Consider the following 72,089-nt stretch of genomic DNA (forward strand, 5'->3'; position numbering starts at 1 on the left):
TCCTCCCATAGTTGTTGGAGGAAAAGTTTTCCCTTTACAAATAATGGGCTGATCAAACCTATTGGAATGTAAATCGAGACCAACAGGGAAAGTACCCTACGATTCGTAGGCACCCATCCCTCCCCCAATTCACTGATCCTCTTACTTGCCTTCACACACAATCTGTCTACGTCCCGGGCCCATCGCAGCCCGAACACGTTCACACTCTTAGGCTCACTCCACTGTCTCTCGCTATCGAAGGCAAAGTGATTGGTTGCCCACCCTTCCAAAGGCATACCCGCCCCCTTTAAGATGTTATTAACAGACTCATGCTCTTGCCTCATGTGTTCTAAATCCTCAAATGTGGCCAGATAGTTATCGACATAAAAGGATTTTACTAAATCTGTCTGGCCTTCCTATTTAAAATGACAATTTAATATCTGTTGTAGCAAAAATGGACTTGCGGTGATGCCGAACACCACAACTCTAAAGGCGAAGGTAAGCGCTCGACCAGCTGCCTCGCGCCACAGAAATCGTGTGTATTTGGCATCACGAGGATCCAACAAAGCACGATGGAATGCTTTACTTATGTCGGCTAACATGGCATATCGGTTCAACCTAAACCTTATGATTGAATTGTATGCTAACTCTACCAAATTGGGCCCAGGTAAGAGACATTCATTCAATGACTTACAACCCTTTGACTTTGCTGAGGCATTGAACACAATTCTAAGGGGGGTGGTACGGCTGTCTTTACTGACTCCAAAGTGTGGCATGCAATAACCTTCCACTATGGGATCTTTCACCTCAGATATAAAACCTGCTTCGATATATTTGTCTATCACTCCCTGATATTGTTCAAAATTTTTCCAATCCTTTTTTAATTTGGTCTGCAACAACTCTAACTGCGCCACAGCGTTACGATAATTTGTTTCTGGCCTAGCATCTGACCCGAATGGTAGGCTAACCTGATATCCCTCAGGTTTTTTCACAACGCTTTGCGATACCTTTCGCATGGCCTCGGCCTCGCAAACATTGTATTGCTCAGATGGGGCGATGCCAACACGGTCCAAACGCCACCACACGTCTACATCACACAGATATGGCCCGTTCGTGATTCTGCACACTCTCAACGTTCTCACCTGCTCAATCCTCTCCCCTTGCAGTAGCCACTGTGGCACCTTACCATATGGCGACATGCCATCATGCGTCAGGAAAAGATTGATCCCATCCACTCTCTCCACGCCTATTACAAAATAACTAAAGTAGTCAGCCCCTACTAATACGTGGACATTTTTCAACACATCCGACTTGTTAGCTGGATCGGCTAACGTGACTCCCTTGGTCAACAGATGCTGTCTGACTTTACCATAACCAGCGTTATGTATCGGGACGTCTACGCTCTCATGTGCTACTAGTTTCATACGCACGATTCTTTTGCCCATTTCAACCCTGCAACTTACTACATCGTATTGTCCGCTTATTTCCTCAGAACCAAACGGAGCTTATTTAAGGATACTCGTCCTACCACCGGTAGGCCTAATTGACGGGCAATTTTTGCTGAGATGAAGCTCCTCTGGCTTCCTGAGTCGAGGAATAGGCGGACTCGCTTACTACCTTGCTTTTGTTGGATACCTGCTATGGCTGTTGGCAAGATAGTGCATGAGAGGTCCACATCAGACCTCTGCGCGATCTTTGCGCTTGTGCATGGTTTAGCCTCTATTTTAGTCTTGGGTGGTCGGGGGGAAGTTTCGGGCTGCTGAGGCGTCGCATTCACTACGGGGCGGGACGTCGTTGTTTGTCTACTACTATGACTAGGGATCGATTGCGGTAGTCTACCCGCATCGCAAATTGCAGTGTGGTGCTTAGCATTACAGTTTCTACAAGAATTTGAGACGGGACATTTATCGCTACGATGACCTGATTTCGTACAATTAAAACAAAGACCCCTTTTTCAGAAAAAAATGCGACGTCTGGCAGCTACGTCAGTCACTTGGCGACATCCGTGAGGCGGGTGCCGTTCGCTACAAAATGGGCAGGAATTATTGTGGATGGGATGGGTTTTCAGTCTTACACTACTGTCTGGTCTTTTGTCACTCTCAAGACTGTCACCTCTCTGCAACGCATCGTCTTCTAGCATTCTCACAATAAAGTCTATTGCCTCAAAAAACTCGTCCAACGTATAGTCACATTTTCTCAAATGCTCGACCACTTTGCGGTAGAGCTTTCCCTCAGATAATTTTTTATTTATGAGGCTCATGACCATGCCCTGGCCTATGTCATTGGTACTCAGTCTTTTGATTTGTTCGATTATGATGGTCAATTAAAACGGAACCTTTTGAGTTCTACTGGGTTTAGTGACGGCACAAAGATGTTGGCTAATTTATGGTGCAGAATCACGAGTATCTGGTGCACGTTGCCATATTGCTTATCTAAAAGGTCTAATGCTACACTATAGTTCGCGGTGGTTACACTTAGAAATTTTATGATTCTAAGTGGCTCTTTGCCTAACGTCCCAATAAATACGTAAATTTAGACACTTCGTTTAAATCCGCTCTTCGATCCACATGGATTGTGAAGAGCTCACGGTACGATGTGTACTCTTGCACTTCCCCTTCAAACGTGGGGAGAGGCAGCGGCTTCAACCTGGGGAGGGCAACATTCCCCGTTGAAGTGCTTTTCACTTTGTCTATCCTATTATACAGTTGGGTAGAAGCGTGTGTAGCTTCACCTAACGTGTGCCTGATTCGGGCTTCAATACTAGATTCTAGTTTCACACGCTGGCTTTTATATAGCTCTCTTAGCTGTCGGACCTCTACCTGCAACTCCGTTACCAAATTCTGGTAAACGGACTCAGAATAGGTCTCTAATAGCGCTCTTTGCGTTTCACTAAGTAAGTCGTTTATTAGGCCCATCGACGCCTCGATGTGCACGATCGTGGCCACTGCCATCTTAATTAACTTTACTTTACGTTGCGGGGGTTGGGGGGGGGGGTTGGCAAAGCAAGGAAAGAGAAGTAATTTTACGTTAGGAAGAAGGGACTCAAACAACTGACCCACGTGGTCGATCGCACATCAGGACCTTGAGGACCTCAATTGTCCGTCTCTCTCTCTCTCTCTCTCTCTCTCTCTCTCTCTCTCTCTCAAAAGCTCATATTTTAAATTAGTCCTGTCCGGCTCTGGGAAGCGCTTGCGATCCGGTTCGAAGGACCAAATGTTGTGATTTTCACCAGTTTATTAAATCTGCCCGATGTTCTGGGCGGATCGCAAGGCCTTGAAGAGGCGAGATTCCCAAAACCTTCCAGGAGTTAACTAAAATATGGCGATAAAATTTACAATTTTATTATAAAAATAAACTCTGATACAAGACAAACAACATCCTTAAGCATTCACAAGACTTAATGAAAAACAAGGCTGACTCTTGGTAATGTAACACGTGCTTTTCAAGCACAAAGTCCACACCGGACTCATTAAAAAAACTGAAAATAGTGACAATTCGAATTCAATGCACAACGAATCACACACCAAATATCCCTATTCTAATTTAACTCAGGATTCACATCCCCAATCACAAGGATCTCTACATTAAACTGCAATATAAAAACTACATGTCTTTCACACAAATTTACACTACAACCAACCTGGTACACGAGGTAGAGAGAGGAGAACAGCTTAATAAACAACTTATCTTTAGGGGGGACGATGAAGCAAAGAGGCCGAATGAGGGTCGTCAGCTTCGAAGAAAACTTCGTTTTCCCGCGTTAACTAAAGTTTCCTTAGCAAAGTGGAGGGAATTCTTAGTTTATTTATTTGCAAGGGGTTTGACAATGCCTTTTCATTTACTACAGGATCGTAAAACAGTTAAGGCTTTTCTTTAAATACAAGGGAAGGCTTAAGGCTTCGACTGAGGGCCAGAATTTGCCCATATTCAATGACTCTGAGAGTCATTGACACTAAACACATACATAAGACATTTTTGTCATGTTGCCTCAATTTTACGTTAGATTCATATTGATATATTATAAACACTCAATTTCCATAACACTCGCACCTTCCCCACCAGGTGGTTAAGATTTAGGTCCCAATACAGTCGTGTATCAAACCTCAGTCTCTCGCCCGCGAGATCCCCCAGCCTTTACCTTATTTGACGTGACGTTCGTGAAGTCAAATGGCGGGACTTTTGAATGTCCAGTTCGAAAATTCCCGACAATATGGCTTGTAAACCTTATCAATATGTTTGGAATTAACAGGCTTCCTGTGAAAAATGTGGTAATTTCTAGTGTTAACCTCTACTAGTAGTACACCATAACGAGACTTTGGTAGAATTACAAGAGCCATACTTTTCTCTTCTTTCCTTCTCAACCGAAAACCTTCAGACACTGTGTGACCTGGTTTCTTAAAATATTTACAGACTACATAACTGCTAGCAATAGAATTAGTATTAATTAAAACTACTGCTTTGAGACTTGACATGTGAATCGGAATTAGACATTTGATCTACATCATCAGTAAATGCATGTTTATCTGTATCCCTATAGTCTTTTGATCTATTAAACCTTTTATCATCATACCTAGACTCTTTGTGGGCCGGTGTAATTGTCTGTTTTCCCCCCATTATCAAAAATTCCCCCCAGGGGAAATATGTCCCAACAACAACAACAACAACAACAACAACAACAATAATAATAATAATAATAATAATAATAATTATAATAACTTTCATAAGCCTATTATGTAATATTAACTTGATGAAAAAATTTAAAGGATGAATGATATATATATATATATATATATATATATATATATATATATATATATATATATATATATATATATATATATATATATACAGGACTTAAGAAAGCAACCTTTGGATGCACGATGTTCGATAATTAAGAAGATAACAAACTTTCCAAAGAGGTGCCAAGTATCTTGATATTCCTTCATTTATAAACATCAAAATACATATCTATTTTCTAACCGAAGTGACAATTACTGTTTACAAAAGCTTATTTAAATAAAAGAAACAATAGAAGGTTTGAAAAGGAGATATTTCTTAGATATTAAATAAAGTAGATAATATGGCATCGTATATTCGTATGCTTCAAGGCCAACCGCCAGATACTGTCTTCCCCACAGTCAGTCAGCTGATGAAACTGTGGCCGTTGACAACGTATATTTTGCTAACAATAACACCAAAAAAAAAAAAAAAAACTTGTATTGTACGCCTTTATTTTTTTCATAACTCACTTTTACTTACGTATTTGCTTTCCCGTACTTTGCTCTTTACCATATGATTCTTAACCTTAATAATAATAATAATAATGATAATAATAATAATGATGATGATGATGATATCGGATACTCTTCGCCTCTTGATCAGAGACCCAAAAGAAGATCTATTTTATGATAATAGCTTCTAGTCTATCTATCTATCTATCTATATATGTATATATATATATATATATATATATATATATATATATATATATATATATATATGTGTATATATATGTACACATGTATGTATATGTATGTATATATATATATATATATATATATATATATATGTATATATATATATGTACATATGTATGTATATGTATGTATATATATAATATATATATATATATATATATATATATATCAATATATAAATCAAATATATATAAATATATATTTATATATACAGTATATATATAAATATATATTTATATATACAGTATATCCCCCGGGGAACTTTGTCCCAGGATGATATTCCCCCCTCTGGGCCAAGATTCCCCCTTTGCTTGGTGGAGGTAACCATTATTTCGGACGGGGGGAAAAACAGACTATTACACAGGGTTATAAAAGTAAGTCATTAATTTCTTTACTTTTAATGTCTTTGGAGTGCGCAGTTCAACACTACCCCTTACTAGTACAAGTTTCTGACATGGGAAGGGGGTCCTGGGTCTTACCCCCGTCTAGAGGTTGTGACATGGGAAGGGGGTCCGGGGGCTTGCCCCCGGTTAGGGGTTGTAACCTGGGAAGGGGGTCCGGGGGCTTGCCCCGGCAAGGGGTTGTGACCTGCGAAGGTGGTCCGGGGGCTTGCCCCAGGCTAGGGGTTGTGACCTGGGAAGGGGGTCCGGGGGCCTGCCTCGACTAGGGGATGTGACATTGGAACTTCTCGGGTAGGTTAGGTGAGTTTGTAAGGTTCTCTACCCTTTTTTACCTTTTTATATTTTGTGTAAAGGGTATACGGAAAATGCTTTAAAATACACGTTAATATTATCGTAGCATTGCTAACGTTACCAATGGCATCGTAACGTTGGTAACGTTGCGTAACACTGTATGTATATATATATATATATATATATATATATATATATATATATATATATATATATATATATATATATATATATATTCCTAATATTTTGTCAAACTTACTGTTGATTATTTAATCCATCAAAATAGTTTCTCTGTAAGGGAGGGTGGGGGAGAAATGGCATAGGGTGGGAAAAAAATCTTAGGGCTGAAATTCCCCCTGGGGGAATAATAGCCCGGCTGCTTTTCCTGGAGGGAAATCGATTCACATTAAAGCTTTTAATAAAACACATCCTCTAATTCAGAAGTGATTCATTTTGCAATAACGTTAGTCAAAACAAGAGGCATTAATTTTCCCTTGGAGTTAACTTGAAGGCTTCCAGAGACTGAGAGGAAAGAAAAGAGTTATAGTTTATTACCAATTGTTAACAAGAACGAAACAGAATGAATATTCATCTATTACTAATAGTGAAGTCGTTTTGTAGTAACTGACTACATCGATGTAGGGGAGAGGTTTCATTCAAAAGTTATCTTAACAATGTTTCTAGTGTGGGATGTTCTTTATTATACTTCAAAGTAGATATCATTCCTTGCAACGAAAAATTCGATTCGAGACGTATCTTACACTGATGCCAGAGTGAAGAACCCAATTAAGGTTTAAAGGCCGCTCATAAGTGGCAGAGGCAAGTGAATTGACGTTGCCCTAGAGACTGACCATATACACATATGATCAGCGTCCAAAGAAGGTGAGGTTGCAGACACTAAAGAAAGTATTACGTTTCAGTGGGATTCGAGCCCCAGTCCAGCGAGAGCCAGGCAGGGACGCTTCCAATAGGCCACTGATACTTTTAATTAATGGGATTTAATTCCAGGCAAATGAAATCCCAGTTAAATCCGGTTCTCTGTGAGAGATGCAATAAAGAACAAATGATTGCGCAATTCACAAAAAGGGTAATTATCTGAATTCAACATTGTTTTCAGGATATCCATCAACCCTTCTGTTACAGAAGCAAGCATTGTTCAATGTCTTTTATGAAATACTGTTATTAAATGTTATATATATATATATATATATATATATATATATATATATATATATATATATATATATATATATATATATATATATATATATATATATATGTTGGTCTTTTCTCTAATGCTGGAGAACAATATCCAGTTGTTAAAAATAAGATAAGAAATGTAACATTACTTATCAGTAACTTGTTTTCTCACAGTCAATTAAGTTGATTTACAGTAGGTGATGAATGGAATAATTATATTAATTTATACAATATTTATCACTTCTTCAATCGTAAGATCAGTGTCAGTCTAATTTCAGAGATAAAGTAAGGCAGTGAGCAGTGTAGCTACAATGGTAACAGCATTAACACCTACGTTATATAATTTCAATGTGATTTAAAAGAAAGGAGGAACAATGGTTAGGAATAATGAATAATGTAAACCCCTCAGTCATGAGGGCATTAAATTAATATCTTGATTTTTTACTGATTCTGTAAACGAAAGGTGAAGCATTTTCCTTTTAATGAACTTGATCATGATCCTTTTAAAACTCTGATTTCATTTTCTTTTGCTATTCTATGGAACATTCCATATGATGGTACATTACGTAACATGAAAAATAAGCCATTTTCAAGAGTTTTGTAATACAGTGTACATATATTTATCATAACATATAACTCTTAAGAGTATAAATTAATTACAAAATAATAAAGAGCCTTGGCTTACTTTCTGGATCTATTATTAGTCCTAAAAAGGAAGTTGAGAGGAGGCCTCGAATTTTTTTTTTTTTTTTTTTTAACTTTGTTTTAGTTGTTGTTTTGGGTAGACGGACGGAGTCTGTCTCGACACAATTGCAGTTCTTGATAGATTGTTTTCCAGATCATTTTTTTAAGGTTTTACAAGAAAACGTCATTTGAAGGGATATTTATAATCTTCCAGAATCTTCCAGTATTCCAGGCAAAAAAGAAGGCTCTGACGCGAGGTGAATTGTGATGAAAAAGATTCGTCCTGTGGAAAGTCAATTAGGAGGAAAACGTGGATTTTCTTCAAAAGTGTCTCAGACAATAAAGTTGTTGAAGGATCCTTATTATGGGTTCGATTATGATGTGGTTATTAATTAGGTTCTGCAGGGGAATCTAGAAGAGGAAGGGATGAGCCTTTAGGGAAACAGACGTTGATCACTAAACTATGCTTCTTCAGATTATTTGATAGGAGAGAGAGAGAGAGAGAGAGAGAGAGAGAGAGAGAGAGAGAGAGAGAGAGAGAGAGAGAGAGATTCTTCTGCCAAAGGACATTGCAACTTTGTAACTAAAAAGCATTACTACTTTCATAACACCTAAATACTTGTTGTCATTAATGTGAATTACTCTGAGCCTTTTTATTATGAAAAAGCTTAATTCATGAGACTCAATTTAATTTCCTTTTTGGTGGACGTTTTGATGGTTTAGGAAACCCTTTGGATGGAAGAATGCAAGTTGCACTGATCAGACTGGGGCCTTCGAAAGTCTTCGTTTTTTACTCTTGTTGACTTATTGTGGTTTGATGATCGAGAGGAGGGGAAAAATGAAGCAAGCAAGCAAGCAAGCAAGGGAGGAAGTAAGGAAGGAAGGAAGGAAGTAATGAAGGAAGGAAGGAAGGAAGGAAGGAAGGAAGGGGAGAACATTCAGAGACATAATCAGCTGTTTTATGATTGACACTCAGAGTATTAAATAGAATTAATGAAAATTTGACATTTAGGTAGATTCACATTTTCCCCTCCAAGTTAAGATAACAGAGACAAAGTTTTTTTCTTAGGAGTTTTTTTTTATACTTATGCCACATCTCATCAAACTTTCCTTTTCTATCTTCCTTATTCTAAGGTTTGTTTGGTCCTTGTCTCTTTGCAATCTGGAATAAAAATAAAAAAGAACAATTGATTTATCTGTTTGTAAACATATATTCAACCAAACTTAATCATAAGGAGATTTTTCCTTTGCAATTGTAGTGTTTTATTAGGAGTGGTACTAAATTCGCTGATATTTAAAACCAAACTCAGGATCCATCATTGTAAATTTCCTTCTTACAGTTTTCCGAAGGTTATTCCTGTTGGAGTAGACCCATCTGCTTCCTCTAGGACATATCCAGTAATATTCTGTGTTTGTTAGTGTTTGTTATTTTTAGTATGTGATAAGATGATATAAGCTCTTCTGAGAGTTCATGTTATAATAGGGGAAATGTTGGAGCTCTGTTCCTAAGCAGTTTGTATGGCTCGAGAGTTAAATGATTTTTCAAAAACCTTTACCGTGAATCTGTTATGTCTTCACGATTTACCAATGTACCTTTCAATATAGAAGACCATTATATTTGGATAATTTAGTTTTGGTGTTTGTGTTTACCGAAGTGAATATATTTTAATGTGAGGAATACAATTATCATCTCATCTTTTATTCGTCAATATTTCTGAAGGAAGAGACAAGGGAGTTTGTGTTATGGATGTTACTCAACGTTCAACTCCTTAATGAATGTATGAAAATTAGATTTATGGATAAACTCCATACAGGATTTCTAAAGCAAAAGAGTAAAAGTTAAATCAAACAACCTTTTATTTTAGGGATGATATTATATGTTCGGTTTTAAGAAAACAACTTTTTGACCAATGAAATGCAAAACAAGGCAGCGAGGAAAAATAGGAGTCTCACATTTAAGGAATGACCTAAAGGAAAATATCTAAATGAACGGAAGAATAGAATAGAGTTTGTAGCATAACAGCATTGGTGTTGCTGCCGGAGAAGAAACGACTACTACTAACTCACGAGAAGTTGGAAGGATAGAAATGGAAGGATAGAAACAGTTGAGGAATATAAATACTTAGGAGAATGGCTCTACTCAGAAAAGGGAAACTATAGTCGTAGCAAAAGTAAAAGAGAAATAAAAATCGAATACATGATGCAAGAAGTTAGGAAGTAATAGAGTAGGAGATTTAATGACATTGCTAGTGAGAATAAAGATCCACGAGACAGTAATAGTACCTACAATGTTTGCAGATATTAAGACATGGGGTGTAATGAAAGAAAAAGAAATAAAAGAACTAGAGGGTGTACAGTACAAAATTATGAAATAAATGTTTTGACAGGCTAGCTACCACAACCTATTGGGGGCTAATAGCAGCAACACGAATATGGCCAGTTGAAAAATAAGAAAGAGTATAAAAAAGGTGATGCTTTTTCATAACATCGGGTGATAAATGGATAGTAAAGGAGATAGTGGAAAACAAAATAAGAGAACCATATGGAGAATGTTGGGGAAAAAGATCATAGAAATATGCCAAAAATATGATATTGAAATTGAAGAAGTAAGAAAGTATAGAACTCAAGAAATAATAAAAAAAATGGAAATAGCAAACAAAATGGAAAATAAAGGTAAAAGAAAAATATAAGAAAATGAAGCAGAAATGACCAAAATGAGGTTTCTGAATAGTAATGGCAGAAGAAATTACATAAAAGAACTTACCACTAAGGAAGCAGGAATAGATATGAAAACAAGGTTAAATATGCTAGAATTAATTTATAGAAACAGGAATGATCAGGATAGACTTTGTGTGTTGTGTAGGGAGGCAGAGGATACTACTGAAAATATTTCTAACTGTAATGAATTAAGAAAATTTAGAAATAATAACATAGAAATCGGGAATTTAGTAACCTCAACTAAAGAGGTCGCTCGGTGTAATGGAAAGGTCCTGGAAGTTCGAAGTAAAAAAATGCAAGCTCTGCTGTCTGTGTAAGAGGTGATTAATGTTGATGAAATTTCAGCAGATTGCAGCATTTTGCACCTACTACCCTTAATCCAGTTTTGTGCCCAAAATCACAGTGTGATGGAGATAGCAATGTGGAACCTGGAATCAGACACGTTTCCAAAGATAATCAAGATTTGCGATTTTCTTTACCAAAAAAAAAATGAAATATTTCAATTATTTTTGTACTCTGGCTTAAATACATTTCATATGTTGAAATTTAAAATCTAAATGATAGTTATATATTAGACAAGCATGCTAGCATGAGTTTTTAACTACTCTATTGAAATAAATTTATTTTTTATATAATTCTCATAGTAGCCTATATGGATATATTACGACTTGAAGCTGATTAAGATAATATACTTATTATTTTAAAATGTGTATTTTTGACCAAAAATGTACAAATATTTGCAATACATCAAAGGCATTATCTCCATTCTTTACAGAAGTTGACAAATACTCTTTATTTCATTGTTATTATTTATAGTTATTTTAAATCTCCATAGCTTTCTCAAAGTCGTTATTTTCACTTGAGAATTTGGCGCTAAATTCAAACTCTAACAAAAGATCTTAACTATTCCAAATTATGAAAAAAATATCTAGGTTTATTATCCACTTTTCTTTATCAAACTTAAACATTGATAAAATCTAAAGCAATTTTATTGAAAATTTAACTATTTTTTATCCAAATATTTCTTTTATTTTTTTTACCATGTGTTCTTGCTAAATAGTCAGCTGGTTTTGATTTTACAAACTGACATTTACAATGCACCTTTAAATTATCGTGTTTTAAAAGTAAAGGGAGAATTATTGGCTTAGAATATATAATAGTACGAAATTTCAAGATACATTTACGACATATCCTCTAAGATAAACATTTATTAGGGATAATTCTAAAGCCTATACAATAGGTATATTATAAGTAATGTAACGTTGGCAATTTTAGTTGTGTTAACTGTCAATAAGTGTCCATAGCATCACCGTTTCCATGGATATTTTTCATGTTCCCAGCGTAAAGAATATATATAAAAATATAGCTTATTAATTTAAATATATCAGAGATACGTTAAAATTTAATATTAATAGTATCTAAGAGTTGCATTCAATATTTACAGTATATGTGGTTTTGATTGTATTTTGTCTTTAGGCTTGTTGACAGCTTGTATAGGTCTCTTTGTCATGACGTCTGCTTCTAGGGAATTCTCCCCAAATTCGGAAAATCTGGTATATTCAGGGACGAGTGTTGTTTAAAAATTATGCTGCATTAACCGAAATCTTAGTGTTTATTGTTACAAAAAAATCTATGAAATCAATTAAATTGTATATTGTAACTATAGGATACAATAGCATAAATGAAACGTATTTTACATTGCGCTGAAGACTGTTAGGGGGAAATTTGCTTCTTATTTTGGGAAAAATTTGACGGTTCTTTCACAAATTGTCAGTTTGTTTAGGGAGTCTTCTAGAGATTAATTCCGACTTCATTCTTCTCTGCATAACCATAACAATATGACAGGTTATGACGTCTTTCTCAAATTACCTGCCAGTTAATTTCGTTGATTCTTCGTTACTTCGTCCTTTATTGTGCACAAAAGTAAGTTTATATTGCCAATGAATCTCTTTAGTGTTGATAATAGTTGCGTAATTACGTTTTCAAAGGTACAAGTTCATTTTATGACAGGATCGACTGAAGCCCTTATGATAACCCTAAGCAACATTGGATTGATGGCGTCCATTGGTCCACAACAGCATCTGTGCTTAGTAATTATTTTGCTTGATCATTTCATGCAATGTAAAGGCATAAGTAACAGATTGGTGGTTGCAAATTCACGAAATGGTCCAAATTCAATTTTCAATTATTAAATTTCAATTGTATTTTTGTGCCGTTTTGGTTTAATTGTAGCTTAGTACAATATTAATTATGACATTAGAAATTGCAAAATCTTATGTCCTCTCTAAATACAGTATTTTCAACCCCATGACCTACTGTGGGCAGCCACTGTAATGTGGATACAGACTTTAATAATGAAAACACACACACACACACACACACACACACACACACATATATATATATATATATATATATATATATATATATATATATATATATATATATATATATATATATATATATATATATATATATATATATATATATATATATAAATATACATATTGTTATTTAAGATTTTGGATTTTATCATAATAACGGACAGAGAGAGCTTTTTTACTGAAGTGTTTCCAATAGATATAGCCCATTATCATTGAAAATGCCCCTTATTTTCACTGCAAGTATAAACTCGATTACTTAAGAAACAATAAACAATGGGTTAGCATGCGCAGCTCAGCATGTACTGCTTCAGTATGTGGGAACTTGGTGTTTTTCTTCTTCAGCGAGCGCAAGGCGAAGCAAAAAACATGAGACTTCTAAAAAAAAAAAATATTCCTGTTCTTAGACGGTCCGTGTTTCAGGGTATATTTGCTGTTGAAATAAAGTTCAGTGAAAACTCATTATTTACTCCAGACAAAACTTTTCTGTTCAAAATTTTGTTCTGTGTGTAACTATAATTTTACAAAATTCTGTAAATTGTACAATATTTTTCAATATAGAACTTTATATGGGGTGTGTGTTTGATAGGGGCCACCTGTATGTATGATGATGGCTAAGAATACGACAGTGTAACGGGGTGTCACAGGCGCCGTTAGCCCTCCCCCCCATTAGGTAAGTAGGTAAGGAGACAGCTTGTATGTTAGGTTTGGGGGGGCGGAATTTAGGCTTGTTGGTGTCCTTATTTAATGCTCGTGGAGGAACTGGCGCTGATATACAAAGGTTCCACTATATGTTATTTTAGTTGCTTCTGCTTTAATAACTAAAATCGAGCAAGACTAGAATTTGAGACTTACTATTCAAACAATACACGACCCTAATGTTTTATTATTAGTTTCCACGCCAGTTTTGAGTTGGACGCGGATAGCTGCTATTCTGTTCGGTTGACCATACAGCTATTTTGAAATGGCCAAATCTCTTGCATTTAAAACGCCTCGGTCAATCCCCCAAACCTTGAAATTTCCAAAACAGAAAAAAAAAAAAATCCAATCAAAATCAGCAGATTAGATTCCTCCCTCCATTCTCGCTCTCCTCTTCACTTTAGGGACTTCCTGAAATTTACTGGTTGATTTCAACATGTTTAATGGCTAACATTTCTATTACTTATTTTGATTGTAACATAACTGCAAGATACTCAGGCGTCCATCATGTCAAATTGCAAGGGAAACTATGGCAGATCAGTTACCAATTTTAAAAGTGTTTTGAATGTTTTTGATGGTGACAACTAGATGAAACCGATAGTCTTTAGTTATGGTAGTTGATCCTCCACAACTCAAAAACTATGAATATCCACCAGTTATCAATGTTAAATATTCATAAGGCAGTAAAATACACACACTAATATTTTAAACATAACGATTATTGTACTATTCTATAATTTTAAATATTAAACTTAAGCCGGTGAATATATAAATAGCTGACGTCTCCGACGGCCCGACAGATTCCAAAAAACTCGCGAGCGATCGCCATGAAGGTTGCGGGTGTGCCCACCAGCGCCGACTATCGGCCAGATACCGCATATACTTCTCAACCCAACCAGTTCTTCTCTGTCGGTGTCACCAACAACATTGGTTCCGCTCACTCTAGACCTTGAGTTTTCTACCGAATTGGTGAAGTACTTTGTTTTGGTTTTATTGGCTTTCGCTGTGTTGGTTTGTTCCTTCAATAAAACTCTTGAAACCCATTTTTGTTTTTTGTTGATGAACTTGGCTTTCCTTTGGATTTTCTCTGGATTTTCATAATGGCTGACCCTTCTCCTGTATATCGCAAATGTGCGAAAGATTGTAACAAACGTCTCCCGAAAGCTTCTATCGACCCTCATACTGTTTGTGCTAATTGCCGGGGTAAATCCTACCAATTAGGAGATCAGTGTGAGGAGTGTGTGGTTTTATCGGAATTCGAGTGGTTGGAGTATGAAAAATATACTCGGAAACTCGAAAGAGATAGGGTGAGGAGAAGCTCGTCTAGATCTTTAGAATTTTCCTCTTCCCATGCCCCTGGACCTAATCCTTCCCCTGTAGTGGTAGTTTCTGAACCCCCTATTGGCACTCATGAACCTTCAATGCGTGATATGTTTTTAGCAATTCAAGCGTTCGGTGAGAAGGTCGAAACCTTAGCATCGGACAGGAACCAGCTTATGTCCGATGTTAAGCTGTTAAAGAGTCAAAGTGGTAAAGTGGAAAGTCAAAGTGGTAAAGTGGAAAGTGCACATAATGTGTTTAGTGTTGCGACCGAGGGTTCGTCTGTTCGTGCTTGTCGCTCCCCTAGTCTGAGACCTCTTTCAGGCTCCCCTGCACCAGGGAGAAGGAATGTCGTAGGACTTAAGGGAGCGAGAGGTGTAAACCGACGTACAGACGTTCCCTCTAAGGTATCAGACGTTTCTCATCAAGAACGTCCTTACCATAAGACGGGGGAGACTAAGTTCTCCTCGTCTTCCGACGATTTGCCGCATAAGAAACCTTGGCGTAAGGTTTCTAGGCCCTTAAAGCGCAAGTCAGTCCCTTCAGGAGAGGTCCAGCGTCCTGGCTGTAGCCATTGGGGCAGCTCTGACCGTTTTCAGTCATCGGATGGCAGTTTGCCTGTTAAGCGTAAGTGTGACACGGAGTCCGAGGGTCCCGTTCGGTGCGATGATTTGCATGCACAAACGTTGCCGACGTCACGGCCCGTTCCGACTCCCGTTGACCCGAAGTGGAGTGTCCTGCAGGACATGCAGTTGAAACTTTCATCTTTAGTGGAGGTTTATGAGCATGAACAGGTTTGTAAAGATCATTTGCTTACGGTTCGCCAGTCCGACAAGCGTGACTCTGGTCTTCAACCGCCTAAGCAAGTTTTGTCTCGTCATTATGATGTTAGCGCTAATGTTATCGGTGCTGTTAAACGCGACTCTGATCGTGTTCCTCGTCATTCACGTCAGTTACGTGACGTGGAACCTCTTTTGCCGCAGACTCAAGGTGACGTTCAGCAACTGTCGCTGCAGTCTCGAAGTGACGTTCGTCGGCCGACTCCGTTGCCCCGACGTGACGTTGAACGTCAGTCACCGTGGTCAAATGTTGTTTTTCAAACTCAAACCCTGCATTCAGTGCAGTCCCGACGTGATGTCGAACGTCAGTCGACACAGTCTGTTGTTGTTTGTCAGCCTCAAGACTTTCAGTCTTTGCAGCCTCGGCGTGACGTCGTTACCTCAGCTGTTGCTGCGGCTCCGTCGCATGTTGATATAGCCTGTCAAGCGTTGCCTCCTCGGCATGTCTCTCCGTATCGCGAGACTTTGCCGTTGTCGGATGAAGTTCCTTCGGATGAGGAAGTCGTTGATCCCCTTCCTGCTGATGTTCCTTTGGGGACTCTTTCGGATGGAGAGGAGCCTAGGGTTGTTCGCCCTCCCTTGATTTTAAGAAGATCATGCTTATCTTTAAGGACCTGTTTCCTGATCATTTTGTTTCTGCTGCTCCTCGTTCGCCTCCATCTGTTCACGCTGGGCCTAGCTTCTTCGACTCCGTCGTTCACAAAGTTAGTGCTCTCTCGCTCTTCTAAGAGATCTTTGAGTTTGTTGGCCGACTGGTTAGTGTCCAGGAAGAATTTGGGGAAGTCCACTTTTGCTTTTCCCCTTTAAAATTGGCTTCTCGTGCGAGCGTCTGGTATGACACGGGAGAAGTTCTCGGCTTGGGGGTGATTGCCTCTGCCCAGGGAGACTTCTCAAGCCTCGTAGACTCTCCTTGTCGTCTGGCCATGAGACGCTCGAAAGTTTGCTGGTCCTCTTCAGATCTATATCATCTCCTCAAAGGAATGTATCGTGCCTTTGAGGTTTTCAATTTTTTGGATTGGTCTCTGGGAGCCTTGAGTAGGAAGGTCTCGTCAGCAGACCGTGATGTCTCTGTTCAGATTATGTCATGCATGGACAAGGCAATTAGAGATGGCTCTAATGAACTTGCTACTACTTTCACGGCAGGGGTTCTTAAGAAGAGAGAGAGACTTTGTTCTTTTCTGTCCGCAGGTGTCACTCCTTGTCAAAGGTCAGAACTTCTCTTTGCGCCATTGTCTTCTGCCTTGTTCCCGCAACTGCTTATTAGAGATATTGCAGTGTCTCTTGTACAGAAGGACACTCATGATTTGATGGCCACGTCTGCTCGTAAGGCTGTACCTTAATCTTCTTATGTCAACAGACCTAAATTTGAAACTCCAGCTACAAGGTTTATCCAGCCTTTTCGTGGCAGAGCTTCCAGTAAGGGAGGCTCTCGGGCCGATAGTAAGCGGGGCAAGAAGAGAGGATCTACATCCTCCCGTGGCAGAGTCTGACTGCCCACGTCCTCAGACTGCAGTAGGTGCCAGATTGACCAACTTCTGGCAGGCCTGGGAGAAGAGGGGTGCAGACTGGGAGCCTGTTTTGTTGCTGAAGGAGGGTTACAAAATTCCTTTTGTACGGAGACCTCCTCTAGTAAAAGATCCGATAGACCTCTTTCCCAGGTATCGAGAGGAGACAAAGAGACAGGCGTTACATCTTCAGGTGTCTCTGTTGTTAGAGAAGGGGGCGGTGGTGAAAGTCTCGGACCTTCAATCCCCAGGTTTTTACAACCGTCTCTTCCTGGTTCCGAAGAACACAGGAGGTTGGAGGCCAGTGCTGGATGTCAGTGCTCTCAACGTATTTGTTGTAAAAACAAAGTTTACGATGGAGACCACCAAATCCGTTTTGGCAGCAGTCAGAGAGGGTGACTGGATGGTCTCTCTCGACTTGCAGGATGCGTACTTCCACATTCCGATACATCCAGACTCTCAACCTTATCTGGGGTTTGTGTACAGGAATGTGGTGTATCGATTCCGAGCACTGTGCTTCGGCCTCAGCCCTGCTCCTCTTGTTTTTATGAGGCTCATGAGAAATGTAGCAAAGTTCCTACATTTGTCGGGGATCAGAGCCTCCCTATACTTGGACGACTGGTTACTCAGAGTGTCGTCCCGTCATCGCTGTCTGCAGGACCTACAGTGGACTTTGGATCTTGCGAAGGAGTTGGGCCTCTTGGTGAACATGGAGAAGTCACAGCTGACTCCCTCCCAAACGATTCTCTATTTGGGGATGGAGATACAGTGTCTAGCTTTTCGGGCTTTTCCGTCTGCCAACAGGATCGAGCAGGCTTTGCTCAAAGTCCGTCTCGTGCTAGAGAAAAACCGTTGCTCTGTGAGAAGCTGGATGAGCCTCCTAGGGACGCTTTCATCTTTGGAACGGTTTATCTCTCTAGGGAAACTTCACCTACGCCCTCTCCAGTTCCACCTAGACTTCCATTGGAATAAGGAGAAAACTTTGGAGGCGGTCTCGATTCCGATCTCCGATCCAGTCAAGACTTGCCGGGCTTGGTGGGACAGCAATATAAGACTTCGGGAAGGTCTGTCTCTTGCAGTCAAGAACCCAAACCATGTGTTATTTTCAGACGCATCGGATTTGGGTTGGGGGGCGACTCTGGACAGTCTGGAAAGCTCAGGTCTTTGGGCCGCAGACCAGAGGAGCCTTCACATCAACTGCAAGGAGCTGTTAGCAGTCCATTTAGCACTGAGGAGTTTCGAGAGTGTACTTCGAAACAAGGTGGTTGAAGTGAATGCAGACAATACCACGGCCTTGGCTTACATCTCGAAGCAAGGAGGCACTCACTCCCACGCTCTTTTCGTCATCGCAAGGGACCTCCTCATTTGGTCAAAAGATCGAAACATCTCGCTTTTGACGAGGTTCGTCCAAGGGAAGTTGAATATCATGGCGGACTGTCTCAGTCGAAGAGGTCAGGTGATTCCTACGGAGTGGACGCTCCACAAGGATGTGTGCAAGAGTCTTTGGATGACTTGGGGTCAACCCACCATCGATATCTTTGCGACCTCGCTGACAAAAAGGCTCCCGACTTATTGCTCTCCAGTCCCAGATCCAGAGGCGGCCCACATAGATGCCTTTCTGTTGGACTGGTCTCACCTGGACGTTTATGCCTTTCCACCTTTCAAGATCCTCAACAAGGTGTTGCAGAAGTTCGCCTCTCACGAAGGGACCAGGTTGACGTTGGTTGTTCCCCTCTGGCCCGCGAGAGAGTGGTTCACAGAGGTAGTCTATGGCTGGTAGACGTTCCAAGGAGTCTGCCTTTGCGGATGGATCTCTTACGACAGCCTCACGTAAAGAGACTTCATCAAAGCTTCCCCGCGCTTCGTCTGACTGCCTTCAGACTATCGAAAGACTCTCAAGAGCTCGAGGATTTTCGAAGGAGGCAGCTAGAGCGATCGCGAGGGCTAGAAGATCCTCTACCATCAAGATCTACCAGTCGAAGTGGGAAGTATTTAGAGATTGGTGCAAGTCCTCCTCTATTTCCTCCTTCAGTACCTCGGTAGCGCAGATTGCGGATTTTCTGCTATATCTGAGAAATGGTCGCTCCCTCTCTACATCCACCATTAAAGGCTACAGAAGCATGTTAGCTTCTGTTTTCAGGCATAGAGGTTTGGATCTTTCGAATAACAAAGATCTCCAAGACCTCCTTAAGTCTTTCGAGACCTCTAAGGAGCGTCGTATTTCAACTCCTGCTTGGAACTTGGACGTGGTCCTGCAGTTCCTAATGTCAGACAGGTTTGAGGCTTCAAATTCAGCCTCCCTTAAGGATCTTACCCTCAAGACACTTTTTTTGGTGAGCTTGGCTTCGGCTAAAAGGGTCAGTGAGATCCATGCTTTTAGTAAGAACATCGGCTTCTCAACAAATAAAGCAATATGTTCTCTTCAACTTGGTTTTTTGGCCAAGAATGAACTTCCGTCTCGTCCTTGGCCTAAATCTTTTGAAATACCTAGTCTTTCTGAGATCGTAGGTAATGAAGTTGAAAGAGTGCTGTGCCCCGTTAGAGCTCTTAAGTTTTACTTATCTAGAATTAACCGATACGAGGTTGTTCAGAGGCTTTATGGTGCTCCGTTAAAAAGCCCTCCTGGCCCATGTCTAAAAATGCGTTATCTTACTTTATTAGACCTTTAATTCGGGAGGCACATTCTCATTTAAGTGAGAAGGATCGTAGTTTGTTTAAGGTCAAGGCTCACGAAGTTAGAGCGATAGCGACTTCGGTGGCATTTAAGCAAAATAGATCCCTTCAAAGTATTATGGACGCGACCTTTTGGAGGAGCAAGTCGGTGTTCGCTTCATTTTACTTGAAAGACGTCCAGACTCTTTATGAGGACTGCTACACACTGGGTCCATTCGTAGCAGCGAGTGCAGTAGTGGGTGAGGGTTTTACCACTACATTCCCTTAATCCCAATATCCTTTTAATCTACTCTTGAAATTTTTAATCTTGTTTTGGGTTGTACGGAGGACTAAGAAGTCTTTCGCAATCTTTTTGATTTGGCGGGTGGTCAAAATGTTGTTTCTTGAGAGCGCCCAGATTAAGGGTATTGATGAGGTCCTGTTATAGGGGTGTTCGCCCTGGATATAGCAGCTCCTGGGAGTCTTTCAGCATCCTGAGAGGTTGGCTGGGCTTCGTGAGGATAGTGGACTAATGAGGCAGAGTAATCATCAGAGTCAGCTTCCTTACCAGGTACCTATACTTAAGTTTGTTTTTTTGAAATATTTGTCAAAAACTCTTGAGCATATACGCCTTTATTGTTTTAATACTGGTCTCTACCCACCACCATGGGTGTGAATCAGCTATTTATATATTCACCGGCTAAGTTTGATATTTAAAAATGATATTTTCATTATAAAATAGATTTTTTAATATACTTACCCGGTGAATATATAATATTAAAGGCCCTCCCTTCCTCCCCGATAGAGACCCTACAGACTGAGAAGAACTGGTTTGGTTGAGAAGTATATGCGGTATCTGGCCGATAGTCGGCGCTGGTGGGCAGACCCGCAACCTTCATGGCGATCGCTCGCGAGTTTTTTGGAATCTGTTGGGCCGTCGGAGACGTCAGCTATTTATATATTCACCGGGTAAGTATATTCAAAAATTTATTTTATAATGAAAATATCATTTTTACTGCATATTGAACTAATGTTGGTAATTACTGTAACAACAAATCAGACTACATATAAAATCAAACAAGTTAACTAGTTTTATTGCTTATTGTTTTTAAGCAAGAAAAACTATACTTTTAAAATTAAAAGCAGATAATATACCTGTATCATCTTACATGAAAAGTAGCAGTATAGTTGTTTTGGGGTTTAAAATACGTTTAGTGCTACGGAAAAATATTATTTAAAAGTAGGCTATATAAGCTATTTGACTTTGCTCAGTGTGTTTAATATACCATTATCAAACTCGAGAGAAAACGGTTGTCCAAAAGAGACTTTTTAAAAGTGCAGCCAAATTTTAGTTGTTCCGTAACCAAAATACAAACCTCGCTATTTACATTGGGTATTACTTTCGGCGTAGCTGAAATGATGAGCCATTAGATTTTAACGAGGGTTTCCTACCCCGCGCTAGTTAGCAGGGGTAGGGGACCCCTCCCTCCCCCACACACTGATAAAATGTCTCACTTCACTTTTGGCTCGGACAATGGACAGACGTGCCTGTCTTCGTCCTCGCTTGGCAGCCATTATTTGTTTTGTCTTTACTTAATCACTTACTTTTCTTTTACTCAATATATATGTAAAAAAATTTTGTGTTTATGTATATATTTGAGTACAGAAATCAGTAAGTTTCCTTTTCAGAGTTCGTGCTTGTGTGTGTAGTGTACGATATCGCTGTGTAGCCCTCGGTAGTTGGGCCACCACAGTGTAATTTCATGGGTCGCGATGGAGTTTGACTACGGTCTTTCTCTCTCTCTCTCTTGAGGTCGTTCACCCTTTACTACGTTACCTTTACTACGTCTGAGTAGCTTCCTTCCCGTGAGGGTGGGGTTGCTACTCCGTACGTTTTGTCTCAATTAGTTTATGAATATAATTGTATTTGTTGATTTTTCAGCTTTTGTAGAACGATTCTTTTCGGGGTTTTCGTTCTTTATTTAGTGTTCATTCATTTTTAAATTACTTAATTACATAGTTACATGATTATAATTTTTATAATTCTGTTTTGGTTACAGCTCTCCTTCCGTGAGTGTAAGTGGTTGTAAGGGCACATGCCTTTTGTGTAATTCTTGTGTTCTTTTCCCTCGGGATTCCTCTTCGGAGCCTTCCCGGGGGAATGAATGTTAACTAATGATTTTTGTTTTTATTTTCCACAGTTACCGATCTAGTTCGTTTCTGTAATGTGACAACGGAGTGAGCTGTCTTGTTGAGGCCTGGGGATTCAGCTGTTGCTGCCTCCCCTATAGACCTTCGTCAGGGGCGTGTCTCCTTCTCCTGGAAGTACTCCCGTGATGATTGACAGCTCTCCAGTTCATTTTAGAACACACAGGAGGCTCGCCTCCTTGGGTGGAGAACTTTCCTTTCGAGGGAAGTTTTCCTGTCCAGGCTTGAGTTTTTCCCCTTTGGGAGGTTCTTCTCTTGCCTGTTTTTCGTGTGACTATGCTCTTGGTGCTGAGCGGTTGCACCTGCAGTAACGCTCAAGGGGCTGGGCAACTTCAGGAGCCGCTCTTCGGAGGATTGCTCTTTTTAGGTCACGGGATGACCCGTCTCTTCTACGAAGTGTTTCTCTTTCGTTCGCGAGAGAGTACACTCATAGAGACTCCTCTTCGGAGGACTTTTCTGCTGTTGTTGCTGTTGGCCGCCTTTTCCGTAAGGTTCACCGTCCGCAACGTCGTAAGGGCCTCCCATCTCCCTGTAAGGGTGCTAGAGGCGCCTTTTTGAATCTCCGTATGGAGCCTACAACTCCTTCTTTTTGACCTTCCGCCCCTGGTGCAGATGGACAGCAGTCTGACCTCGTCTTCCAACGAGCAACGGTCTTCCGACGGACAACGATCTTCCAACGGACATCGGTCTCCCGACGGACAACGATCTCTTCGGGGCGAAGGGTTGGCTCCCACGGGGTGCTTCCCTTGCGTGTCAGGGTTCCCCTGCGCGCCCTTCTGCAGGGTTCTCTCCTGCTCAGTGTTGGCGCACAGGCGCTCTCCTGCTCAGTGTTAGCGCACAGGCGCTCTGCTGCTCTGTGTTAGCGCACAGGCGCTCTCCTGCTCAGTGTTAGCGCACAGGCGCTCTGCTGCTCAGTGTTAGCGCATAGGCGCTCTCCTGCTCATCAGCGTTTTCCTGATCGCTAGCGCTCTCCTGTTCGCCAGTGCTCTCCTGTTCGTCAGCGCTCTCCTGATGATTGTATCTGCTGTTCCCGTTGGTTCCTGTTATGCGCCCTGTGCGCCCACGTTCGCCCGCGCGATCTAGAACTTCGGTTCAGGTCTTGGACAAGGACTCTTCTTTTACGCACAGGATTCCACGCGTTGCCTTCTGCTCGCCAGCGACCACAGATGCGTCAATGTTCGCCCTCTCGTCAGCGTTCTCCTGCGCGTCAACGATCCCCATCGATCTGCCACGAGTGTCAGTTTCCCTGGACACCATCAGTAGCGATCTAGAGCTCACCTGCTGTAGACCACGATCTCCGGTAGCTGAGTCTTGCCGTAGATCTTCCTCCTGCTCGCCAGCGCTCGCCTTTACTTCTGTCCTTCAGTGCGCCAGCTTTCTTCATTTGCCAGCGCACATCTGCGTGCCCGTTTCTGCCACGCACCAATGGGCGCCAACGATTTTACCTGAACGTCCAGGATCGCCTGATTAACAGCTTGCTTCAGCGCTCACCTTCCTGATGCTCCTGCGCGCCTTCTCTTAGCGCGATGCGTGCCTTCTCTTAGCTCGATGCGCGCCTTCTCTTAGCGCGATGCGCGCTAACCATCCCTAGTCTCTTTTGCGTTAGCGATCGCCTATGCGCCCGCGCGATTCTTCGCCTGCGCGCTAGCGTTTTGTTAACACACCACCGCTCGCCAACGCACCGTCGCTTGCCAACGCGCCATCGCTTGCCGACGCGCCATCGCTTGCCAACGCGCCTTCACTCGCCTACGGGCCATCGTTCGCCAAGATGCGCCATCGCTCGTGAACGCGCCATCGCCCGCCTACGTGCCATCGGTCTCCCGACTGCCTGGGCTCACCCGCGCTCCCACGTGCCTGCGCGTCCACGTGCCCGCGCGACTGCATGCCTACGTGCTCGCGCGCCTACGTGCATGTGCGCCCTCGCAAATGCGCTTCAATGTTCGCCCGCGCGCGAACCAACGGCATTCCATCGCACGGACCAACGGTGTTCCGTCGCGCGAACCGACGGTGTTCCGTCACGCGAACCGATGGTGCTCCATCGCGTGAATGTCGGCTTGATTTCTGCAGTATCCATTGCTCCCCTACGGGTCATCGCTCGCCGATCACCAGCTCTCGCCCTCCTTCTGCGCTCCTTCGCGCACTTTCGTTTATGCTCCTGTGTGCTCACGCATGGGCGCTTCCACGTTCGGCCATGCGCAAACCATTGATTTACCATCACGCGATTCCTGTCGGGGTTTCGCAAAATGGCCAGCCTGGCGAGTCTTCTGGAGCTTATTTCCAGAACACGGTCTTCACCCCGTAAACGCAGAGCATGGCACATGCAAGTGTAGGAAGAATCTTCAGGGAGGTCTGAGCTACATTCTTCTTTCCAGAACCTGGGTTAGCCCTTCCTCGTCATTCCCTGGAAGGGTCTTGCCAGGGAGCTTTCCGTTCGAGATTTCTCCGTCGAGCAAGGGGTGACTAGTTTAGCCCTTCCTCTTCTCCATCACGTGGAAGGGGCTTACCAGGTCCTTTTCCTCCTCGGTTGCGACCCAAGGTTTTGTACAAGGAAGCTCTAGGAAGGCCATGGGTACTTTCCTCATCTCGGACTCTAGCACCTTGGCTTTTCGTCGCCAAGTTTCAATCTTGCGGGCAAGCTCGAGGTTGGACCATCTAGACGCAGCGTCCGAGGGCTTCCTCTCGAGTGTCTCATCCGTGGATGTCGACGAACTCAGACACTCTTCCATCCTTGGGAAGAGCTTGTTTGTGCTCAAGGACAGAGACATGGACAGCGGTTGTGCGGAGGAAGTCAACTTACGTTTTCACTTCTTAAAGGCGCTTTCTTCCAGACCCTGCAGGCCTTCAGCGCCTCTTCTTTCAGCTTCGTTGGCCTAAGTTATCGGACCGGCTACGGCAGCTAAGACAAGGTGTCCAATAGCAGTCCTCTCCTATCAGGGACAGATAGCATGGGAAGCTCTCCTGGGGTGGGGGTGGGGGGGCATAATCCCAGAGGGAGCGGCAGAGTTCAAAAACTCTAGGATTGGCAACCCCCCCTTGCAGGTCTCACGCTGGGAGGATGCCTAAGGTTACTCATCCGGAAAACAGCTTCCCGATGCCGATTCCTACACGATCTCCGTTATCAGCCAAGGATATCGCGCCTCGCTCTTACCATCTCTCCGTCTCTGTCAGCGAATTCAGTGTCATTGAACCTCTATGCCATCAGACGACATGATAGACAGTCTGAGAGGGGCCGCAAGCCCTTTCCTCAGACGAGAAGAGCTTCCAACCCAATCGTCGTTACGTCTCCTTGGTCACCGTTCATCCTTGGCTCATCTGGTTCCCATTGATCGCCTCAGGATGAGATCTCTCCAGTGGCGACTCAAGTCCCTGTGGAATCAAGGTTGCGATTCCCCGGACGTCATGATCCCTATGGGTCCTGCGGAACGGACGGACCACCAGTGGTGGGTGACAGAGGAGAACCTACGAAGAGGAGTGGATCTTCTCGTCCTTCCCCCGGATTTAATGCTGTTCGGGACGCCTCAAAGAAAGGGGGGGAGGGGGGGCATGCTCTGTACCACATGACCTGAGTCCTGTGGTCAGAATCAGAAAAGTGCCTTCATATAAATCGTCTAGAGATGAAGGCCGTTTTGTTGGCCCTTCAACAGTTCCAACAATACCTGGCAGGTCACTCTGTTGTGGTGATAAGCGACAACACAATAGTGGCTTACATCAACAAGGAAGGAGGTACCTTTTCGAAGCAGCTATCCCATCTTACAGTAGAGATACTGAGATGGACCGAAGTCTGCTCAATTCTACTATCGGCGCGTTTCATTCCAGACAAGAGGAATGTACTCACCGACAATCTGAGCAGAGCGTCTCAGATAGTGAGTACCAAGTGGTATTTGTGTCATCTTGTAGCCAACAAAGTCCTGACTTTGTGGGGTTCCCCGACTGTGGATCTGTTTGCGACAGTGCTGATCTTCAAGATTCCACCGTACTTCCCCCCAGTCCTGGATCCCAAGACACTCTGGCAAGATGCCTCCCAACAACGGTGGGACAACATCAACGTGTACGCCTTTCCCCCGTTCTGTCTGATGAGGAGGGTGCTCAACAAGAACAGAATATCGATCAATTTTTCAACGACCCTCATAGCTCCGCTATGGCATAACACAGAATGGTTTCCGGACCTTCTGCAACTCCTAACGGAACTTCCGAGAGAATCTCTTCCACGACACGATCTACTCAGACAACCACATGCCAGCATCTTCCACAAAACCGTAGCTTCTCTACGACTTCATGCCTGGTAACTATCAGGCATCTCCTCGCTGAGAGAGGATTTTTCGCAACAAGTTGCGATTAGGATGTCTGGACATCTGCGAAAATATTCCGCATCTCTCTACCAGGCAAAGTGGAAAGTCTTCTGGGGTTGGTGTTGCGGAAGGGGTATCTCTCCACTCGATGCCACTATTCCAGCAATAGCGGAGTTCCTTGTGTATTTGCGGGAAGAAAATGCACCTTTCAGTCCCGGCGGTGAAAGGCTATCGCTCAGCCTTAAGTCTAGCCTTAAGGCTCAAAGGAATGATCTTTTCTTCCTTGCTGGAACTTTCCCTACTCATAAAAGGTTATGAACTTACCTGCCCTCAGTCGGATCTGAGACCTCCTCCATGGAACGTGGTTCGAGTTCTCAGGTCTCTTAAGAGACCTCACCATGAACCATTATGCCAGTCTTCATTTCTTCAGTTAACTTGGAAGACGGTGTTCTTACCAGCTTTGGCTTCGGCCAAGCGAGTCAATGGACTTCATGGTCTCTCATATGACATCACCCTTGCAATGGTATGGGGGTAGGTAATGTTCAAATTCATCCCCGAGTTTGGTGCTAAGACTCAAAATCAGGGGGTGCCGGATGCTTGGTTCGACTCCTTCCGGATTTGAGTCTCCGTTTTGTAACAGATGTCCCAGACCTTCTCCTACTGTGCCCAGTTAGGAGTCTGAGGCTATATCTCAGAAGAACGGCTGCAGTCCGTCCCCAGGTGCAAGCATTGTTAGCACTGGGAGGATTAAGAGAAGGGTCACCAAGAACACCATCTTGTCATGGATTCGTAGGGTGATCCATCTGTCCCTGAATCCTCCGTCACGTGTCCTAGAGCACATGATGTCAGGGGCATAGCTACATCCCTAGCCTTCAAGAGAAATTTCTCAGCGAGGCAGGTCCTTCAAGCTGGGGTGTAGAAACGTCAGACGACCTTCACAGCCCACTACCTGCACGACGTGACCCATAGGAGGCTCGATACTTTTCTATCGGCCCTGTGGTGGCTGCACAACATCTGGTTTAAAACCTCAGGCTCCTTAGTGGACAAGTGGCAAAAGGTTGAGGGCATTGTTACCCGGTCTTAGTCTGCATGAATGAAAAGATTTTTCTGGCCGTTACTCTTTTCTTCATCCTCCCCTCTCTTGGGGAAAGCAGCATCCTGGGACCTCAAACCACTGCAGGTAAACTATGTTTCCTTGTGTTCAGAGTATTAAGATAATACTGTCATGTCCCTATACCCTGACGAGGTGGTATTGGGAGAGTCCTAGCCTAAAGTTAACTTCTAAGGAACTACAGGTCAACTTCCTAGGACGAGTCACACTTAATTTTACCTTCACACACAGCTTGCGTAGGCCGCAGTCCTTGCTTAGGAAGGTTGTAGCGAGGTGTAGAGACTCCTTATTGCTGAGTGCGTACACACTCAAATAATGAGACCTGGGCAAAGCCAAAAGCCAGTACTGGCAGGGACTTTCCACCCTCCCTAATGGGTGAGTCACCCCTATTAAATAGCATGGTTTGTATGTCAGTTACGGAACAAATGACAAATTCGTAGGTAATTTGTATTTTTCCCAACTATACAAACCTTAGCTATTTAATCAAACTTGCCCGCCAGCCCTATCCCCCTTGAAGTCCTACCTCCAAGCAAAGTGAGCTCAAGCACAGGTGTGTGTGAGGGAGGAGGGCGGGCGGTTAGCAGGCTACCTTCCCTACCCCCCACTAACTAGCGGTGCGGTAGTAAACCCTCGTTAAAATTTTAATGGCTCGTCATTTCAGCCACGCCGAAATTAATAACCACTATTAAAGAGCTAAGGTTTGTATAGTTAGGAAAAATACAAATTATCTACGAATTTGTAATTTTCATCTTTGATTCTGCTCTCCATCTTGGGTAGATGGTCCTACAGCTTTTTCTTGGTGGCTTAAGGTGTGCATGACCTTAGCTTGTCCGCTACCCATATGGGAATGTCCTTCCCACCTGAGGGCTGATTTGTTCTTCCGAGTAGTTTTTGTCAACTGAATTAATCAATTGTAATTCTTGTTGTTACGGTTTTTATCTGCCGTTCTCCTTCTCCCATTGATGGTGGCTGGGGAAGGGAGTGGACAGTCCTTAATTTGTGTCTGTTCTCTCAGGGGACTACTTCCCATCCGCAGATTAGATGCAAAGGAGAATTTTGGTTTTATTTTTCCTCAGTTAGTGATGCCATATTTCTTTGTTTAGCTAATATAGCCAACATAGAATAGCAGTGCAGTTCGCTCCTGTGGAAATTTCTGTCAGTGCGCTATCACTTTCCTGTTCTGTGCCTGTGGCTGCTCCTGATCAACACGCTAACCTTGAGGAACTAGCTCTGGCTACGTTTCCTCAGTAGCGCTCGATGCAGACCTTCAACTTGAACAAGCTTGTTGATGGGAAGCCAAGAGCTGCCCGAAGGTCCACCTTAAGGGTTTGGGCTACTTTCCCTTCCGAAGGAGAGTTATCCTCACCAGGTGTTGGGCTATCCTCCCTTCCGCGGTAGAACTTCCCTTCATCATCTCTGTCTAGTAACCTTCCCGCCTTCGGGGAGAAATGCTGACAGCTACATCTCATCAGCTGTTGCAGCTTCTTCGCCAAAGACTTGGCTCCTTCCCCCCATGCCGATCCAACTCTTCCATCAGGGGCAGAGCAAATTCTGAGGCAAGTGTCTCCTGCGGGTGATCATCTCTTTCGTTCGCGAGGGAGACTACCTATAGAGACACCTCTTTGGAGACCTCCCAACTGAGCAGTTTTCGTCATCAGCAAGCTCGCCGAGTTTGAAGTCCTCTTCGTCGCCTCAGACACGCTTTCTTACCTTTGGCAAAGAGACGTCTGTTTGGTTCGTCGTCGATATCTGACAAATGATCGCCTACAGAGGAACTTCAAGGACCTCGCCGTTCTTCCACTCCTCAGCTATTGCATTTGGGACGAGTCTAGTCAGTCTTGCCATTCTCCCTCTGGTTCCTAACCCTCGCCTGTCTCACTGGACTCTCCTCGCACTCACCGTTCACTTGCCCAACATCCTCTCGCTGTCGAACTGATGTTCGTGGCCTGTTGCTGCCCATCGAATCTCTGGATTCCTGACCTCCTCGCTGTCTTCTTGCCAACCGCCGATCACCAATTAGTCATTCTCCTATCGTCAACTTGCCGACTGACTGCTCGTTCTTTCGCTGATTGTCGATCTCCAGCCCGCCGATCGCCAATAAGCAGCTTGCCGATTGTAAATTTGCCAATCATCAACTCACCGATCGTCGAACATTACTGCTGTTCCTCAGCTCACCGATTGTCAATATCTAGGTCGCCAGGCGTCATCTCAGGTCTCCGTTCACTGATCACCTACCTACAGCTCTCCAGTCACCATCTCGCCGATCGCCAGCTCGCAAGTCTCCAGTTCACAGCTAGACTATTCGACAGCTCGCCATCTGCCAGCTCGCCTATTTTGCAGCTCCCCGATTGGCAGCTCGCTGATAGCCAGCCTAACTTGTCATCTCGCTGATTGTAAGCTCAACAATTGCCGAATGCAAGCTCAGTGACCGCTGACTGCTGATCGCCAAGTGAATTGCCGATCGCCAAGTGAATTGCCGATCGCCTGCTCACCAATTACCTGCTCGTTCTTACACCGATCGTCAATCACCAGCTCGCTGATCGCAGATATCCAGCTCGCCAATCGTCAGCTCGCCAGCCTGCTGATCTCCGATCACCTCCTCGCCAATCCCCGATCACTAGCTCGCCAATTGCAAACTCACTGATCGTCGAACCATACTGCTGTTCCTTAGCTCACTAATTGTCGATTGCCAGCTTGCCAAGCGTTGTTTCCGATCTCTGATCGCCGAACACTGATCGCCACACCAATCGCCACGCTGATCGCTAATCGCCTGCTCGCAGGTCACCAGTTCAATGATTCGCCAGATTTCCAATTGCCACTTCATTGGCTAGATAACCTCCAGCTTCTTACTGATCACATCGATCGCCGATCAGCGTTCGAAGACAAGTCGTTCGCCATCTTGGCATGTGACATCTTTCCGTTTGTCAACTTGACATTCACCTAGTGACTGTTAGCTTTTCGCCAGCTCGTGTACACCACTAATCTAGTTCAAGATCATCATCATCTCCTCTTTCTTGAGCTTGCGCTACTTCGATAACCCTCCCATATAGAGTTGAAGGAGCTGCTCCCGAGTCTCTCTCTTTGGAGAGTGCTCTCATCTAGACGACATAGATTGTCTTCTGACTCCTCTCTTGGGCTTATGCTACTTCGGTAGCCCTCCCACATAGAGTTGAAGTGAAAGACTTAATGCAGATTTCTTTCTGGGAACCTAACCCAGCACTCCATCAACACAAACAGGGTTTCTTCGGTTCCCAAAGTTTTTATCACCTGCGAATTTCAAAAAACCTGCAGTCATGTTGCCAGGTTTCTTCATTAACTCCGGCACGTTCATGGACCTTCATTCCTTATGAACATACGCTCTTTACCCACAATTCGTTCCTTCTACAAAAGGAGGCAGATCCATTAAATCTGTTCCTCCCCCTGCATCGGGAGGTACAACCCCATGGGGTTACCACTCTCCCTCATTCTCTCGTTAAAAGGATGAATTCATTGCTGTCTAACGTGACAGCTATGGCAACTTAGAGTTCCGGTGAACCCACTAGAACACCAGAGGTTTCCGGCATCTTGCATACCTTCAGTCTCTGTTCGCCTATACGCCCTCAGACCTTCGTGTGAGCACCTTCAGCTTCCATCTACGAAATCCTTGCCCGAAGAAACATAGGTTCGACCCTTCATGAGACTCAGTCTTGCTTGTGAATTCGGACAACGACTGTCGTCTGTAACTGGAGCTTTCCCTTTGACCAGAGTTATTCAAGAAGATCTTACTTTCTCATCCTATAGCGAGGTTTTTCCAGTAACAGTGAAACCCCTCTTCTGAGCTCGAAATACTCGGGTCATGTTTTCGCCAAGGACAAAGAGTCCACATCCCGCAAGAGATACTCTCTTGTCTTTTCCATCCTCCTTTAGGAAGTGGGAAGTGGTCTCTCTTTATCCTCGCTATTGGAACATCTAGTCTCATGGCAAGACGCGGTGCGTCAAGATACCGCCGAGCTTCTTCTGTTACTTCTCACAGAAGGCTCCAGCTTAGCCTTTCCTCGTGGAGCGAGTTTGATATTCAAACCCTGTCATATGAGGGAAAGGCTTGCAATCATTCAAACAGCTAACCCATGGCTTCCTGTGCAGGATCAACTAGTAAGACTAACGCCAATAATCCCCTTTTGGGAACATCCGTCTTCAGCCTGTCACGTCAGGGAAGGGGGCTTCAGTTAGCTAAACAACGAGGGTAGTCACAGAGGTTTCTACCCTAAGGTCAACCTTCCCCTTCAGGATCGGCCTCGTCTCCAAGACTAAGGATGACTGGGACATCTCAAGTTCACCACAATCTGAGGACTGGAGTAATCTCAGGAGAGACCCGACTGTCATATCGAATACGGATATCTATAGACATGGTTATCAGCCTGCAGAAACTTCTGCAGGTTCGACAAGACGGCATCAGTCTCCGTCGAATCCAAACTTAATCAGGAACAGCCAGATCACAGGTTTTTCGGTACCAAGAATCTTCCTTCCCTCTGGCTGTTACCGAGACCCGAGAAAGACTGTCCTGATAAGGAGGTTGCCAGTGAGAATCTCATCCAGGGAGTCAATCTCCTTGGTTCTTATCCAAATTGATTTCCCTCTTCAGATACATCCAAGAAAAGGGGTGAGGCATGCTGTACCTGTCTGCCTCCGGGCTGTGGTCAGAGTCCAGACAGGACTGCCTCTTAAAACCTCTCAAAGAGGAAGGCAGCCTTCGCGCGGGCAATAGGTTCCACCCCCTTCTAGGGGACTCACTTTTGAGCTCGGTCTAGTTTCTAGTACAATGCCCGATGTTTACCTTCAACTTGGGCTAGAAGTTGGGGATGGGGAACAGAGAATGCAGCCAAGAGTATCGCCTCTAGTTGATGGAACTCTCCCTTCCGTTGTGGGGAGAGTAACAAACTGTGACATCAAATGTTGATCGTGACTTAACCTTCTGCAGAAAAGACTTCCTTCTCCTGTTGGTCTCTCCTTCAGAGGATTATTCCAGCGAAGAGAGAGATTCATCTACTCCCCTGCCAATAGGGTAGGTCCTCCACCAGCCATTATGCAGCAATTTTCCTGCTAGCTGGAAGGATCGTCGACATTGGCAGTAAACGGTGGCCGCTTTTCCTATCCGTGAGAAAATCTTCCTTTTCCCAGTTTGTCTCTTCTTAACCCTGGATAGGTACGGTGGGTCGTTCGCGACCCCGAGCGTCAAAAAAAAAACAGGTTTTTCTCACGTGACTCACCCCCGTGACTGAATTTGTAGGTGATCGACCTGCAGGAGGTGTCTCCCCTACACGCTCTAGTAGTGTCCAGATGTGCATTGCTGTAGCTGTACTCCTTCCCCGATTTCTGAGACGAGTCGGGGTCGAGCGCGACCGAGTTTACCCTTCTAAGGTAGTTTGCATAATTATCAAAGTTATTACGTATTATGAAATTGTCGTAGAATGGTGCAACTTGTATAGGTTATCAGTTGTGGAAAATCTTGGTGGATTGTTTGGCTACCATGTGCATGATTTTTTTTTTAGTTAAAATGTCGTTCATCACCACGAGGACCATTTTACCGCGATTGCCCCTTTTTCATTTTTTTTCATTTTTTTGCCAAGTCATTTTTCCGTAAGATATTGCCAAATAGTGTCGTAAAACTTTTGCTTGTTTAGTGTTGGAAAGTGTGTCTAGATGATCTGGCTACCCATGCATGACTTTGTTTTTGTCAGATACGACGTAGTTATTGGTATATTGGGTATTTAACTGCGGTTACCAATTTCTGTTTTTTTTCAATATTTGTAAAAATTACTACGTAGTAAGGAATTGCCGTATATTATTCATTTTTTTTCATGTTTATGTGTTAGAAAGTGTGCCTTGATGGTTGGGCTAACACGTGCATGTCTTTTTTTTTTATCTGAGATGCCGTATATTAGAATGTCGGGCATTTTACCGCGAGTACCCCTTTTTCATTTTTTTTCATTTTTTTGCCAAGTAATTTTTCCGTAAGATATTGCGAAATAGTGTCGTAAAACATTTGCTTTTTTAGTGTTGGAAAGTGTGTTTAGATGATCTGGCTACCCATGCGTGATTTTGTTTTTGTCAGATACGACGTAGTTATTGGTATATTGGGTATTTAACTGCGGTTGTCAATTTCTGTTTTTTTTCAATATTTGTAAAAATTTACTACGTAGTAAGGAATTGCCGTATATTATTGATTTTTTTTTCATGTTTATGTGTTAGAAAGTGTGCCTTGATGGTTGGGCTAACACGTGCATGTCTTTTTTTTTATCTGAGATGCCGTATATTAGAATGTTGGGCATTTTTCCGCGAGTGCCCCTTTTTATATTTGTTTTGCATTTTTTTGCTTAGTCATGTTACCGTAAGGAATTGGCAAGTAGTGTCGCAAAACTTATATTTTTATAGTGTTGGAAAGTGTTTCTAGATGATCTGGCTACCCATGCCTATCTTTTTTTTAGCCAGATATGGCGTATATATAGGTATGTGTTCGATTTTCCAGTGATTGCCATTTTTTCGTTTTTTCCCAATTCTTTCAAAATTACTACGTACTAAGGAACTATCACAGAGTAATGATTCCTCTAGATGTTTATTTGTCGGAAAATTTTGTTTACTTTTTTTTTGATTGAATATCATCAAATTTTTTTAGCTAAAATATTATATTGTTTTACATTTTTTTTTTCGATTTTATTTCCCTTCAAAAAAATTTTTTTGGGTCAGAATTTTAATTTTATAGTCGTAAAATAATCGCCAATTATCCAGCAACCCACATACAATTTTTATGCATATCCAATAATAATTAGATTAGTAAATAACACCTTGAAATTGACATACCCTTCCTACATTTCAAGTGGCAGATTAGGGAGTCTGAGTCAGTGTGGTTGGCGGCCATTTTGTGGACATATCCAAAGCGTAAGCTGCCCTATCTATATATATTCTTGTTCCCTATAGAATTTGTGATATTTTGGTATATTTTTACCTGCATAAATATCATATTATATATTAAATATATGTATTTTTTTACGAAATTTCTAAGTACTCAAAAAATTACCTTTAGATATGGCCCCTGATATAAATGTAATTTACAAAATAATGAAGATTTTTTTACATATTTTTATTTTAGGATAACATATGTTTATTCCCTAAAAAAATTAGCCACTTCCTATTTCATTTGGGTACCCAAAAAAATTCATGAAATTTGGACAAATTTTTTTGGCCAAAAAAAGTTACCCTTTTTTTCTCATTTCAGATCTTCACCTCCATGGGTCTGACTTCATCCAAAATACATCAAGATGTGTCCTAAACATTCAAGAATCAATTCCTAAAAGGATTTGTGTATATATGTATAAACTTTTTTTTTATGAATTTTTATGTCAGGTCTTTTTTTTTCTACTTAATTTTTTAAAATATTTATAATAAATAGTTTTTCTGCAGATGAGTAGTATTTATCTTTACAGTTGTTTTAAGCATTCATTGAAGTTTTTTTTGGCAAAAGAAAAAAGGAGGTTACTGCAAAAACTGATTTTTCAAGAATTCTTTTTGGCGTCGGGGTCGTTCGCGTCCGAGTATACCCTTAAAGGGGTGTCCGAGGAGCGTACCTATCCAGGGTTAAGGGGATCCCTCCCATGGTAGTTGGGTTCACATTCTCTGCCATTGCCCTTCAGAGGAGGCCTCATCATCAGCAGTCTTGTCTCGTTAGAAGACTTGTCTTGCCTACTGACGTAGATCCTATGAGATCTTACGGGAATTGGTTTCTTCCATTCCCCGCTCTTGATCTTTAGAAACAGGCCATTAGACTCATCTCAGCAGCCAGACTTTTCCTGCTGTGCAGACTCATCTCAAGACAAGACTTGTCCTGTCCAGAAGACTCGTCTCATCAGCAGGATTTGCCTTGCCCAGCAGAGTTCCCGAGAGAACCCCCTCAGCAATTTTAACAGTCACATGCGAACCTCTTTCACAGAACAGTGTCTTTGCTCTGACTTCACCCTTGAGACTATCCAACTCCTCCTCTCTCAGGGAGTCTCTCCCGCAACATGTTGCAAAGAGAATGTCTGGATAACTGGGTCAATCTTTGGCTTCAGCCAATCCAGGCTAAGTGGACTGTAAGTTAGTATCATAAAAGGGGTATCTTTCCCCTCAATACCACTATGCCAGAAATCGGGATGTTTCTCTGTTACCCTTAGGAGGAAAGCGTCTTTTTGGCTTGGCAATGAAAGGCCACTGCTATTCCTTGAGCCTCGCCTTTAGACCGGAAGGAATCAACCTTTCTTCCATGTCGGCATCACGCCACATATGGATTCCCGAGCCTACAAATCCTTATTAGGAAAGGAGACCTCATTCCAGGATTCCAAGCCGCAGTGGTGTGATTCTCGACAACTAATTTACTTTTGTGAAACACATTAGTTCTGTCTCTTCTTCAATTGCACAAAATGATTGGCTTATAGAGAAAGTCGTTTAAGATTTTTGGTGATTAATCTATTCTGAAGAACTGTTTTAATTTTTTCATTGTACCTTGTTTTGAGTATTGTTCTCATATCTGGTCTTCAGCTGCTGATTCCCATCTTAATTTTTTGGCCAGGAACTTACTGTTCATTATATTTCTTAGTCCGGATCTAGATACAGTCGGTCCTTGTTAATTGTGGTTTTATGCTTCGTGGCCAAGAACGCAATACCTATTAAATAAAAATTCTCATAAAATATCTCGAGAAAATTCAAGCCAGGCGACGATTTCAAATAGCCCGCTCTACTTTACACTGGGAGCGCTGCGTACCACTATGTATCTCAACACCCAGCAGGTCCTAGCTCTCTCTATACAGTGTACTGTACATCCATTTACTATGGTAAAAAATTACAGCTCTATTTGAAATTAAACCTGATTTTGATTAAACTGGTGTGTCACTTAACTGTTTCCAATAATAATGCATATAATATTCACATTTTTATATCGTATTTATAATTAAAAACAGCTAATTATAATTTCATGCATTGTTTACATTAAATCAGCTGATCAACCCTGCGTTGTCTCTCCTCAACCTCATTTTTCGGATCAAATAACCTCCTTATTATTAAGACATGCTACGGAAGGATATTTCATATTTACTTAAACGAACAATTATTATTTGATCTATCATTTTCCAATTAGCATTTGTTCCGTAACTGAAATACAAACCATGCTATTTAATAGGGGTATTACTTTCAGCGTAGCTGAAATGACGAGCCATTACTTTTTAACGAGGGTTTACTACCCACACCACTAGTTAGCGGGGGTAGGGGAGGGTAGCTTACTACGCCCCTCCCCTAACACACACCTGTGCTTGAGCTCACTTTGCTCTCGTCTCGTATGGTAGTCGGACGTGTCCTCTTTCATCCTCGCCGTCATTGGCAGCCATTTAATGCTTTTTGGCTTTTTCTTTTCCAATTTTGTGTGTGAAGTTAGCCTCTGCGAATATGCACACCTGCCCTGGGTTTCCCAACCGCCCCTGTGGAACATTCATGTCTGCGGTCAAGACCGATTCTCACGCCCTTTGCCCCTCCTGTAGGGGCCAACGGTGTGATTGTAATAACAGGTGTGGTGAATATAGGGAGTGGTCTATCTCCCAGTGGGGGAGGTTTTCGCGACAACGGAAGAAGAAGTCCAAACGGTATATTTCTGCTAGAACTTTTTCTACTCATACATAGTTATGAACTTACCTACCCTCAGTCGGAAGTGAAACCTCCCCCATGGAACGTGGTTAAAGTTCTCAGGTCTCTTTAGAGACCTCCCTATGAACCATTACGCCAGGCATCAGATCGCCACCTAACCTGGAAGACGGTACTCCTGCTAGCTTTAGCCTCTGCCAGGAAAGTCAGCGATTATTCATGGTCTCTTGTGTGACATCACCCATTGAAGGGGATGGGGGGAGATAACCTTCAGCTTCGTCCCTAAGTTTATTGCTAAGACTCAGAATCCCGGATTTTTAGTCTCCGTTCTGTAACAGATGACCCAGACCATCTCTTACTATGCCCAGTAAGGAGCTTGAGGCTATACCTCAAAAGAACAGCTGCAATCCGTCCTCAAGTGCTAGCACTATTCGTCAGCACAGGAAGGACTAAGAGGAGGGTCACCAAGATCACCATCTTTGCATGGATTCGTAGGGTCATTGACCTAGCCTTGAATCCAGATCCTCCTCCGTCACGTCGCCCTAGAGCACATGATGTCAGGGGCATAGCTACGTCCCTGGCCTTCAAAAGAAATTTTTCAGTGAAACAGGTCGTTAGGGTGTGGAAACGTCAAACAACGTTCACAGCCCACTACCTGCAAGACATGACCCACAGGAGGCTCGATACGTTCTCTATCGGCCCTGTGGTGGCTGCACAACAGCTGGTTTAAAACCTCAGGCTCCTTATTGGACAAGTAGCAGAAGGTTGAGGGCATTGTTACCCGGTTTTAGTCTACATGAATGAAAAAAAGTTTGACTGGCCCTTTTATTTTTCTTCATCATCCCCTCTCTTGGGGAAAGCAGCATTCTGGGTTCTCTGCATAGCTGACCTCAAACCACTGCAGGTAAACCCTGCTTCCTTGTATTCCTAGCATTAAGATTAATACTGTTACGTCCCCATACCCTGACGAGGTGGTATTGGGAAAGTCCTAGTCAACAAGTTTCCATCTAAAGAACTTCAGAAAAACTTCCTAGGACGAGTCACACTTCATCATACCTTCACACACAACTTGCGTAAGCCGCAGTCCTTGCGTAGCAAGGTTCTAGCGAGGTGCAGGGACTCCTTATTTCATGGGTGCTTACACACTCAAATAACGAGCCCCTGGGCAAGGCCCAAAACCCATATTGGCTGGGACATCCACCCTTTGTAATAGGTGAGTCACCCCTATTAAATAGTGTGGTTTGTATTCCAGTTACAGAACAAATGACAAATTCAAAGATAATTTGTATTTTTCCTAACTATACAAACCTTAGCTATTCAACCAAACTAGCCCGCCAGCACTATCCCCCTTGAAGTCCTACCTCCAAGCAAAGTGAGCTCAAGCACAGGTGTGTGTGAGGGGGGGGGAGGGGCTAGCAAACTACCCTCCCCTAGCCCTGCTAACTAGCGGTGTGGGTAGTAAACCCTCCTTAAAATTAATGTCTCGTCATTTCAGCTACGCCAAGAGTAATACCCCTATTAAATAGCTATGGTTTGTATAGTTAGGAATAATACAAATTATCAACGAATTTGTCATTAATTTCAATAGTTTTATTTGAAATACTTCTGTCATATTTTATTTACTTGTACTGTGAGATGAATCGCATAACATTTATGGGAGTTTCATTTATGTTGCCGATGCAAGATATTTTATAGTTTTTAGCTCTGTGGTCCTTGATTATAAAGCTTCAACAGAGACTTTGCAAAGAAACAAAGATTTCTTTTATTGGATATATAGACAGAGAGAGAGAGAGAGAGAGAGAGAGAGAGAGAATATGAATGATTTGAAGTTTTCTGGCATCCTAACATTGAATAGGTGAGAACTAATTCTGTAATGAGTTATAAATGTATTGTTTGAAAATTATGATAGATTATAACACATCAGTGAATACGTAATACTATATTAACTATATTTAGTAAATGTTTTGAACAAGTTAAGAAACCGTATACACAATACTCTTTGTTATTGATTCGTTCAGACGACTTGTAGCATACGCTGCTACACATTAAAGAAAGTAAATATTTACAGAGAGAGAGAGAGAGAGAGAGAGAGAGAGAGAGAGAGAGAGAGAGAGAGATCAGCTGTTGAAAAGTAATCATATGCACTGTTTTTGTTTGTTTATTGAAAAGAAACAATTATCATAGAGATGTTTAAGGTTTTAGTTTCTAAAATGAACTGTATTTCTGTTAAAGAAAGTATAGATATAACACACTGCTCAAGAGACAACCCATAAGGCATTGCGTCATACTTCAAGAAAATGCGTAGCGGCTAGGCTACGAGTTGTGTAACGAAAACACCGAACAGTTACAGTAAGTACTGTTAATCTGTATTGTAGTAACATTATTGTATATACATTACCGTAATATACACCACAGATTCATTGAGTATCAGGTTACAGTACAGTATTACTAGATTGGAAGAGCTTCTGCTTTACAGAACAGTAATGTGATGATGAGGACTTGGTAAAACTTTACCTTATAACAGTACTGTAATGTAATCGTACGGTGCCCAGTATGTAGTGTATATATGTGCAAATGTACTGTCCACTCTCCACATGATTAGAAACTGTTGTAAAAACCAAATTAAAACAATATTAGGCACTATTTACTGTGTTAATCATCAGCTCGGGCACCTGTTCTTGGCAAGGGGCAGTTACTTTTTAGGTAAGGAGTTAGCCCACACTATAGTCTATTTTCTATAGAGGTGCATATTTGCACTTGACTCACAGGGGTGCCCTTTTAGCTCGGAAAGGTTCCTGATACCTGATTGGTCGGAAGTATTTTTGTCCGAACACCTTCATTGTTCTCAAATGATTATCAAGTAATGTGAATCGAAACTTATTTATTAACCTATATTTCTCAATCATATATATGTTTTGTCAATAAACAATGTGAAAGAATAAATATATTATAAAGAATCGTCTTGGTAAGTCTAAATTTAATAACACAATGCGCCGAAGTCAACGACAGCAGCTTGTTTTCGGATGCACGCTTTGTAATTTTATAATTTTTCACATATTTTAACACAAATTGGGATAGATTATACTCAGCATAAGTTAGACATGTTATTATAAACTTTCTTTGAATACCAGAACTTACCAAAAACATGGAATTAATAAAACCCGATATTTAAGAAAACTTATGGGGAGGTGAAAGAACAGCCTGTAGCGGCCTGGCGGAAAAACGATCCCTTCTGACTCGTCGACGCAGCTTGTTTTTTTTCTTTCGTAATATAGTTCGGCCTATTCCTTTCAGTTTAAATAGCCTTACATTGTTTCACTTCGTATTATTTTGCTTAGTATTTTCCCACATTCCTGTTCCTGTAAATAATAATAATAATAATAATAATAATAATAATAATAACAACAACATAAATGTTATGCTGTCAAGCAAGTATAACCTATTCTGTAAACCTGATATTTATCATATATCGGCAAGGGGCAGTTACTTTTTAGGTAAGGAGTTAGCCCACACTAGTGCAGCATTTATTCACGAAAATTCCCTTTTCACGCCTGTGTCTATAACCTAACTATTGCGAAGGAGGACTGACTATTAATTTCTGCACCGTTGTTCTGTTAGTTTGTTATACATATTGTATTTGATTTTTCCTAATTCTGACCATCCTTCACCTTCAGATCTTCCTGGACAGTAGCACCCTGTTCGTAATACTAGGTATGCACTTGATGTTCTTCCTAATTGGGTAGTTGAATTGGTAGAACTTCAAAAGTTCAAACTCCCAGCAAATGTTTTATGTTTAACAGGCTGACATAAGCCTGGGTTCATGAATTTATATGAACGATCTGTTTTAATATCACTATTCTTAAAATATTTTATGGTTTTAATGTCTTTACTCTTCTTAAAATATTTTATTTTAATTTTCTATTACTTTTCATGTAGTTTATTTATTTCCTTATTTCTTTTCCTCACTGGGCTATTTTTTCCCAGTTGGAGCCATTGGGCTTACAGTATATCATTCTGCTTTTCCTACTAGTGTTGTAGCTTAGCTAGTAATAATAATAATAATAATAATAATGATAATAATAATAATGATAATAATAATATCCCATTGCAATGGCTCAGGCTGGTTTACTCAGTTTCCCTGGTCCTCTTGGGATTAAGGACAATTCTTAAGAACACCTTTGATGTCTCGACAGCTGGAAATGTGTATGGGGACCTGTTGGTCAACTGCTGAATGTTTTCCTTCTGCAACCTCCCCTGACTATCTCCAGCGCCTACTTCACGTTAAGGGAAATTTTACAGCTTACCGCCAGGTGTTCAATCCCTCAGCGAAGCAACACGTATTGAAAGATTTAAACACCAGAATACATGTCTTCGTGCACACCAACACTAGCAAGCCACCTCTGACGCCTCCTTACACAGGTCCTTTCCTCATTATCCTTCACAAAACTGAAGGCATTTTTAATTACCGTATATTTCAGCGTATAAGACGACCCTATATACCGAAATTTAACCATCAAAAATTGGGGGTCGTCTTATACTACCGTTATAAAAATCACACCTTGAATTCTATGTCTGGTTTATCAGTAGGCTAGCCTAGGTTGAGGTGAGATAATCACCGACACACATGAAATGATTTACATTAATATATAAATGTATAATGAAAGTAATGAAACAATTTTTACCGTATATATTATTGGCATATCTACAAAAAGGGCATAAATGATAAATTCGAGGAATAATTCCAACTTTTAACCATACGAGCACAGCTGAGAAAATGTAAACATCGAGTATTGGTTGCGTTGTTAGCAAATTTTTCTCTCGCTAACCTTTCAGTAATTTTAATGCTATTGTTAATTACGATAGTAATAACATATAGGATATATTATCTATTTGTTTAAAAATTATTATTTTTAGCTGTAAATAACAATTTTGAATTACAAACGGTACAATCTTTATTTCTCAATAAAAATTACGGTACATTACAGTATTACATTTAAAACCTAAAAATTTGTAAAACTTTATTTCCAATCAATATTAAACATCAAACATGTATAAATCTAACACCACTAAAACTCCTCACAGTTATCACTGTCTGTTTCGAAAAGCTGTTCGAACATATCACGAGATTTTTCATATACGGAATCATCGTAAGGATTCCAGTCCGGTTCCGGTGTCGACTTTGGCTTCGTTGTCGCATTCGTACAATAAATCGTCTTCACTGCCATCCATGGCATTTGAGATTCCGTATTTTTTAAATTATTTTATGATACTTTCCACCTTTACATTATTATATGCTTTTATAACAAACTCGCAAAGAACATTAAAGAACATAAAAGAAGAAGAAGAAAGAGGAAGAACGGGCATTTTGTACGTGAGCAGCTGATGAGCGTAAACAAAACAATGCAGGCTAAGTGACGCTTGTTCTAGGAAAACAATAAAGGATTTTTTTTGTTATTTCATTTATTTTTAATTTATAAGGATACAGTAAGTAATATCATCATCTTTACATAACCTATATTTCATAAGATATCTGGTTTGCAAAAGCTAGCCTAGGCTATACACAGATGGTTTTATGATTGAGCAGTCATCTTATACTACCGATATGAGATAAATTCATAAAAATTTGCTCAAATTTTGTACCTCGTCTTATATGAAGGTCGCCTTATACGCGGAAATATACGGTAACATTCATGGCAAAGAAGACTGGGTCTTCATTGATCACTTAAAACCTGTTTATCTCCTGCAAGATAGCACGCTTGCAGTTTGCCTCTCTATTTCACATGTATATGCTTTTAAGGGGGGAACCATGTACCGCACATCTTTCATACTCGCTTGTACAATGTAATGCTATTGCTTTTTTTTTTATCTCCCGCGCTCTCCTGTAAATAGAAAAATCTGTTTAAGCTTGCCATTGTATGTTTCACATTTTTGGAATTTTTTATGCCATGGTTGCCCTCAACCATTTGTGTATAACCTCATTATCTTGTTGAATAGTACTTATGTTCACCTCGTCCTTCTGTTAATAGCTAACAGCTACCTCGCGACACTACCAGCCCATTATTCAAGTACCTTCTCTGTAATTCTTATTAGCATCCCCTGTAGGGGTTATGGTATCTCTTTACATGGGATAGTACAATTCATGTATGACTAAGTGCCTATCTTTCCCTTATTATAAACAGATAGGTGATGATAGTGGCCTCTCTTGGCTTCTACACAGATCAAAACTGGAACACTTCCAGGTCAGGGAAGTTACAGACCCTTCCAGTTTTGGTTCCAAGGAGACTTCCAACCATCTAATCAGTGAGCTTCCCTAATTGAAGGACTCATGTTTATATGAATAGAAAAATACAAATTACTTTTAACATTTGTTATTTTAGTTTAGAAAATTGTCATTTTATTTCAGAAAACTCCAACATTTTCATCTTGCCCTTCTCCAATGATAGTTGTTCTTTTATTTCAGATTTTTCATCTGAAAGGAAATAAACATCCAACACTTGTGGCAAGATTGTGTAAACTGCTGGATATATCTGCAAGAGATACTGGACTGGGAATAAGGGAGAAGAGTCTGTGTTGGTTCATGCTGCAAGATTTTGATGCACAGAATAGTGTTGAAGAGGATGTCATCAAGTGATAAAGAGAAGATAAGAAACTCTGAATCATTAGAATTTCCAATAAAAAGCGAAATGGAAGAATCCTTTTCACACGCTGCTTTCAATTTGGAAAATAATAATGTCGTAGACATTGCCGGGCTCTTTGAAGATGACTCTCTTTTCATGGATCCAGACATGGAATTCAAAGCAGAGCCAGAATTTGAAGCAGAGCCAGAAATATTTGAGTCAACCGAAGGTGACATGAAATATTCTTTCGACTCAGATGCATCAGAGAGTGAGGAGGATGTACAAATCAGCAAAAGGGAAGTCAATAAAGAGGAGAAGGAGAAGAGTGTAAAGACAGGTGTGAAAGAGGAATGTGGCATACAGTTGGGATCCAGTAAGAAAGAGGACAAAGGAAAGGGAAGAGGAAAAGAGAAAGAATGTTTGCAGAATAAGGAGGATCATATCGAAAAAAGTGGCTCTGAAAAACCTTTTTGTAAAAATAGTTATTCTAAATTTCACAGTGATGTTGGTATGATGTTTAGTAGGAATTTTAAAGAAAAACAATTAATTGGAGTACTTAAACCCACCAACACTCACAGGCTAATTCACACTGGAGGCAATTTCAGTTGCAAAGAATGTGGCAAAACATTTTCTACCGAAATTGGTCTTAAAGCACATTATGGGACTCACACTAGGAGGCGGTTATTCAATTGTAGTGAATGTGGCAAAGGGTTTTTTTGGAAAAAGGATCTCATAATACATTTGAGAACGCATGTTGGAGAGAAGCCATTTAAGTGCAGTGTCTGCGACAAAGCATTCTTTCAGAGAAGTCATCTTACAACGCAGCATAGAATTCATACTGGGGAGAAGCCATTTAAATGCAGCTTCTGTGACAAAGCATTTTCTCGGAAAGACAACCTTACAGAGCATCATAGAATTCATACTGGGGAGAAGCCATTTAAATGCAGTTTCTGTGACAAAACATTTTCTCAGAGACATCGTCTCATAGAGCATCATAGAATTCATATTGGGGAGAAGCCATTTAAATGCAGTTTCTGTGACAAAGCATTTTCTCGGAAAGACAGCCTTAACCCTGGATAGGTACGGTCCTCGGACACCCCTTTAAGGGTATACTCGGACGCGAACGACCCCGACGCCAAAAAAAATTCTTGAAAAATCAGTTTTTGCAGTAACCTCCTTTTTTCTTTTGCCAAAAAAAATTTCAATGAATGCTTAAAACAACTGTAAAGATAAATACTACTCATCTGCAGAAAAACTATTTATTATAAATATTTTAAAAAATTAAGTAGAAAAAAAGACCTGACAAAAATTCATAAAAAAAAGTTTATACATATATACACAAATCCTTTTAGGAATTGATTCTTGAATGTTTAGGACACATCTTGATGTATTTTGGATGAAGTCAGACCCATGGAGGTGAAGATCTGAAATGAGAAAAAAAGGGTAACTTTTTTTGGCCAAAAAAAATTGTCCAAGTTTCATGAATTTTTTTGGGTACCCAAATGAAATAGGAAGTGGCTAATTTTTTTAGGGAATAAACATATGTTATCCTAAAATAGAAATATGTAAAAAAATCTTCATTATTTTGTAAATTACATTTATATCAGGGGCCATATCTAAAGGTAATTTTTTGAGTACTAGGAAATTTCGTAAAAAAATACATATATTTAATATATAATATGATATTTATGCAGGTAAAAATATACCAAAATATCACAAATTCTATAGGGAACAAGAATATATATAGATAGGGCAGCTTACGCTTCGGATATGTCCACAAAATGGCCGCCAACCACACTGACTCAGACTCCCTAATCTGCCACTTGAAATGTAGGAAAGGTATGTCAATTTCAAGGTGTTATTTACTAATCTAATTATTATTGGATATGCATAAAAATTGTATGGTGGGTTGCTGGATAATTGTCGATTATTTTACGACTATAAAATTAAAATTCTGACCCAAAACATTTTTTTGAAGGGAAATAAAATCGAAAAAAAAAATGTAAAACAATATTTTAGCTAAAAAAATTTGATGATATTCAATCAAAAAAAAAATAACAAAATTTTCCGACAAATAAACATCTAGAGGAATCATTACTCTGTGATAGTTCCTTAGTACGTAGTAATTTTGAAAGAATTGGGAAAAAACGAAAAAATGGCAATCACCGGAAAATCGAACACATACCTATATATACGCCATATCTGGCTAAAAAAAAAGATAGGCATGGGTAGCCAGATCATCTAGAAACACTTTCCAACACTATAAAAATATAAGTTTTGCGACACTACTTGCCAATTCCTTACGGTAACATGACTAAGCAAAAAAATGCAAAACAAATAAAAAGGGGCACTCGTGGAAAAATGGCCATTCTAATATTCGGCATTTCAGAAAAAAAAAAAATTTCACCCACGTGCTAGGCAAACCATCAAGGCATATTTTCCGACAAATAAACATATAAATGAAATATTACTCTGTGATAGTTCCTTAGTACGTAGTAATTTTGAAAGAAATGGGAAAAAACGAAAAAATGGCAATCACAGGAAAATCGAACACATACTTATATATACGCCATATCTGGCTAAAAAAAAAATAGGCATGGGTAGCCAGATCATCTAGAAACACTTTCCAACACTATAAAAATATAAGTTTTGCGACACTACTTGCCAATTCCTTACGGTAACATGACTAAGCAAAAAAATGCAAAACAAATAAAAAGGGGCACTCGCGGAAAAATGCCCAACATTCTAATATATGGCATCTCAGATAAAAAAAAAAGACATGCACGTGTTAGCCCAACCATCAAGGCACACTTTCTAACACAAACATGAAAAAAAAATCAATAATATACGGCAATTCCTTACTACGTAGTAAACTTTTACAAATATTGAAAAAAAAACAGAAATTGGCAACCGCAGTTAAATACCCAATATACCAATAACTACGTCGTATCTGACAAAAACAAAATCACGCATGGGTAGCCAGATCATCTAGACACACTTTCCAACATTAAAAAAGCAAAAGTTTTACGACACTATTTCGCAATATCTTACGGAAAAATGACTTGGCAAAAAAATTAAAAAAAATTAAAAAGGGACACTCGCGGTAAAATGCCCGACATTCTAATATACGACATCTCAGATAAAAAAAAAGACATGCACGTGTTAGCCCAACCATCAAGGCACACTTTCTAACACATAAACATGAAAAAAAAATGAATAATATACGGCAATTCCTTACTACGTAGTAATTTTTACAAATATTGAAAAAAAACAGAAATTGGTAACCGCAGTTAAATACCCAATATACCAATAACTACGTCGTATCTGACAAAAACAAAGTCATGCATGGGTAGCCAGATCATCTAGACACACTTTCCAACACTAAACAAGCAAAAGTTTTACGACACTATTTGGCAATATCTTACGGAAAAATGACTTGGCAAAAAAATGAAAAAAAGTGAAAAAGGGGCACTCGCGGTAAAATGGTCCTCGTGGTGATGAACGACATTTTAACTAAAAAAAAAAACATGCACATGGTAGCCAAACAATCCACCAAGACTTTCCACAACTGATAACCTATACAAGTGGCACCATTCTACGACAATTTCATAATACGTAATAACTTTGATAATTATGCAAACTACCTCAGAAGGGTAAACTCGGACGCGAACGACCCCGACGCGTCTCAGAAATCGGGGAAGGAGTACAGCTACAGCAATGCACATCTGGACACTAATAGAGCGTGTAGGGGAGACACCTCCTGCAGGTCGATCACCCACAAATTCAGTCACAGGGGTGAGTCACGTGAGAAAAACCTGTTTTTTTTTGACGCTCGGGGTCGCAAACGACCCACCGTACCTATCCAGGGTTAAAGCGCATCATAAAATTCATACTGGGGAGAAGCCATTTAAATGCAGTTTCTGTGACAAAACATTTTCTCAGAGACATCATCTCATAGAGCATCATAGAATCCATACTGGGGAGAAGCCATTTAAGTGCAATTTCTGTAGCAAAGCATTTTCTCGGAGACATCGTCTTACACAGCATCATAGAATTCATACTGGGGAGAAGCCATTTAAATGAAGGGTCTGTGACAAAGCATTTTCTGAGAGACATCATCTCATAGAGCATCATAGAATTCATATTGGGGAGAAGCCATTTAAATGCAGTTTCTGTGACAAAGCATTTTCTCGGAAAGACAGCCTTACAGAGCATCATAGAATTCACACTGGGGAGAAGCCATTTAAATGCAGTGTCTGTGACAAAACATTTTCTCAGAGACATCTCATAGAGCATCATAGAATTCATACTGGGGAGAAGCCATTTAAGTGCAATTTCTGTAGCAAAGCATTTTCTCGGAGACATCGTCTCACAAAGCATCATAAAATTCACACTGGGGAGAAGCCATTTAAATGCATTTTGTGACAAAGCATTTTCTCAGAAAGGCAGTCTAACAGATCATCGTAGAATTCATACTAAGGAGAAGCCATTTAAATGCAGTTCCTGTGATAAAACTTTTAACAGGAAATCACAAATAAAAAGTCATATGAAGATTTGTGCCAGAAAAAAATTGTAAGGAATTGGGGAAGTCGGGTTGAAAAGAAGAGATTCCTGTTACAAAGGGATTAAATTGTCATACTTCCTGGACTCTAGTTGTACTCTCTGTTGTTATTTTAGTTAACTGGAATTGAGTCCATTCCTTTGCAAATGATTCTGTATGGAACTTTTACAAACAAGTTGAATGGAATTTTGATCAAGCAGCAGAAACATGTTTGACTGAATGAGATCTTCCTTGGTGATTAGCTTCTTGTGATGTTGTCATCTCTTGTTAACTAGTTTTGCACCTCCTCGTCATACAGTATACAACAAAACTGGGGATACCTGAATTCAGTGATTATCGTTTGAAAGGCACTAACTGGCAGCTCACATTCTTCACGTTTCTAATGAGACTAGGTTTCTGGGACAATGCATTTTGAGACTTCACTCAATAGAAGATACAGTTCATTAAGCATGATTTTAAGAATTTTTATTATTTTTTTATCAAAATATCATCTCAATCATTATGGAAAAATTAACCCAATAATCTTTAATTATGATAAAAATAGAAAATAGAAATACTTAATGTTCCTGACTTTTTAGCAACCACCATTATGTATTTAATGTAAAGAATGCATCGGAGATGCAGTTGTGGGTGAGGTCGAACCGGACATCAACTGACAGTCTCATCGTGGCACTCTCATAAGCAAGTCATCTATCAAATATGGTTAGAGCTACCCAACAGTTATAGGATAACTGTAACTAGTTAAACTTATTTCACCAGATTTTCCATAAAATATTGATATAACCAATCTTCTTAACATCAACGAAACAACTGTTTATAGAAGGCTAAACGATACAGTGAGGGAGAAAAATTGAAAAACCATCCTAGGAGGTGAGAGACCACGCTGCTGCACAACAGCAGAAGCAGCTTAAGAGTTATAAAGCCAATAGCATAGGCCTAGACTCCAGAGCCATCGTATCATCATCATCACCATTATTATTATTATTATCATTATTATTATTATTATTATTATTATTATTAATATTATCTATTATTATTATTTTTATTTTTTATTATAATTTAAGATACGTTATTGTATTTCTTTAGAATCTGCACAAAACACATGTGGCTGAATATGTCTGACCTGATTACAGTTTTCTGTTTGTAAAGCAAAAGTAGAATAGTAGAATTAATTGTTCTCTTGATACTGAAGATAACTCACCACCTCGCTTATCTATTTATTTACTTTTTCTCAAACTGAAGAAACCTATTGGGAGACTAGAATTATGTAAGTAGCGTTGACTATAGTCTAAGCCAGTGGTTCTCAAACTGGGGGTCGCGACCCCCCTGGGGGTCGCCAAATGCTTTTGGGGGGGTCGCGAGATGACGTTAAGAAAATATAAATATAAGTAAGCAAAAAATAGTATTATGGTCAACTTTAGTTTTAAGGCTAAATCATAATAATTCTGCTAAAATATTTCAAATCAATAATAAACCAAATGTTTATATTTTAGTAGAACAAATATATATATATATATATATATATATATATATATATATATATATATATATATATATATATATATATATATATATATGTATGTATGTATGTATGTATGTATGTATGTATGTATGTATGTATGTATGTATGTATGTATGTATGTATATATATATATATATATATATATATATATATATATATATATATATATATATATATATATATATATATATATATATATATATATATATATAAATATATATATATATATATATATATATATATATATATATATATATATATACACCTTATATTTTGTCATTTACCGTAACTAGTTACGAATTGTTACACATCTTTAAGAATAACACTGAAAAGAGAGCCGGGTGGGACAATAGTAACACCATGAGCCTTTGCAAAAACTAAACTAAATACTACACACTAGTGATTCCCCCACTGCTGCGCTGGGACTAAGTTTCTATGCAGTAGTGTCATTGATTTTAAGCTAGCATTATTAGTTTTGGAAGGTATGATTTATCAAACATAAACGTCTTTTTTTTTGCTATTTTTGACAGTTCTGAGCAAGGGTGTATATCCGTCAGTCCGCGTGATTCTCATACGAGTAGGATATTCCCTCGCTAATAGCATACTAGTTTTGCCGTAACTTACTCATATTTTGTCATTTTATTTTTCCTCTTTAAGCAAACGAGTCTGTTAACTATAAAAAACGAAGCAAAATTATTAAAGCTGATGGACTTTCATGTATGGGTAAATGAATACATAATATTTAAATAAAACAAACTAAACATATAAAGAAATACAATAGTAATTATGAAATAATAAACAAATAAATTTAAGATATACAAAAGGGAAAATAAGTAAATAGCTGAATAGTTAAATAGATAAATAAATGAATTAACACATTTATAGATAAATGCAAACAAAAATGAATGAAAAAATAAGTAATTAAATGAATATATAAAATGTAAAAAATTAATGGATAAGTAAATAAACTGATTGATTGATAAATAGATTAGTTAATGAATAAATAAATCAACTGATGAAATCAGTAACTGATTAGTTGATAAGCAAATAAAAAAAAACAATAAATATAATATATCTATATATCTAGCCACTGATAGTGTTAAACTATTATTCATAATTTTTTTCCACGCATTACATTTTATTATACAATGTACTTGCAATAGTTCCAATATTTTACCTACATTTCCTAGAAACATCGTACAAAACCGAGATGTCACCTCCCCATCTCACTGTCAATTTACACTCGTACACGTTCAGTACCTGTCCGTTTTCCAGTCCTGAGCTCCGTTGGCGCACAGTGAATGAGCGTGACCAGTTGCCAGATGCTTAATAACAATGCATCACCAATTTACAGTAAAATTTTGACTTTTGCTTGATACTCAGGGTCTCAGATTACGTGATGCTTAAAACTAAATGTCAGTATACATACTTTCAAATTTATCTGGTATTTAAATAACAATTAATTGATATTTTATCTATCTGATTATCAATATGGCATTTACTATCAGCAGTCCAAGACGGCACATGAGTCGAGTTAGTCAACGGTGAGTCTTTCCTCAGTCACAGCTGCCTCGTGTGTGTTTAGGGACAATTTTTGATAGCAAGCTATATACATATTAAGCAACATGGAGCAATGGATAATTCGTAGGACTGCAAACAAGGAAGGAACATCAGATACTGACAACAGTGTCTCAGAAACAACTGATGAAATTCCTTCCGAACTACCATCTACCAGTTCTACTTCAAATATAGATAAAAGGCAAGACAAACGTAAGGGTAAAACCTCCCAGTATGACCAATCATCCAAACCCAAACTTCGGAAATATCAAGCAGAATTTATAAAATTCGGATTCACTAGTTTTACCATTGATAAGATGCAGTACCCCCAATGTGTTATGTGCTCAGAAGTACTTGCAAATGAAAGCTTAAAGCCTGTGAAAATGAAAAGGCATTTGCAAAGCAAGCATCCTTCTCATGCTGATAAACCAATAGAATTTTTCCGTCGAAAGGAGGGAGAGTTGCAGGGTCAAAAACAAGTGCTAGCTCAGAAAACCACCACCTCTGCCAAAGCTCAGATGGCATCATTTGAGGTAGCATACCTAATTGCACAGTCCAAGCAGCCACATACCATTGGGGAAACCCTCATGAAACCTGGTGCAGTGACTATGAGTCGGATTATGCATGGTAATAAGATGGCCCGTGAGCTGGAAACAGTCCCGCTGTCTAACGACACCATTACTCGACGAATTAATGACATTTCAAATGACATTAAGTGTCAGCTGATTGAGAGGGTTAAGGGAAAGAAGTATGCTTTGCAGCTAGATGAGTCGACAGACATATCAAATTCTGCACAATTACTTGCATTCATTAGATACAGTTTTGGTGGAAAACTTCAAGAAGACATGCTTTTTTGCACTGTACTAGAGGGGACCTGTACAGGTAGTGACATTTTCACAAAGCTAGACACAAAAATACAAAAGGAGGGCTTGTCTTGGGACCAGTGTGTTGGTGTGTGCACAGACGGTGCTGGGGCAATGTTGGGTAAGAGGAAAGGACTTAAAGCAAAAGTTTTACAAGTGGCACCTCACATAAATTTTACACATTGTATTATTCACAGGGAAGCTCTTGCTAGCAAAGCACTCAATCCAGAGTTAAGCAGTGTTCTTCAAACTGCGATTAAAATAGTAAATTACATCAAAACACGTCCCATAAATGCCAGGCTGTTCTCCACACTCTGCAATGAGATGGGCTCGGAGCATGAAGCACTGTTGTTCCACACAGAAGTCAGGTGGCTGTCCCGAGGCAAAGTTCTCAGCCGCTTGTACGAACTACGAGATGAGGTGCGCCTGTTCCTGATCAAATCTGAGTCCCAACTTGCTGACTATCTGACTGACCCTGACTGGTTAGCAAGTCTAGCATATTTGTCTTGTATATTCGAAAGACTTAATCTGCTGAATTTATCACTACAAGGCCCAAACACGAACATCTTGATTCTTTCTGACAAAATTGATGCATTTACAAGGAAGCTGGAACGATGGGCTGTGCGAGTTGATGGGGGCAGTGTTGAAATGTTTCCTGAGGTGGAAGAATTTATGGCGGAGAATGAATTAAGCGTCGATAACGTGAAGGTAATGATCACGACTCACCTACAAGGTCTTGTGGACCACTTCAAGAAATACTTCCCAAAAGAGACAACCCCACAACAATATGACTGGATACGGCAACCATTCACTGCTATAGGGGATCACTTATCATCCGACATGGAGGATGAGCTGCTGGAGCTCTCCAGTGATCGGACTTTACAGGCATCGTTTGGCTCAACCACACTGGATGAGTTCTGGATTTCAATTGCAAGGGAATATCCACGATTATCCATGGCAGCAATGGATGTATTACTTCCTTTTGGATCAACCTATTTATGTGAAAAGACTTTTTCGGCACTGACTTATATAAAAAACAAATACCGATCAAGACTCAGGGTGGAGGATGATCTCCGAGTTGCCATCTCTGGTATCAAACCCAGGATGGAGTTACTGTGCTCAAAAAAGCAGGCCCATGTATCTCACTAATTGATGTTAGTTATTCATGATAAACTTAGGCCTATGTAAATACTGTTTTCACTGTGGAATAGGGATATAATTAACTAATCACTGCTAGTGGAGCCCCATAGTTGGGCCTAAATATTGATCATTGTCATTAAACTTCCATGAATATTGTACTTTTATTTTAACAGTTACTAAATAAGTAATTATTTCACAAGAAATTCATACAGTTCTTCTAAAGCCAAAAAAAAAGAAAAAAAAATATCTCAGACATAATTTCCAAAATTTTCCAAAATATTGATTTTGAAACCAAAAGGGTATGAAATAGCTTTGAGTCTACTGGATGTTTGTGTGGGTATACTGTCTCATATGAGAATTATAGATCATTAGCTGATTTTAGGTTTCAGCAAATTTGTAATATCAGCACCCAAGTCAAACGCTATAATTATTTGGTTAATCATTTTAAGCCCAGCCTGAATATCTAAATTTTGGTATAAAGATACCAGTAATTTTTTCTTTATTGTGCTAAAGTTTACAAACACTGACATAATTTATGCTATCTGCAGTAGCTTTCTTCAACAAAGGTATAATTCTAATTTCATACTTATTTTTTTCTCTTGAAGCAGTTAGCAAAGTGTGAGTGCCTGTACGGATTTAACATTAATTCTATAAATTTAAATAGACTGTATTGCTTTGCCTATTTTGTCTTTAAAGATTGTGATTTTTTCTACAAGTAATAAATTAGTTAACTCTATAATGCGTATATTCTTTACATTTATCTTATCATGTTTGTTGTTATTATGTTCTTATGATTCGGGGCATAGGCATGTACTGTGTGTGTGTGTGTGTGTGTGTGTGTCAGAAGCACTTCGGGGAAAGGCGAGGGTCACATGCCTCTAACAATATCGTTTGGGGGGTCGCGGGCTGAAAAGTTTGAGAACCACTGGTCTAAGCTATGATTTGTAATAAATTTATTGCAAGTTTTGAAATCACGATCCTAACTAACGTTTGTTTCATACACAAAACGAAATAAGCAAATAATAAGTAATAACTTTGAAATCATACCCCAAATGCATAGATTGTTATTATGAGACTATAGGGCGCTGCTTAAACTTTTCTCCATCTAGACACCCTCTTTCCCAATTTGAATCCCTCTATCCAGACAGGCAACAGACTGTACTGTACTGTACCTCTGACTGACTATTTATTCACATCCTTTCTTACATAAGAATATTAGTCAGTTAGAAACGTGAAAAGTATTTGTGGAAATTAAAGAATTAAAGGATATACTTGGACAACAGAAAATAAATGTTCTAAATGCATTTGTCTCGTGATCTCTTGTGCTGTATGTGCTGGAGGAGAGACCTCATTACTGCTCTACATCTTTCTTTTATGATCTTACAAAGTGAAATTTCACTCAATTGATATATTGTTATGCTAAAACTTTTTTTTTATTTTAACTTCTATTATTTGTTTATCCTTAAATGTCATGCAAACCTTCGACCTTTGATTCGATTATGACTTCAAGTAGTAGTAGTAGTAGTAGTAGTAGTAGTAGTAGTAGTAGCTGATGAGTAGGTCCCCAGGTAGCTTAATTAATTTACAGTTTCTGTGGCACCTGCCATTAGGAAATACACTTTTTCCCGTTTGGCGGCATCTCCGTTGCTGTGTTTGTGACCACAACAAGAATCTGAAGTGCTCTGTCAGCAGACGGCTGCTGAGTGTAGAAGGGAGGGGCACTGCGCTCTTCTTCCCTTCAGCAATCACATAATCACTTCATAATGAATATAAAAGCTTTTTTACACATAGATTCAGTGCTTTATTATTATTTAGAGTAAATTAAATATAAATATAATTCAGATAAATTATTCGATAAGAACTTCATTATGAATAGAAGGATTTTTTGTTTGTTTAGAGTGAAATACAATGTAGAATAAAGCAAGCTTTTGAAAAATAAAAAACAAAACACATGCAAATGTAAGCTATCGGAGTAGGGACAAATCTCATATGCAACTGCTGAGGATGGATCTGCTGCCTCATAGTGAAGGGGTTAAGTTCCATGTTGATACAGACAACCTAGTAAGTCCTCCTCGAGTCCCCACCACTGGCGTCTTTTGTTGCTCATTTATCCCCTGTGTTTCCCAATACTGATTTTTCTTAAACACCAAAGTACTATGATACTCTAACATTACTATGTAGACTGAGTGATCAGGTTGGTTTATTGGATGTACATATTGTGCACTTCTCCATTCTGACTCTACTCATGATCATCATTTCATACCTTTCAAACTAATCAATGATCTTTCCAGCCAACCCAACCTTCTTTGACTGACTGATAATCTTGGGAGATGGTCTGCCAAAGCTAGCGGTGCAAAAGACACTGCGAGTTATCTTGAATACTCTTTTTGTGCATTGATAATGTGACAAACTTTGGCAAGAGTTTTCTTACCTGATTTATGTCCTTGGTGATAGAAAGGTTCCTTTTCAAATTGAAATATGGGGGAAAGTTCAGACTTCTTAAGTACAAAACATATTTCTTTAAAGTTCTTCTTAAATTGATATTTTTATCAGATGGACTATGAAAAAAAGGAACGTTTTTGTATCTGTAAAATTGTAAATTGACTTTGAAAATTTGTTCTAATTTTTCCTTATTTGTTTGTGTGTAACTGAAGTTTGTTTTTTAATATTCTTATGCCATAACAAATAATTGTTAATTTGAGATATTGTATTTTTAACATACATTTTACAATTTATTAAATAATCTTTATAACAATTTTCGTATGTTATTTACACTTTTGTTCCTTTCACACTTCCTTATTATGAAATGAAAAGGTCTCAATAAAAAAGAATTTAGAATTTGAGATATTTACTTCAGGATCTGAGAGATTGGTAGTTAACAAACGAGTTTTCATAGCAGAAGAAGGGCATAAGCCATGCAGCTCTGAACTCACAGCGACAAGTGGGTGAAAGTTTGATTGTATTAAGATTCCTTTATAATACTTTAAGTGTCACTGTTTACTCCACCTTGGCAAACTATTTAGGTGGTTTGTTGACACTGTGAGGTTTGGACATGCTCTTTGCACTCACTAAGATAGATTAGTTCACCAAACTTTCACCTGGGCTCCACAAGGCACTGGAAGAGTTGTAAGACTCAGGCTTACATGGCTGAGGACTGTGGAATGTGAAGTAGATAATGAATAGAGAAGTACTGATTTAAAAGCTCAAGATAGAGACGACTGGCAAAATCAAACAGAGGCCCTTTGCGTCTATAGGCATAGGAGGAGATGATGATGATGATGTTTACGCCAAGAAATTAAAGTACAGGTTTTTTGTTTTGGTTTATATAAGTAACCTGATCTTGTTGAAGTTATTATTATTATTATTATTATTACTTACTAAGCTACAACCCTAGTTAGAAAAGCAGTATGCTATAAGCCCAGGGGCTCCAACAGGGAAAATAGCTCAGTGCGGAAAGGAAAAAAGGAAAATAAAATATTCTAAGAGGAGTAACAACAATAAATATCTCCTATATAAACTATAAAAACTTTAACAAAACAAGAGGAAGAGAAATAAGATAGGAGAGTGTGCTCGAGTGTACCCTCAAGCAAGAGAACTCTAACCCAAGACAGTGAAAGGCCATGGTACAGAGGCTATGGCACTACCCAAGACTAGAGAACAGTGGTTTGATTTTGGAATGTCCTTCTCCTAGAAGAGCTGCTTACCATAGCTAAAGAGTCTCTTCTACCAATTAGTTAGATTGACTCTTTAGTCATTGATGAGGTCAAGCAAGATTTTATGCTCAATTATATAAATTTAAAAAAGGGGTGGAGCATCCGGTTAAGGGGAGTCAGGCGTCCAGGACTCCTTACGTCTATTGTGATCTTCCTTGGGTCTGAAGGGCATCCCTTCAAAGGACAGGCTAGTGAAAGTCCTGTCTCAGCAGGAGAACGTTTTTGTTGCTGCCAAGGAGATATTGGCTTGTTCCCATCTCGAACTAATGATAGAAATTACAAAAACCTTTAAGTTTTCCTTTTTATGTGCCCAATATTTAGAAAATTTCTGTAGATTTCAGTGTAATAACTCTAACTACTGTGTATTGAAAATTTATATCCTGGTTTTCTATTGTTTGATGCTAGATCACATTACAATCAGTTTTAGTTATTTTTTTTTATTCTGCAATGCTTTAAATTGCTATACAGTTTAATTATTCTGTAGTGTATTTTGTAACTAAATAACCGGGAACTGTTGATACTTTTCTCTAAGGGTTGTTTTCATAGTCCTATCTTATGTGGAAACCCTGTGCCTTAGACCTACAAGATCAGTTTTTCATATACTTTCTTAGGTATTCCGCGTTAATTGTCAAACTCCAGTTATCAAAATACTTAGAAAAGAAGGAAGTCTTCAACTTCATGCAAGCCTTAATATCTTCAGTTTGTCGGAGAAAGGTTGACCGAGTCCGGTGAACTTTTTAAAGCTACTAAAATCAAACTTAATTCAGGACATATCTGACCTAAACTACATCAATTTGGGTAATTAAAGCTGAAATTACTAATAAGTGATGAACTACTGACCAATATTGTACTGTGATACAAGCCAAGTGTGTTTTACCGCATGTCACTTTCTATGTAGATTTTGTGCGATTTGGTCTTCCAAACAATAGTGATATTTGCAACTTATTTAATTTCTTGTTTAAAGTACACAAAGAAAATATACTTCAGCAAGATCACTATAATAATCTTTATTTGAAACTTAGTTGTATAATCAAATGGAAACTTGTTTAATTTAAAATGCCCCACTGTTTATGGAGTAGTCCCAAATCATTGTCACAGCCACAAATCTCCTGTCTCCAACCAAAGCGCGGTTATACAACCAGCCTTCACTTTTTCCGGGTTTTAGGTTGTAGAGGAGAGAGTAAAAACCCTTGAATACTTGCTACCCTATCATTATTATTATTATTATTATTATTATTATTATTATTATTATTATTATTATTATTATCATTATTATTATTTTTATTATTATTATTTTTATTATTACTAGCTAAGCTGCAACCCTAGTTGTAAAAGCAGGATGGTCTAAGCCTAAGGGCTCCAACAGGGAAAAATAACCCAGAGAGGAAAAGAGATAAAGAAATGAATTGGAAGTAATGAACAATTAAAATAGAATATTGTAAGAACAGTAACATTAAAACAATTCTTTCATAGACAAACAATAAAAACAAAGAAAAAAACATGGGGAAGAAAAATAAAATGGAACAGTGTAAGCTCAATCAAGAGACTTCTAACCCAAGACATTTGAAGACCTTGGTACAGAGGCTATGACATTACCAAAGATTAGAGAATAATAGTTTGATTTTGGAGTGCCCTTCTGCTAGAAGAACTGCTTACAATAGCTAAAGAATCTCTTCTACCCTTACCAAGAGGAAAGTAGCCACTGAACAATTACAGTGTAGCAGTTAATCCCTTGAGGGATGAATTGTTTGGTAATCTCCGTGTTGTCAGATGTATGAGGACAGAGGAGTATGTGGAAAGAATATGCCAGACTATTCGGTGTATATTGAACAGATTGACATAAGTCTCTCTTTATTGTTTATTTGTTGTTTACTTGTAATTCTTATTTTTATTTTATTTTATTGTTTATTGTTTACTTTTACCTGGCTACTTTCCTTATTGGGGCCTTTAGACTTGTAACATTCTGCTTTTCAAGCTAAAGCTGGAACTTTTATTCAGGCGATTACAATCAGATATATATGTGTAATAGTCAATTATTACATGTTTAAAACACATGATGTAATACGTCATTGTGGAAGAAGAAGCTAGCGTGAGATTTGCTGTAGTCAGACAAGATCATAACAGGATGCATTTTGCAGGTCTCAGCAATGTAACCTTTTTATAAAGCATAAACACAAATACGAACCGTGTGAAAGAGTTGTGTCGCCACCGGATGCAGGTGTCTTCCTAGACTAATGTAAAGTTTACATATTGTGTTTAAATGCTGAGATAACTAAATATACGATATCTGTGATATCGATATTTTAGGCAGTTCTTATCTATACTTCACCTGGAATGGTCATCCGACCAACCAGCTATACTCCTGTGATGGAGATGTTAACACTGTTGTTTTTAGAGAATAAACCATTTTAACCCTGGAACGGTACGGTGGGTCGTCCGCGACCCCGAGCGTCAAAACAAAAGAGGTTTTTCTCACGTGACTCACCCCCGTGACTGAATTTGTGGGTGATCGACCTGCAGTAGGTGTCTCGCCTACACGCTCTAGTAGTGTCCAGATGTGCATCACTGTAGCTGTACTCCTTCCCAGATTTCTGAGACGCGTCGGGGTCGAGCGCGACCGAGTTTACCCTTCTAAGGTAATTTGCATAAATATAAAAGTTATTACGTATTATGAAATTGTCGTAGAATGGTGCAACTTGTATAGGTTATCAGTTGTGGAAAGTCTTGGTGGATTGTTTGGCTACCATGGGCATGATTTTTTTTTTAGTTAAAATGTCGTTCATCACCACGAGGACCATTTTACCGCGAGTGCCCCTTTTTCATTTTCTTGCCAAGTCATTTTTCCGTAAGATATTGCCGAATAGTGTCGCAAAACTTTTGCTTTTTTAGTGTTGGAAAGTGTGTCTAGATGATCTGGCTACTCATGCGGGACTTTGTTTTTGTCAGATACGACGTAGTTATTGGTATATGGGGTATTTAACTGCGGTTGCCAATTTGTTTTTTTTTCAATATTTGTAAAAATTTACTACGTAGTAAGGAATTGCCGTATATTATTGATTTTTTTTTCATGTTTATTTGTTAGAAAGTGTGCCTTGATGGTTGGGCTAACACGTGCATGTCTTTTTTTTTTATCTGAGATGCCGTATATTAGAATGTTGGCCATTTTTCCGCGAGTGCCCCTTTTTATTTGTTTTGCATTTTTTTGCTTAGTCTGTTACCGTAAGGAATTGGCAAGTAGTGTCGCAACACTTATATTTTTATAGTGTTGGAAAGTGTTTCTAGATGATCTGGCTACCCATGTCTATCTTTTTTTTAGCCAGATATGGCGTATATATAGGTATGTGTTCGATTTTCCGGTGATTGCCATTTTTTCGTTTTTTCCCATTTCTTTCAAAATTACTACGTACTAAGGAACTATCACAGAGTAATGATTCATTTAGATGTTTATTTGTCGGAAAATGTGCCTTGATGGTTTGCCTAGTACGTGGCTGAATTTTTTTTTTCTGAAATGCCGTATATTAGAATGTTGGCCATTTTTCCGCGAGTGCCCCTTTTTATTTGTTTTGCATTTTTTTGCTTAGTCATGTTACCGTAAGGAATTGGCAAGTAGTGTCGCAAAACTTGTATTTTTATAGTGTTGGAAAGTGTTTCTAGATGATCTGGCTACCCATGCCTATCCTTATTTTTAGCCAGATATGGCGTATATATAGGTATGTGTTCGATTTTCCTGTGATTGCTACTTTTTCGTTTTTTCCCATTTCTTTCAAAATTACTACGTACTAAGGAACTATCACAGAGTAATGATTCCTCTAGATGTTTATTTGTCGGAAAATTTTGTTTACTTCTTTTTTGATTGAATATCATCAAATTTTTTTAGCTAAAATATTATATTGTTTTACATTTTTTTTTTCGATTTTATTTCCCTTCAAAAAAATTTTTTCGGGTCAGAATTTCAATTTTATATTCGTAAAATAATCGACAATTATCCAGAAAACCACCATACAATTTTTATGCATATCCAAGAATAATTAGATTAGTAAATAACACCTGGAAATTCCTACATTCCTACATTTCAAATGGCAGATTAGGGAGTCTGAGTCAGTGTGGTTGGCGGCCATTTTGTGGACATATCCGAAGCGTAAGTTGCCCTATCTATATATATTCTTGTTCCCTATAGAATTTTTGATATTTTGGTATATTTTTACGTGCATAAATATCATAATATATATTAAATATATGTATTTTTTTACGAATTTTCTAAGTACTCAAAAAATTACCTTTAGATATGGCCCCTGATATAAATGTAATTTACAAAATAATGAAGATTTTTTTACATATTTCTATTTTAGGATAACATATGTTTATTCCCTAAAAAAATTAGCCACTTCCTATTTCATTTGGGTACCCAAAAAAATTCATGAAATTTGGACAAATTTTTTTGGCCAAAAAAAGTTACCCTTTTTTTCTCATTTCAGATCTTCACCTCCATGGGTCTGACTTCATCCAAAATACATCAAGATGTGTCCTAAACATTCAAGAATCAATTCCTAAAAGGATTTGTGTATATATGTATAAACTTTTTTTATGAATTTTTATGTAAGGTCTTTTTTTTCCTACTTAATTTTTTAAAATATTTATAATAAATAGTTTTTCTGCAGATGAGTAGTATTTATCTTTACAGTTGTTTTAAGCATTCATTGAAATTTTTTTTTTTGGCAAAAGAAAAAAGGAGGTTACTGCAAAAACTGATTTTTCAAGAATTTTTTTTGGCGTCGGGGTCGCGCGCGTCCGAGTATACCCTTAAAGGGGTGTCCGAGGAGCGTACCTATCCAGGGTTAATCTTTCCCATCCCGAGTACCTGCCTTTGAGCTATAAACCAGATTGTATCCAGGGGTACTCTTCCTTTCCCCATATTCCCCACTTCCCTATTCTTATTGTTATTATTATGTTGAAGAATGAGCAGATCTTCCTGTTTCCTCACAAACCAAAGGTCATTATAGAATAAGAAGGATTAAAAATGCAACATTCATTAACACATGGACTTAGATAAGGGAATGTCATAGCATTAGATTTCTTTTAGTCTCCCTCGAAAGTGAAGACAGAAATCAAAAGAAAACTGTGTTGCGAGTTCTTCTATTTTCTGCAAAATCCAGAGAGAATTACATTAATAAATCTTCATTATAGTCAACTAGAATAAAGTTTTCACTCCTATATTCTATTATTCAGTTTCTTTACTTATTGATTACTGATGGAGCAGGAAAGGCTTCCTCCAATCTCAGTGAACTTCCAATATTACTCAAATTCCTCACGAGTTTTGGTCGGAGGGCAAGATATTTTTTCATCATAATGATATGTTTTCGAAAAATTTTTAGCTATTCAACTTTTTAAGACTTGCCTTTTTATTAAAATTATTTTTAATAATTTTAAATGAGAATCTCTATATCTTGTAGAAGATTTAGTAAAAATTTACATAAATAGTTATAGAAAAAATAATCAGAATCTTAAAAAGACGGTGATCAATTTGATTGATCTGCAATGTATTATACGGGCCAACCAAGGGAAAGGCCAGTGCCAACAAGAAGTGTTGGCTTTAATACCCCAAGAAGAAGCAATGTATTGGTCATCTCTGAATTCCTTGATCTAAACTTATATTATTGAAAACCCTCTTGACTGAAGGGTTGACAAGACTTAACTATTCCAACCGTGACTCCTTAATGTATTTTGCCCCCAAACGCAATAGAATAAACTTGCGGAGATGTTAATACTGTTACTATTCCAGCTTATGTCTTCTCGCTGCTTGACTCATTACCTTGCTTAAATAAGTGTGTCACACTATCGGACATGGTTCATTTTGTGTATATATTATGCTTGTATCTTCGCTCTTCCCTCGCACTAAAAAGAGCCTGAATAAACATGTCTGTTTTTCTCACCGGTAATGGTGTCGATTTCAAACATGAAGTTTAATGTGACGGGCCGAGAGAAGGTTGTGACTCAAAGACAGGATGAAAGCAACTAAGTGAGTCTATTATAGAACACTCTCCTTTATATACAAAAGCTCAAGTCAACAAGATATATCATGATCAAAATCGATACCGTTACCGGTGAAAAAACCGACATGTTTATTCAGGTTCTTTTTAGTGCAAGGGAAGAGCGAAGATACAAGCATAATATATACACGAAATGAACTATGTACGATCGCGTGACACACGGTTGGTACAAAACTCGAAAGAGAAGACATAAATATCTCTCGTGAAGATTTATAGCGAGAGGGAAAACATATCCTCTCTTAAATGTTTAAAGGCCGCTCATGAATGGCAAAGACAAGGAACAGTGACAATGCCCTAGCGAGTAGGACAATGCCCTGGAGACTGACCTTATATATTTATGATTAGTGCCCAAATTAAGACCCTTCTTACTCAAGCTAGGAATGGGGAAGGCCAGGCAGTGGCTATTAATGACTCAGCAGGTAGACCTATAGGCTCCTCCTTAGCTCACAATGATGGTGACTGCAGACAATAAAAGAAACTACCGAGTCTAAGCAGGTCTTAAATCCAAGTCCAGCAGTTCGCTAGGCAGAGACATTTCCAATAGCACAACTGTCATCAGACTCTGAATAAGCCTTTATGGATCCCATTGTAACAATATGTGAATGTTGTGGTCAGGATTTCGTATGTAATCAGTGTATGAATATTGTTTGGTACGCTGTCTAAGTTTGTAAATGATATCTGTTGTTTATGTTTGGGTAAGTCACGTGACCACACGGTCTTCCGCATTCTCCCCTGCTCTACACATGTTGGCTCGGCAATGCTGTATAACTTGCTGTATAACTTGTATGATAAACTAAGGTTAATTACCCTCAGCTTATCAATCAGAACCCATAACATGGTGTCAGGAGTGGTTCTTATCTACATATAAGCTGGATTAAAGAAGAAATGAAGGTAAGTGACAACTTACAAGTTACGGACCAGTTTGTTGATGTCCTAGACTACGCCTTTTGCCGACGTGCATGATTTTTCCCAGTGGGATAAGTTTTTTTTTTTCTCATCATAATTAAGGTAGTTTTGTACCATAAAGATGAATGTACAGCTAACTCCACCGAGTCCTATGGAATTTAGTGCAAGTACTAATGTAGCCCTCAAATGGAAGAAATTTAAAGAAGCTTTTATTAACTATGAAATTGCCATAGGCTTAGATAATGAAGCTGACAGACGAAGGGTAGCAACATTCTTGCATGTTATAGGAGAATTAGGGGTTGAGAAATATAATACACTGTCTTGGGATGCAGATGGAGATAAATATAAGATAGATATAGTATTAAGGAAATTTGATGCAGAATGCAGTCCCAGATCAAATATAATCATGGAAAGATACAAATATCTCAAGCAGAAACAAGAATCTAATGAAAGTTGTGACCAATTCATAACTCAGTTAAGAATTCTATGCAAAACTTGCAATTATGATAATGAAGAAGAAATGATCAGGGATCAATTCATCCTCAATTTACATGATGGTAAGGCTAGGGAGAAATTACTGGATCACGTGCAGATGGATACAAAGCCAATGACCTTGGAAAGGGCTGTGAATTTTGTAAAGAATTATGAAATGCGAATTCAGCAAAAGCAGCAGATGACTAGTAGCAATACTGAAGAAGAGGAAGTTAATGTTGTGTGGAAGAAGAAATATAAGTACACAAATCCTCAAATTAAGCCTAAGTACAATTGTGCCAAGGAAATAAAAGATTGCAGGTATTGTGGCAGGACTCATAAAATTAGGATGCTCCCAGCATATGGTCAAGTGTATGCCAAATGTAAGAGAAAGAATCCTTATGCTAAAGAGTGTAATACTAATTGGAACTCTGAAAAAGTGAAAACTTGTGAAGAGAATGAGGACAGTGATAGTGACCTTCAGCAAATTAGCACAATAAATGAATCGATAGGAAACATTTCTATGTCTCATGAAAGAAAGCAGTATGTAACCATGACTGTAATTCAGCAAGAAATAAATTTTCAGATTGATTCCTGTGCTACGTGCAATGTTTTGAGTGTTAGAGAATTGAAGCATTTGATTGGCAATGATAAGTTAGATATTGGTGATAGCATCAAACTGAAAGTGTTTAATAATAAAACAATCAAAACTATTGGAATTAAAACTCTAATGTGTGAAAGGAAAGGAAAGCAGTATAAACTTAATTTCTATGTAGTGAAGGAAAACGTTTCTTCTGTAATAGGTTATGAGGATGGACAGAGACTGAAATTGATCAAAATTCTTGTGAATGATAACCCAAGTGCTAAGCAAGAAATAAAGGAGGTTTCTCCGAAAGGGTTAGATAAAAACAAGATTATTTCTGATTTTCCTGATTTATTCGAAGGATAGGGGGAATTAGGATCTCCATGTAAGATAGATATTGATGATACAGTGTCACCAGTGATCCATGCTCCAAGAAAAGTTACTTTTGCCCTTAAGAGAAAATTGAAGCAGCAGTTAAGTAGTATGGAAGGTACCACTATTGAAAAGGTCTCGGAACCTTCAAATTGGGTTTCTAGCATGGTTTTAGTAACAAAACCTAATTCAGATTTAAGGATTTGTTTAGATCCTACAGATCTGAACAAAGCTATCAGGAGACCCCATTATCCATTTCCAACAATTGAGGAAACTTTACCAAGATTGGGTAAAGCTAAAATATTTTCAGTACTTGATGCAAAGAACGGATTTTGGCAAGTGCAACTTGACAAAGAGTCAAGTTATTTGACTACATTTAATACGCCTTTTGGTAGGTATAGATGGAAGAGAATGCCTTTTGGTATATCATCGGCACCAGAAGAATACCAGAGACGAATGCATGATGCCTTACATAATTTAGATGGCATAGAAGTAATAGCAGATGATATCCTAGTTTATGGCAAAGGAAATACTGATCAGGAAGCTTTGGAAAACCATGATAAGAACCTATTAGCGTTACTACAAAGATGCTGAAAAGAAAACATCAAGTTAAATCAAGAGAAGATGAAATTACATGTGACTGAAGTTAAGTACATTGGACATTTGCTAACAAAGGATGGTGTTTGTCCAGATCCAAAGAAGATTGAAGCTATCAATTGTCTAAAAGTGCCAAGTGATGTTAAATCATTGAAAAGATTTCTAGGGATGGTTAATTATCTTTCAAAGTTTTTACCAAGGTTGTCAGAAGTAACTCAACCATTAAAAAATCTGGAAAAGAAAAATGTTGAATGGCAGTGGAACTCTTCTCATGATGAAGCATTCTCCAAGATTAAGAAACTAATTGTTGAAGCTCCTTGCTTGAAATATTTTGACTGTAATTGTAATGTGTCTTTGCAGTGTGATGCTTCAATGTCAGGATTAGGTGCTGTCCTAATGCAAAACGGTCACCCAGTGGCTTATGCTTCTAAATCGTTAACTGAAAGAGAACAGCGATATGCTTAAGTAGAAAAAGAGATGTTAGCCATTGTTTTTGCAGCGTTACGCTTTGATCAATACCTTTATGGCAAAGATGTTAGTGTAGAAACTGATCACAAACCTTTGGAAAGTATTTTTAAGAAACCATTAATGAAATGTCCCAAGAGGTTACAAAGTATGTTATTGCAATTGCAGAAGTTTAATTTGAGTGTTAAGTATAAACCAGGTAGTAAAATGTATATAGCAGATACATTGAGTAGAGATTTCTTGTCGAATACATTTTCAGGTGCTGATAAATCTAATGTAATTGCATTATTTGAAGAGGTTGGTAATGTAAATATGACAGAACATGTTGCTTTGACAAATGAAAGACTTGAGGATATTAGACAAAAGACCATAAGTGATATTACATTGCAAACATTAAAAGAAACAATTCTAAAAGGTTGGCCCACTCATTGTATAGAGGTTCCTGAAACCATAAGATCTTTTTTAAATTTAGGGATGAACTTACTATTGATAATGATATAATATTTAGAGGTAATTGCATTGTAGTCCCATCATGTTTAAGGTCTTACATGCTGAAACAAATTCATTATGCTCACAATGGGATTGAAGCTACTGTTAGATATGGTAGAGATATATTGTTCTGGCCTGGCATGAGTGCAGATATAAAGAATTATGTTTCTTCTTGTGTGGTGTGTAATAAGTATGGCAGTAAACAAACCAAGGAATCCTTATATTCACATGATTTTCCTTCTAGGCCTTGGTCTAAAATTGGAATGGATATTTTTAGTGTTGGCAATTGTAACTATTTGATTTTGGTAGATTATTATTCATCATATTTTGAGATAAATTCATTGGAAAATATGTTAGCGTCAAATTTTGTAAGCAAGTTAAGGAGTAATTTTTCACGCTATGGTATACCAGATATTGTAGTAAGTGACTGTGGCTCACAATTTACATCAAGTGAATTTCAAACTTTTGTGAAGAAATGGTCATTTAAACATGTAAAATCATCCCCTTACCACCACCAGTCAAATGGCAAAGCTGAAAATGCAGTAAAAATAATGAAACAGTTGTTCACAAAATCAAAGGAGGATGGCCATGATCCTTTATTAGCACTTCTTGAATGAAGAAACACTCCAACTGAGGGATTTAACTCTTCACCTGCTCAAAGATTTTTTGGTAGAAGAACTAAAAGTCAATTACCTATAACAGAAAATTTACTTAAACCCAAGATTGTTGATGGGGTACCAGAAGTTCAAACTAAAAAATTGGTTAGGCAAGCTAAATATTATAACAGATCATGTAAGAATTTAGTCTCATTAAAACCAGGTGATGACATCCGTGTACAACCAGTTCCAGGAAAAAAGGAATGAAAGAAAGGTAAGGTAATAAAAGAGGTTGCAAAAAGGAAATACAAAATAGATGTAGAAGGCAAAGTATATTTTATAAATCGTAAATTTTTGGGAAAGACATCAGAGACAGTAACTGATAATTATATCGATTCTGGTATTGAACTTGAAACTGATGTAAATACGAATGATGTTGCAAATAAATCTTTTATAATTCCTGAAGCTGATAGCTTTGAATCACAAAGAATCAGAAGTGGTCGTGTTGTAAGGAAACCTCAGTATCTTGAGGATTATTTGTAATAAATTTAAAGAGCCAATTAGGTATGTAGGATTAAATGTATGTTGCAGGGACCATTTATGTAGAAGAAAAGTTCTTTCAAGATTTTGTTGAGAAAATGTAAAAGAAGGGAGATGTAACAATATGTGAATGTTGTGGTCAGGATTTCGTATGTAATCAGTGTATGAATATTGTTGGTACGCTGTATGAGTTTGTAAATGATATCTGTTGTTTATGTTTGGGTAAGTCACGTGACCACACAGTCTTCCGCATTCTCCCCCGCTCTACAAATGTTGGCTCGGCAATGCTGTATAACTTGCTGTATAACTTGCATAATAAACTAAGGTTAATTACCCTCAGCTTATCAATCAGAACCCATAACACTTTGGTAGGCTATGCCTGGTTATGAGGACTTCTCCTCAGTGCCCTATCACGGCAGCCCCTTGGAAAAATATTGCTGCTTTAATGTTGCTGTTGGGCCTTCTTCTTATGCTGCCTCACCATTTACTAAGTCTCCCATCACCACCCCTTTCTTCCCTTATCCTTGTGTCTGTTAGTGTGCCTACTTTTAAGCTCTTTCCTTGCCCTAGGTAGGTAAGGTTTTTACCTACCCTGGTCAAAATCTCTCTGCTGCTTTAGAGATCACCCTTGGGTGTTTTCTCTGCCCCTTCCCCTTCCTAGTTAGGCCATAACCTGACTGTACTGGGAACTATGTTCCTCTTGTCTAGTCATCTTACCCTAGCTTTTGAGTTTTCCCTCACCCACTCAGTAGGCTAGGTTTGCCTGCAGTTCTCCCTATAGCCTAACCCTATATAGGTGTAGAGTTGGTACCTCTTGGGGTCCTCTTCTGCCGCCTTGGCAGAGCCTGTTCTATGTCTGCAGCCTCACTTCTTGTGCCGTCCCTCTTGCTATTGAGTCTTGACTCCCTTGCCTGGTAAGCCTATCTAGAGAGAGGTGCTGCCTTCTGTCTCTGCTTCTTGGCTTGTCAGCTTGAGTTCTTCTAGCACTGCCTGTGTATTGGCTATGGGTCATTCTCTCTGCCACCTTAAGTGCAGCCTTAGACTAATCATCTGGTCTTTCCTATCACACACCTGAGGAATATTATTCTCTGAAGCTGGTCAATTAGATCCTTCCTGGTTGTCAGGAAATCCTTTGAATTTCTAAGTCTTAGCGTCCTGGCTGTCTTGTGCGGGTCTCATTATCTTATGGGATACACCCCACTTTTTATAAGTTAATGCTAATGATCAGGTCTTGGCAGGTTCATTTATTAGCTGCCTTTCATTTCTATACTTTCATGAGTGTCGACCCTTCCCTATGTGATTGTTCACTCTCCCCCTATTGACTTCATAATGGGTCTGCCACCTTATGTCGACATGTCTGGGATATTGACTGGTCAGTCATTTATTGGCTACTAGAAATAGTTGTTGCCTTGACCCCGCTTTTGTTGGGGTAGCTGTTGCAGGTCTAGACAGTATGATGTGTGAACTTGCCTTCTTACCTTGTTTCAATAGACTTACTCTGGAGGTTCTGGTGTCCCTATGATTTGAACCTTTTCTCCATTTTCCTACAACACTGTTATTATATTTTGCTTCATAAATCTCTATTGATTTCTGAGCAGTTTTGCATGTGCTCTGATTATGTTCAATCTTTACCCATTTTTTAGGCGGTATGTTTATTTAAGTTAGGATAGGTTCTATTTAAGAAAATATGATTTTTAATGATATGTACTCATTGCAATGCTTATTCTTTACAGGTCGCCTGTACCAGGTTGGTCAAGTCACCCTGCAGCCACAAGACCTGCCATAAACATGCTGATTTTCTTGTTTCCAAGGGATCCGTTGCATTCTAGGAACCTACCAAATGCCAGGTTTGCACGGATCTCCTTAACACCACCATCTATGCCACTGACGTCTCCTTGGACGTTCGAGATCAAAGTCGGAGGATGCTCCGACACTGAGTAGGAGTCTTCTAGAAGATCTCTCAACAAAATGCCCCTTATCTTCCTTCCCTGGAACTGAAGGACCTTTTCTTTCCCAAGGGTGAGGTGACCTCTGTGTTTGGTAATCAATTAACTACGGTTCAACTCCCGACGGTACCAGCAGATCATGCATATGATGAAATCCGTGACGCTCTGCAAGTCATGAGCCTGGATGCTGAAAACATGTCGACTATTTTCTGTGTCATCAGAGAGGAAGAGGATCCTACTGGCCACGGAAGCCTCAGAAGAGTTATTGGCTGCACATCATGTGAGTACAGCTCCTAATGCCTCTTTACTTTCTCCCATCACTGCTGCTCAAGCACCAGCTTCGGCCTCCACCATGATTCCAACTTTAGACAAACCTTCCCTTCCTAGTAACATGGAATTAATGGCATTCAAGAAAGCTTTCATGGAGAACCTAACTGCCAAAAATGAACGTTCTCAAACGGAACTAACAGCGAGGATAGAAGCTTTACAAAAGGCACCTTTTTCTAAGGAATCCCAGCTTCAAGCCTACCAAAATGCTGAGCATATGGCCTTAACTGAAGGGTTCCTCCATATTGGGGATGGTTTGGGTTCTAAGCCAGTTTCGGACTTGGAATGCTTTACATCGATCGATAGTTATCCTTACTGCTAGGCACTCGAAAGCGTCCATTAGTGATGATACAATCCCTAAGGAAACAATCATTCTAGACCATAGCAAGGCTCAATCTCTTTATTTTTAGTTAGTTAAAGACTCCTGAATTCAACAATACTCAACATTTTGCCTTTGGCAGGAAACAGGCCACCTTTGTGGCACCCAAGGATATTGTCTTCCCTTTTGCCTCTAAACCCTTAGAGGGCGTGATGAAAGCAATAGTGGAGAGCAGGCCATTCCCAGTGCTACAGGAATGTAAACCTGTCTCTCTAGCCCTTCCTTATGATTTGAAAAACTGGAAGGATGTCCAACATACCTTCACTGTTGGAAAACTATATAAAGACATCGGAGGCAAACTACTTAATGAAAAACTGCATAGAAATCTCAAATCCCTATTAAATGGAGAATTGGGAGCTAAAAAGAGACTTTCTGCCTCTTTAGCCTTCCAATCTTATATAGAGATGCTTCTTGGAAACTATTCCAAATCTGATCTCTTCCCTGTCTTGGTGAAGACTCACCTAATCATGTTTTCATAGGGTTCTACATGCTTTCTTCCTAGCCAGGAGAGAATGTAGAGAACACGTCGTAGCCGCTGCTACAATCAGACATGAACCTAGAAAACTGATCAACTCTAATATCTGGGAGAAGGATCTCTTCCCTGAAAAATATGTTGAAGAAGTCATGGACCAAGCAGCTCAAGAGAATAGGAGCTTTATAGACTAGTGGGTTATGTTCTCTAAACCAAAATTTATCCCCAATGAAGGACCTCAACCTAAAGACAAGAAGCCCAGAAGTCACTTTAAGGGAAGGAAATCCCCTCCTGTCGCTTTGCCTCAGTTGCCACTATCCCTCAGACTGTGTACACGGTTCCCCAGCAGTATGTTTCTTCCAAAAAAGTGTAGGGTCAGTGTTTGATTGCATTTCATAAATTCCCCATCAATGTTCGGGAAGCTATAGCATTGTGTCTGACTCTGAAGAGACCATGCCCAAAGACGAAATCACATCAAATTAGTCATCAACAACAATACAATAGTACACTGCGTCAACAGACAGGGCTCA

At 39.4% G+C, this 72,089-nt stretch overlaps 1 pseudogene; it reads left to right on the plus strand.

Moving 5' to 3' along the window:
* The first annotated feature begins 12,547 nt into the window (after positions 1-12,547).
* LOC137625657 (zinc finger protein 83 pseudogene) lies at positions 12,548-48,886 on the plus strand (annotated as a pseudogene).
* Positions 48,887-72,089: the final 23,203 nt, after the last annotated feature.

The sequence above is a fragment of the Palaemon carinicauda genome, chromosome 32 (assembly GCF_036898095.1).
Source record: "Palaemon carinicauda isolate YSFRI2023 chromosome 32, ASM3689809v2, whole genome shotgun sequence".
NCBI classification, from domain to species: Eukaryota; Metazoa; Arthropoda; class Malacostraca; order Decapoda; family Palaemonidae; genus Palaemon; species Palaemon carinicauda.